Here is a 72,089-nt window from a genome sequence, read left to right on the forward strand (position 1 = left end):
ATCCAGTGGATATAGTGTATTTAGATTTTCAGAAAACCTTTGACAAAGTCCCTTACCAAAGGCTCTTAAGCAAAATAAACAGTCATGGGATAAGAGGGAAGGTCCTCTCATGACTGGTAACTGGTCAAAAGATAGGAAACAAAGGGCGGGAATAAAGTGTCAGTTTTCAGAACGGAGGGAGGTAAATAGTGGTGTCCCACCCGGATCTGTACTGGGCCTAGTCCTATTCAATATATTCATACATGATCTGGAAAAGGGGGTAAACAGTGAGGTGACAAAATATGCAAATGATATAAAATTGTTCAAGATAGTTAAGTCCCAGGAAGACTGCAAAGAGCTACAAAAGTATCTATCAAACCTGGGTGACTGGGCAACCAAATGGCAGATGAAATTCAATGCTGTTGAATACAAATGGGTTCTAAATTGGCTGTTACCATTAAGAAAGAGATCTTGGAGTCATTCTGAAGAGTTCTTTGAAAACTTCCACTCCATGTGCAGCAGCAGTCAAACAAGCGAACAGAATGTTGGGAATCATTAAGAAAGGGATAGATAATAGGACAGCAAATATCATATTGCCTCTATATAAATCCATGGTACGCCCACAACTTGAATAGTGTGTGCAGATGTGGTCATCATATCTCAAAAAAAGATATACTGGATTTGGAAATGGTTCAGAAAAGGGCAACAAAAATGATTAGGGGTATGGAAACAGCTTCTGTATGAGGAGAGATTAATAAGCCTGGGACTTTTCAGCTTGGAAATGAGATGACTAAGGGGAGATATGATTGAGGTCTATAAAATCATGACTGATGTGGAGAAAGTATATAAGGAATTGTTATTTACTCCTTCTCATAACATAGGAACTAGGGGTCACCAAATGAAATTAATAGGAAGCAGGTTTAAAAGAAAGAAAAGAAAGTATTTTTTCACACAACACACAGTCAACCTGTGGAACTTTTTGCCAGAGGATGTTGTGAAGGCCAAGACTATAACAGAGTTCAAAAAACAATAACAACTAGATAAGCTAATGGACTATAGATCAATCAATGGCTATTTTCTAGGATGGATAGATCACTTGGGGATTACTTGTCTGTTCGTTCCCTCCACGGCACCTGGCATTTTCCATTGTCAGAAGACAGGATACTGGGCTAAATGGACCTTTGGTCTGAGCCAGTATGGCCGTTCTTATGTTCTTATCTTTTTATTCAATTCCTGGGAAACATGGGTTCATGTGAGCTACTGTATATTGGATCAAGTGCATCTGTTCAAAATACCACTGTAGTCTGTCTCTGAGAGATTGTTTGAAGATTTTTTGGAGTGTTTGTTTCCTCCCTTTGAGATTCAATTCCCTTTCCTCTTCTGGTTTTCTGTGGGGCATGAGGATGAGAAGAATGAAGCATGAGGGGGAGGAGTACACTCTTGTTTCCTCTCTGCTTTCCTAATCTGTGCAGCATTCTGTCTCTCCCTTTCGACCCTTCCCAGAAAACTAGGGAAAGGAAAGGACAAGTAGGCAAATGCATAAACCTGTGTGGAAAAAAAACTAATGTGGATGTGGCTGCTGGGCTATTAATGACTGAATGGAGAACATTAGCCAAATCTTGTTGGAAACACAGGCACAGCCGAGCTTGGGTCTCGAGTTCCATACCCTAGGCTCTAGATCATGCTACATCTCAACCCCGCTGCTTGTTCATTTTGACAAAGATAGAAAAAGAAGGTGTTGGCTCTTAGACACTATGGCTAGGTGATGTTATGAACAGTGTTCCACGTAATCTCTTTTTTCTAGAAGATCTGCTTTGGTTCCAATAGGAATTAGCTCAGGGAATTTCTATGGCCTGTTTTATACAGGAGGTCAGACTAGTTGTTCACAGTTGTCCTTTCTGGCCTTGTGATCTATGAAGAGGTAGCTTTCCTCACCTGTTCATGTCCCTTGGCCAGGGCACACTTCTTTCCTCTGGTATATTTTCATAAGATTTGTCTAGTCTACTTTTCAATAACTCAGTTGATGGAGCTTTTACCAATTTGTTCCTCTTGAAGACAATTTCACAGCCTACAGGTCTCACTGTCTCACTTCTTGCTGTTTAGCTTAAATTTCCCTTGTCTTTATTCCGTCTCAGCGTTCCTAGTTTAGTTACTTAAATACTTTGCCATTCCCTGTGTGGGAATGGACAAAAAATGGAAAAACTTGGAATACTCTATTTTCATTGTGAGGGGATGCTGTGAAGGCCAAAATATAACAGGATTGAAAAAAGAACTTCATAAGTTCCTGGAGGACAGGTCTATCAATGGTATTAACCAATTAGGTCAGGGATGGAACTGCACGCTCTGGGTGTCCGCAAACTTCTGACTGCCAGAAGCTGAGACTGGATGACAGAGGGTGGATCACTTGATTATCACCTCTTCTGTTCATTCCCCTGAAGCACCTGACATTTGCCCCTGTTGGCAGATAGGATATTGGGCAAGATAGACTCTTGGTCTGACCCAGGCTGACTGTTCTTATGGTCTTATGTCTATATTATTTTTGACCTCATGGGACAACAATAGACATGTGATCTATTAAGGTATTTATATAGCCCCTATAACTGTAGTGTCTTTGCATCTTTGCAAAAGACCAGGGAAGAGCTACAAGAATGATTCCAGGGCTGAGAAGCACACTTTACTGTCAGAGTCATCTCTCTCTCAATCTGTGTAGATTCAATTGACTTGGTCGTAAAATGGAATTACTTCAATGGGGAGAAGATTCCTTATGTGAGGGGGTCTTTCATCTAGCAGACAAAGACATACAAGATCCAATGTCTGGAAGCTGAATAAAGAGAATCGGAAATAAGGCACACGTTTTTAATGATGATGGTAGTTGAAGCAATTCCAATCTCACAGCATGTCCATCTTATACAGTAGTTGTGCTTCAAAATATGCTCCCCACATTATTTCTATTTATAACACAATTGCTTACATATTAGAAAACACTTCATATGTCACCTAAGATGCAAACTTATTTTTTTGTGGTATACCTTACCTTACCTCTGTTTTGGATGCTACATTCCAAACCGGTTTCCCATGAAGGTACCTGTACTAGGACATAGATAGGCTTGAAGAGATTAGACTTGGATCAGTAAATGTTGATAAATGTCAATTTTACTGTACTCACTGTGATACAGAGACCCCTTGTCAAGAGAAGTCCCCTATTCTTTGAAAACATTTCTCACTACATCTCTGACAAATTCACTATACCAAACACAAGTCTTACAGGTTATTTATCCATACAAGTAACATGTAAAGTATCTGCAGAAAGCTCATAACTTGTCAAGATTCTTAATAGTCATTGTGAAATGTATGTACAGCTAATATTTAAGGAATAATGTAGTTATAGGGACAATGTGTTTTATGGGCTTGAGGTAGAAATAAGTCCCCAGAAGATACAGTGATAGACCTCGATGATGGTCCATTCAGGCAAAAGAGAGTTGTCACACACACATACACCTACCCCCATTTGACTGGTGATGAAATGCAAGGTTTAATTGTTTTGTCTTGTACAATACTAGGATTTTGAATGTAAATCATCAGAGGCAATCGTAAATAATCAAAACCACTAAAAGTGAAACAAATACTTTACAGCCAGACAGGGGTTCACCCTATCTGTGACCAGAAACAAAAGGCTGTCTAGCCTAGAGAAAGAGAAGCACTCTTACTCCACAAGGCATTTCATCAGTGGATAGATACAGAGTGTTTTCTTGAACATTTGGATCCTGGTTCTTGTGAAACCAGCCATCTCTGCAACAGACTGGAATTTGGGGGTAGGAGAGGGAATCCACTTTATGAGATAGAAAAGGTAATTAATGATAAGTGTAGACCCAGGTTTCCATTTATGATTTTCTTTTGCATTGTATCTGCCACTCTCTCCTGCTTCTTTTTTAAATACTTATTATTACAAAAGCTCAAAAGTGCCGTGTGTAACACAGGGGCGGTGGTTTAAGGTAAATCTGATAAACACTGCTCTGCGAGGCAATGAATCTGGGATTTCTGTGATTAGGCAATGTAAGGGGATTTAAATCAGAGGGGATGGATTCAAAGGGACTTGGGGACTGAGGTGCCCCTATTGTTACCTGCAAGGGGAAGTACGGACTGGCCTAGCCCAGAAGAGAGAACTTGAATGGCTGAAGGGCAAGTGGTGTCATGGAACTGACTACCATCCACCACGGGACATATTTCCTTTCACTGAGGACAGGAGCTAATAAGGTAACTCACAGTCCTGGGTAGTCCTGAGAACATCATACAGAGACACAAATTGATGAAAAATATATCCCTTGATGATAATCAAAATTTACAGACAGGCTGCTTGAGACCATATGAGCATTTGATTTAAGACTCTTCACTTTGTATATTTTGACTTTTGATGTTAACAATTTATCTTCTAACTGTTATACAACTTTAAGTTCTTGAATCTCAGTCTGCTGTCATTGCTTATTTATTGTGATCCCCTCAATTTCCTGCAACTGTGAAATTTTAACTAAATACAAATTAAAAAATGAAAACCCATAATTATGCAAAATCATGGAAATGTAAATTGATGAAAAAATTAAAAATGCTTAAAAACAGAGAGATTATCCTTCAAAATGATAAAAAAATAAAAACTGAATTCTGCCAGCCCTAGACATAGAATCTTTGACAGCCTCCTGTTTTCTAATGCCAAAACTGTCATCAGCTATGCAAAGTGTAGTGGGGCACTCGACATGCGTGGACAGAATTGTGGGAAAAGCACTGAGTTAACAAACCTTCCCAACACTTGTAAATTACATTAATGCCGTGTGCACAACACCCAAAAATGTGATCTATACAACACCTAACATATACATATTAGCTAATATGACCCTTAATCCACACACTTCCAGAGACCACTGAGCATCAGGGCTGTGTGTGCTCGGAGCTGTGAGCTGCCATGTGAGTGAACCCCTCTCCACACGGCACAGGGTGACCTTTTCCTGTGTATGCTCCTATAAGCCAGCTGACCCCCCCCCCCCCAGTGTAATGTCTGAAGAGACTCAGCCATGTAGAAGTCAGCCCGGACTCACCAGCAATCCCCCCAGGAGTAAGACAATGCGAATTCAGCTCATCCAATCAGAGGAGGATAAACCCAACTCCAGTAGCAGGAATCACCCAGCTGCAGGGGTTGGAGAGTGGGAATAGCTTTATATCCAGCTCTTGGGTGTCCCCATGGAGGTTTCTCAGCAGCTGGGGTCTGTCTCTCTGGGCCACTGACACAGCTGAGGGAGCCTAACATACACACGGAGGTGAATGGTGTCAGGAAACAGTAACCCTCCCCAGTCTGTTAATGAGAGACCAGCACTGACTCCTTTAAAATGCGAGAGAACAAAGAAAAGGACACTGAAGTGAATTTTAGTTTTCTCCCTTTCTGTTGGAAGGATCCAATGCCCAGTTTTCACTAGCATCTTTGACAATGGGATCATAGCTCTGGGGAGTAGCACTTCTTGGATGGGTTCTGTCGAACCTGTCTCTCTGTCTTTACAGTACTCCTCATAGTCCTTTCAAAAGGGGCATGTTATTGTACTCTGCTAACTGCAGCCAAATACAATACAAAGGTCCTACATATATAGTAGGGGCTTTTTAAATTGTTTTTATTCATTGACATTAAGAGCAGTTGGGTTTTTTGTTATAATCCACAGTATCACAGGAACATAGGAAGAAACTTCTAAGCTCTGAGACTCAATGATTTTTTGATAGATGCAAAGTAATGCACATTGGAATACATAATACCAACTATCTATATAAAATCAATGGATCTAAATTAGCTGTTACCACTCAAGAAAAAGATCTTGGAGTCATTGTGGCTAGTTCTCTGAAAACACCCATTCAATGTGCAGCAGAACAGAACAAAAAAGTGAACACTACGTTGGGAATCACTAGGAAAGGGATAGATAATAAGACAGAAAATATCATATTGTCTCTATATACATCCATGGCACACCCACATCTTGAATACTGCATACAGATAGATGTGGTTGCCACATCTCAAGAAAGATATATTGGAATTGGAAAAGGTTCAGAAAAGAGCACCAAAATGATTAGGGGTACGGAACGGCTTCCATATGAGGAGAGATTAATAAGACTGGAAAACTGGGACTTTTCAGCTTGGAAAAGAGACAAATGGGGGGGGGGGCATATGATAGAGGTGTATAAAATCATGAGTGGTGTGGACAAAATAAATAAGGAAGTGTTATTTATTCCTTCTCATAGCACAAGAACTAGGGGTTATCAAATGAAATTAATAGGCAGCAGGTTTAAAACCAACAAAAGGAAGTACTTCTGCACACAATGCACAAACTGAGGAACTCTTTGCAGAAGATGTTGTGAAAGCCAAGACTATAACAGGGTTAAAAAAAATGATGGAGGATAGGTCCATCAATGACTATTGGCCAGGATGGACAGGAATGGTGTCCCTAGCCTCTCTTTGCCAGAAGCTGGGTATGGGTGACAGGGGATGGATCACTTGATGATTACCTGTTCTGTTTATTCTCTCGGGGGCACCTGGCATTGGCTACTGTTGGAAGACAGGATACTGGGCTAGGTGGACCTTTGGTCTAACGCTGTATTGTCATTCTTGTGAACTTTTGTGGCAATAAGCTATGTGAAAATGTATTTCCTCGATTCATAGATCCCAAAGCCAGAAAAGACCATTGTAATCATGTAGTCCAGGGGTGGGCAAACTTTTTGGCCCAAGGGCCACATCTGGGTGGGGAAATTGTATGTAGGGCCATGAATGTAGGACTTGGGCAGGGAGTTGGGGTGCAGGAGGGACTGTGAGGTGTGGGAAGGAGTGCGATGCACAGGAGGGGGCTCAGGGCAGGGAGTTGGGATGCAGAATGGATGCAGCAGGGGATTGAGGTGCAGGCAGGGGGCTCAGAGCAGGAAGTTGGCTGGCAAGGTGCAGGAGTGATGCGGGGTGCAGCAGAGGTTGGGGTGCAGGCACGGGTCTCAGGGCAGGGAGTTTTGTGGTGGGGTGCAGGAGGGGTTCGGGCTTCAGGCCGGCATGCTTACCTGGAGTGGCTCTGGGATGGCAGCAGCGTGCACCGGGCGCTCCCTGCCTGCATGTCCTGGCCCCAGCCCCGTGCCGCTCCAGGAAGTGGCCGGTACCACGTCCCTGTGTCCCCTGAGGGAGGTGGGACAGAAGGCTCCGTGCGCTGCACTCACTTGTGGGTACCTCCCCCGAGGCTCCCATTGGCCACGGTTCCCCGTTCCCGGCCAATGGGAGCTGCGGGGGAGGTACCCACGGGCAAGGTCAGCACGCTCAGCCCTCTGAATCCCCTCTGCCAGGGGCTGCAAGAATGTGGTGCCAGCTGCTTCCCAGAGCGGTGCGGGGTCCGCAGCACCACAGGGGTGGCAATCCCACAGGCCAGATCGAAAGCCCTGAGGGATCGGTTCCAGCCCACAGCCTATAGTCTGCCCACCCCGATCTAGTCTGACCTCTCTAACACGGGCCAGAGAACTTCCCAAAAATATTTTTGGGGACGATCTTTTAGAAAAACGTCCACTCTTGAATTAAAAATTGTCAGTAATTATCCTCACTGTTAAAAATTATCCTCAGTGTTAAATTATCCTCACTTTATTTCAAGCATGAGTTTGTCTAGCTTAAACTTCCAGCCATTACCTTTTTCTGCAAGACCGAAGAAACCTTTGTTAAATATTTGCTCCCCATACAGGTTCTTATAGACTGTGATCAAGTCCCCCTGAGCCATCTCTTTGTTAAGCTAAATAGATAGCGCTCCTGGAGTCTATCGCTATAAGGCAGGTTTTCTAATTATTTAATCATTCTTGTGGTTTTACTCTGAACCCTCTTCAACTTATCAACCTGCTTCCTGAATTGTGGACTCCAGAACTGGACACAGGGTTCCAGCAGTGGTCACAGCAGTGCCAAATACAAAGGTAAAATAACTTATCTATGCCCGCCCAAGATTCAAGGATTGCATTTGTCCTTTGGGCTGCAGTCTTGCGCTGGGAGCTCACGTTAAGCCGATTATTCGCCATGACACCCAATGTTTTTCAGAGTCACTTTTTCCCAGGATAGAGTCCTCCATCCTATTAGCATAGCCTGCATTCTTTGTCCCTAGATATATGCATTTACATGTAGCTATATTAAAACACATAGTGTTTGCTTGCACCCAGTTTACCGAGCAATCAGATCTCTCTGTATCAGTGACCTGTCCTCTTCATTATTTGCCATTCTCCCAATTTTTGTGTTATGTGAAACCATTACTAATTACTAATAATGATTTTATGTTTTCTTCCAGGTTATTGATGAAAATGTTATATAGCATAGAGCCAAGGACTGATTCCTCTGACATCCCACTGGAAATACACCCCTGGATGATGATTCCCCCTTTACAGTTATCTTTTGAGATCTATTAGTTAGGTTTTTAATCCATTTAACGTGTGCCATGTTAATCTTATAGTTGTCTATGTTTTAAGCAAAATATGATGCAGTACCAAGTCAAATGCCTTATAGAAGTTTAAAAATATTACATCAGCACCATTATTTTTATCCACCAAACTTGTAAGCTCATCCCTATTGTCAGGGTTCCCCCCACACTCTGAATTCTGGGGTACAGATGTGGGGACCCACATTCAAGTTATGTAGTTAGAAAAACAGAAGGATCCAGAGGCACTTAACAGGCTGATACATACTGAACTTTAATAATAGCAGAGAAACAATCCCATAGTTGGTACCCACTTTCTAGATGATGTCATGATATCCTATTGCACTCCGGGGGCTAGGACCCCAGTTATTAGGAAGAGACAGGCAATAGTAGTGGGGATTCCCATTATTAGAAATATAGATAGTTGGGTTTATGATAACCAGAAGAACCACATGGTGAATTGCCTGCTGGGTTTGAAGGCAGTGGACCTCACAAAACATCTGCATAGCCTTCTAGGTAGTTCTGGGGAGGAGCCAGTGGTTGTGGTACAGGTAGGTACCAATGACATAAGGAAAGATAAGCGAGAGGTCCTCGAGTCCTGGAGGCCAAATTTAGGCTGCTAGGTAAGAGATTAAATTTCAGAACCTCCATTGTAGCATTCTCTGAAACGCTTCCAGTTCCATGTTCAGGACCAGTAAGACAGGCAGAGCTGAGGGTCTCAATCTGGAGATAAGGCAATGGTGAAAATAGGAGGGGTTTAGGTTTATTAGAACTGGGGAACCTTTTGGGGAAGGAGTGGCCCATACAGGAGTAAAATTAAAACGGTTCTGGGGGATATTTTAAACTAACAACTGGGGAAAAGCCAACAGGTGTGGAGGAGCCATACATTGTGACGTCCTCAAGGTCACACAGGAGCCATGCCGCTGAGAGGGCCCAGCCTCACCCCACATCTGCAGGCAGAGGTGACCCGATCCAGTGGGAGTCAGTGGCATTGTGACCTGACCTATGGGGTCGCAATGCCACTCAAATTCACAGCAACTATCAAGAGTTGTGGATCCTAGAGTTCACGACCCTCGGCAAACCCTGCATGGCTTTCAATTTGTTTTATAATAATGAGTTTCCCCATTGTCTCCACTTGTCCTTGCTGTGTCGCCCTCCCCAGCCCCCTCGGGGCACCACATGCCCAGGGAGGGGGAAACAGGGGATTGTCAATCTCATGCTCTTTGTGGAGTTGCAGCTGCTCAGGTGAGGCAGAAACCCTGTTGGGATTGCACAGCCATGGCTATAAACCTCCCTGCCTAGTGCTCCTCCGGCACTTCACAGAGACTCTCTGGACACCTTCCGCTGGCCGGGGCAGCCCCTGTCTGCGGTGCAGGAGCTAGGTGAGTGCAGGGCTTTGGAGCCCGGAAATGTCCCATGTTTGCGGCACCTGTCCCAAATAATAGCCCAGAGGAATCACAGAACTAAGATGGGTGATGGGGGATCCCACAGGTTGTCCCAGGCCAGGAAACCTCAGAGAGGGGCAGGCTCAAGATCTGGGGAGAGAGCTCTGAGAGCCACATGTCTGGGAGATTGGTCTACAGGAAAGGCGCTGAGCCTGGGGGACCCTCATAGCTTCATCCCCCTTTAACTGCACAGAAGGGGCAGGGTTATTCAGTGGGGCTTGGCTGGGAAATGTGAATTCAGTGTGAATTTCCCTCTCCCATAAGGTGGTGTCGCCCTGTATTTAAATGGTGTATATATCCCAGAATGCAATCAAGCTAATTGCAACAATATTATGTGCATTCCACCAAAATGTCTTCTTAAAATAGAATACAGTTTAGTTAAGGGTCAATTTGGAGACAGGCTTTCAGAAGCGAGGTCATAAGTACTAGCAGTTTTGCTAATTAATATAAAAAAGTAAATAACTAAAAATAAAAAAAAATGTACATAAACAGCCTTAAGTCTAGTGCAGGTGTCTCACACTTCATTGCACTGTGATCCCCTCCTGACAAACACAAATTACTTCCAACCCCTGGAGGAGGGACTGAAGCCTGAGCCCACCCAAACCCCACTGTCTCGGTTGCAGGGGAGCAAATTCTGAGCCCCACCGCTCTGGGCAGGGCGGCCAAAGCTCAGAGCTAAATGGCTTCAGCCCCAGGCAGGGGGCCTGCAACCTGATCCCTCCCACCCAGGGCTGACGTCCTTGGGCTTTGGCTTCAGCACTGGGCAGTGGGGCCCGGGCTTCAGCCCCAGGACCCAGCAAGTCTAAGCCAGCCCTGGCGACCCCATTGAGAACCACCGATCTAGACTCCTCTAAAATAAACGTTTATGACAAGTTTATAAAGTAACAACAAATATGGGGTCTTTATGACCATTTAACCAAGCTTTTTAAAACATTTTTTTTCTGTAAACTTTCTGAAAACCTGGGGCTTTTTAAGTGCAAGACAAAAGAATTTTACGTTTTATGTTTTGGTGTCACTATTTGCAATTTTGATTGTTTAATGTTTTTTGTTTTGTTTTTTAGTATTTGGAAAGGAGGGGGAATATTTCAGCCTACAATGGGTTGTCTTTTCCCCTGGGGCTGTTCGCTTAGGGATTTCATTCCACAAGTGAGAGCACTTGGGCTTGTGACAATTCATTAGCAGCCTGTCAGATTCTACCCAGTGACAACCACTATACGGGTAGTCTTTATGTTTTTATTAAGAAATTTTCTTTTCCAACAAGTCCATGTGAAAACATCAGAATGATGCTGTTGGCTCTGAAGTGGGAGGGATTCTGTAATCACCAGTACAAATCTATTGCCATCCAAACTATAATGCATTGCCAGCAAGCTGCCTATGAGTACTAGCAACAACTTTTAAGAGCTGCTGCATCCATTGGTCTGTAAGGACTCGAGTTTGCAGGTTATCAGGTGGTGTCCCATCTACCCACCATTCTTCTGGAAGGAACGCGTCTCTTCCAGTCATTGCCTAGAATGGGATAACTCCGTGAGGGACCACAGAACCTTTTATGGCTATAAGACTAAATGGCAGTTGCTGATCCCAGTCATTACCCTGCTGGTCACTACATTTTTTAGAGCAGTTTTAAGAGTGCAGTTACATTTTTCTATTTGGCCTGAACTTTGAGGGTGCCCTGCTATGTGCAGTCCCTGCTTAATGTCTAGTGCTTAACAAATTCCTTTGGTGATGTCCCTGAGAAACTGAGGACTGTGATCTGAGTTCATCTTTTTGTTATTACCTGTTCAATCAGCACCCAGCCTGTTATTTGGACTCTTATTATTTCAGGTGGGAATTGCTTTCATCCATTTTGTAAATGTATCAACAATTACTAAGCAATACTCATTACCCCTGGCTGTTCTTGGCAAGGGGCCAATGTAATCAATCTGTAAATGGGCCCAAGGTCCTTCAATCCTCTGGTGTCTTAGAGGCCCTTTGATTGTTATTGGCTGCACAGGGCAGACAGTTATTTACAAACTGTTCCACATCCCTGCTCATATTTGGCCACCAGCCAGCGGTTTGTAATCTAGCCAAAGGGTTTTCTTTCTTTCTTTCTTTTTTTATTTTACTTTAAAATGCACCCTCCCCCGATCGGCTAGAGAAATTGTTTTTAAAAATTCCACCCAAATTTTAAAAATTGCAATCCTGGTAAAAAATAATACATGTTACTTACAATCCGAAATTTTTAAAAAAACAATCCAGTTGTTTTATTAATGTCTAAGGCAAATATAAAATAGGTTCATCCTATTATAGCTCTAGGCTTTAATATTCATCAAACAGTAATAGAATTCAGAAATCATATGCTATGGTCCATAAAATAGACCCCAAAAGTAATTAAAAGCCTGCTTTAAAAAATCTGTAATTAAATATAAACGTACCAAAAATGCTTTGCAACCACAAAATATATATTAAAAAGTAGTTTAAAATGTCATTTTGTTATTAATCCATTTGCAAATACATCTGTAGCTGCTTATATGGGTAATAATTGTGTATGCCTTGAAAGTTAGTGTCCTGTGCTCATAATTCATGATGTGTATAATGTAACCCAGAATCCCCCCAAAATAAGTGCTTTTGTACAATTGAAGCCATTAAAATGTAATTTTGACTATCAAGTGCCTAAATTAAAATTCAGCCAATTAATAGTAAACTACACCTCATAGTCCAATGAAATGCCTGTACCCATTCAAATAAATGTAATTGCTATTAAAATGTTATTGGAGCATTCCTATTTACAATATTATTTGCAAGTTGCTAGGCAGGAGACGTGTAACGTCATGGTTACTGTCCACCACACTGCTAATAAAATTAAACAGTAATGAAAAGGGTTAGCAGAGATTTGGAACACAGTGGGAGGGGCACATTGTTGGGATGACATTGGTTATGTTCACTTTGGCTATACATACAATTGTGGTGATTCCAATGCTTCAGGTGGCATTGGTTGTTGTGCTCTTAGAACTGTAATGCTGAATAAAAAATATATATATTAATCAAACCATGGGCACTTCCCGAAAATAAGTACCTGATGTCTGGTCTTTAGTGAGGCAAAGTCAGGGATGAAACCAAAAGTGCCAGTGAGAAAATTCCTGCTAAGTCTCGTTTGAGAGCCTGGAGCCTGATGATGGACTTTCGAAAGAAACTCACTGGACTCATATATATGTAAAGGCCTCAATATTTAAAATATATGGCCTTTAAAGGGGGAATGTTGCCATGGATTTAAACAATGTATATACCCCAGAATGTGATCTAGCTAATTGCAACCATATTACGTGCACTCAGCCATGATGAATAAATAAAATAGAACATCAAATAGTTAAGGGTTAGTTTGGGAACAGGCTTTCAGAAGCAAGGTCATAAGTACTGGCAGTTTTTCTAATCAGTATAAAAAAAGTAAATAACTAAAAATAAGTATCAGAGGAGTAGCCGTGTTAGTCTGTGTCTGTAAACAGCAACAGAGAGTCCTGTGGCACCATACAGACTAATAGATGTATTGGAGCATCCGTGGGTGAATACCCACTTCGTCAGACGCATGCGTCACATGTGTTTGACGAAGTGGGTATTCAATCACGAAAGCTCATGCTCCAATACATCTGTTAGTCTATAAGGTGCCACAGGACTCTTTGTTGCTGTAAAAATAATTAAAAAAATGTAAATAAACATCCTTAAGTCCAGATGCCACTAATAATAAGTTTATTGACATTTTAAAAAAAGTAATCACTTAATAGAGGTCATTATGACCTATATGTTTTATAAAAGTTAGTTATAAAGAGTTTAAATTATAAAGTGTACTTGGGAACTGTCCTCAGGAGCCGTCCTGGGAGAGATGGTTTCCTGACATCTTTACACCCCAGAAGGGAGGTGTTTGGCCAGCACTGGTACGTCTCTGATTACTCAATGCTGTCTCAGAATGTAGGTGAATATCTGGGATGTTCTAAACCTGTTGCTTATGTCTCTGTGCGCTTACATGTAATTAACAGCAGTGTTAGACAAGAGCATGCTGACTTGCATTACTCCTTGATCAAACCGAATCCCTGAGTTTGTGTTGATTTATTCTTCACACCACCTGAAGTGAAATAGTGAAGTTGCTCCTGTTAGGGGTTTTGATAACCCTGGGTAATGTAGGTTTCTCAGCTCTCCCCTGTGTGGCAAAGACCCCTGTAAATTCTAGGCAGCACTGGTGGATTGATAGTATGTTCTTTGTGGGGGTCTGATTCTGCATCACAAAGTGTCTCCCACCTAGGTCCCATTGGTTCCAACAGCAACCGCTGGCACCTGAAGGTAGAATTTGGCTGGGAGGTTATTGTCAGTGTATCATGCAATCCAGCTGCGATGGACTGAAATTGTGATGACGATATCTTCAGGCAGCTACACGCTGTAGCACTGTACAAGAGGACAAGCCCAGAGACGTGCACCATTGTAACTAAACTGGTTTAGTTAAAGAGATGTAAATCCTTGTGCGGACACTTTTATTGTAGCTTAAAACTCTCCCTAATCTTGCTAAACTAAACTGCAATCAAACTGTGCACAAAGTCTTTTGCACCAGTTTAACTGAATGAGTTTAAAATTGCACCCAAAATTTAACGAGTGCAACCCCATGTTTGCATGAGTTCTGAGCTCGACTTTGCACCCAGTGACCCTAGAAAATCCAGGCTAGGAGCTGGTGGAAGTTTTCCTAGCATGCACAAAGCAACTAGTACATTGCACTTGGATAGTCGGCAAAACTCTGCTCATGGCTCAGTCACTGTAGGCTGAGCTGTGAATGCTGGCATGGTTACTACTGATGGTGTGGAGGAAAGTTACCAAAAGGGTTCCTTAAAAACAAGTCAGGCTATGTCTGGAGGTGTAAATCCCAACTTGTGCAGACGTACCCACACCAGCTCTGACCCAGATCGCTCATTACAGATAGAAGCGTAGCTGCTGCAGCGCAAGCCCTCGAATAGTCCAGCCTCCCAGAAACACAGCTAGGGGTTCTGAAGGGCTTGAACTTGGCACCCGCACCATCAAGGCTACCCTGCTGTGTTTAACATGCTGGCTCTATCAGAGTTCGGAGCGACGTCTCCAGCTGCACTGTTGACAAATCCATAGACACTAGATGGAGGAGCGAGAATGTCATTGGAGGAGAAGCTGGCAAGCGTGCCCTCCATTCTCATCATGAAATCATTTGGTCCCAATCCTTTGGGTTCTTTTTCGTGCAAAACTCCTATCAATGCTAAACCCAGGGTTGTGAGTTCAATCCTTGAAGGGGCCATGTAGGGATTTGGGGCAAAAATATGTCTGGGGATTGGTCCTGCTTTGAGCAGGGGGTTGGACTAGATGACCTCCTGAGGTCCCTTCCAACCCTGATAGTCTATGATTCTATGAATGTCCATGGAACTCCTGGGCTCAGAGGCTCCCAGGTCAGACCTCTGGTATGAACCTTCTGCGTCCTTCCTCCAAAAGGCAGGGCCATGAGAATGGCCACATCTCTCCCAGGAATATGCAGGGCTCAGCCCTGAGTCTGCCGGCACTCCAGGAGGGCAGCTTTGCTTTAATTGTGAATCCTGCAAAAGAGACGTTAGACACAACATAATCAGTCCAGCTGCAGTTTTGCTCTTCTCATGTGAATTTATTGCTAGAAAGAACAATGGAGAAACTGCAGAGAATCCAGTGGAGGGAAACAAAAAATGATTAGGGGGCTTCGACACATGACTTATGAGGAGTGGCTGAACTGAGGAAACTGGGCTTATTTAGTCTGCAGAAGAGACGAGTGAGGGGGGATTTGATAGCAGCCTTCAACTACCTGAAGGGGGGTTCCAAAGAGGATGGAGCTTGGCTGTTCTCAATGGTACCAGATGACAGAACAAGGAGCAATGGTCTCAAGTTGCAGTGGGGGAGGTCTAGGTTGGATATTAGGAAACACTTTTTAACTAGGAGGGTGGTGAAGCACTGGAATGGGTTCCCTAGGGAGGTGGTGGAATCTCCTTCCTTAAAAGTTTTTAAGGCCCAGCTTGACAAAGCCCTGTCAGGGATGATTTAGTTGGGAATTGGTCCTGCTTTGAGCAGGGGGTTGGACTAGATACCTCCTGAGCTCCCTTCCAACCCTGATATTCTATGATTCTAATTCATGCTGGCTTGACAGCCCTGCAGAAAGCGTCATGGGGCCAATCGACAATCCCTGAGACCATTCCAATAGGCCTCATCTCTAAACAATAGAACCTGCCTCTAAGTCCAGGGCACAATCCACCCCACCCTCTCTCCTGAGGTTCCCTCAAAGGGACTAATTGGCCACTGTTTTCCCTGAAGAATCAGGGCTGAGACATCCAAACCCATTTCCCACATGAACAGTAATGCTCACATCACTTTCCATCCCCTCCCCTGCTGCAGGTATTCAGGAGGCTTTGCACAATCAGTGAAAAGAGCTCGAATCAGGTCTCTCTTTCAGCTGGTGGCAATGGGCCAGATCTCCCGCTGGTGTAAATGGTACAACTCAAATGGCTCTACACCCATTTACACCAGGACTGAGCCTGATGAGTCTATTTTCAGGCAGGTTTTTCATGGACAGTTCATAGAACATCTAATGAGAGGAGTGTAGAGAAAAAGAAACAGAGCTTTGAACTGCTACAGAGCCCTCACTTACCGCTAAAAGCTCTGTAATGAGGGTGGAATGGCTGCAGTGTGGGAGCCAGGAATAGGCTATTTGTGACTCACTCTTCATGTGCCATTAGCTCAGGATACATGAAGAACTAATGGTGACAAAACACCACCTTATCATGTTCCCATCAGATGGTTAATCATTGTTTTAATGGTTATTTACAGGGGCAGGAAGCAGCCGTGCCGTGGAACTGAACAGACCCAACCAGCCGCACCATGGCAACTTCCAACTGGACCATGCTCCACCCCTCCACATTCATCCTCCTTGGCATCCCGGGGCTGGAGGCAGCGCACGTCTGGATCTCCATCCCCTTCTGCTCCGTCTACATTCTGTCCCTCCTGGGGAATGGCCTCCTCCTGGCTGTTATCAAGACCGAGCCGAGCCTCCACAAGCCCATGAACCTTTTCCTTTCCATGCTGGCACTCGCCGACCTGGTCATCTCCACCACCACCCTGCCCAAAACCCTCTGCATATTCTGGTTCAGCGACCGGGCCATTCACTCCAATGCTTGCCTGGCCCAGATTTTTTTAATTCACTCAGTTTCTTGCATGGAGTCCGGGTTCATGCTGGCCATGGCCTTCGATCGCTACGTCGCTATCTGTAACCCGCTGAGACACTCAGACATCCTCACCAATCGGGTCGTAGCCAAGATAGGGCTGGGCATTGTGATGAGGGGGGCCATTTTACTGGGCCCTCACCCATTCCTGCTGAAGCAGCTCCCATACTGCAGGACCCATGTCATTTCTCACACCTATTGTGAGTTCATGGCGCTGGTGAAACTGGCCTGTGCAGATACGACAGTCATGAGTGCCTATAGTCTGGCTGTAGCGTTTCTCACCGGGGGATTAGATTTTATCCTCATTGTCCTGTCCTACATCCTGATCCTGCGGGCTGTCTTCAGCCTCCCCTCCAAGGAGGCACAACACAAGTCCCTCAGCACCTGTAGCTCCCACGTCTTCGTCATGTTGGTGTTTTACACCCCTGCGATCTTCACCTACTTCTCCCACCGCTTCGGCCTCATGGCTCCTCACATTCACATCCTCATCGCCAACATGTACCTGCTCTTCCCTCCCATGATGAACCCCATCATCTATGGGGTGAGAACCTCGGGCATCCGGGAAAGTGTGCTCCACCTTCTGGGCATCAAACCAGCCTGAAGGCCCATGGGACAGGTCAGCAGCTGGGGAGCAAGATCCAGGGACAGCAGGGCCAGGGATCCAAATGGCTCAGTCACCAGCTGATGTGGAAACCCACCTGAGCAGTGGGGGGAATAAACACACTTCTCTGGGTCTGCAGTACAACACAGTTTTAATTTTTTACTGCTCTAGAACATGTTACTCACTGGTCTAGAACTTCATTATCAGTTGTCATTTCCACACGACCCAGCGAGATCAGAGCCTCATTGTGCAAGGTGCTGTACAATATACAGCTAGAAACCATCCCTGCCCCATGAAATTCCATCTGGACAGACAAGATGGACCGATCGTGGGCAAGGCAGGGTTGTGGTCACCCCACATCACAGGTGAGGGATGAGTCTTAGACAGACCAAGTACTTGCCCAAGATCACACAGGGAGTCTAAGACAAAGCCAGCAATTGCTTCAGGGCACCAGCCAACCTCTCTGATTGGGAGTGAGGAAGAAATGTTGCCTGGGAAAAGGTTAACCCCCTTTGCGAGTGTCTTTCATCCGATCTGGTCACTGTCAGACAGAGGAGACTAGGAGCTCAGCCCGAGGCAGTGAACCCAGATCTGAGCCCTGGTCCAGAGCTTTAACCACAAACCAAGCCCCCAATCTACCACACGGCAAACTCATGCTCAGCTGGCTTCATCTCCCCCCAGGCACCCTTTTGTGCCCAGCCAACTGCATCTCCCCCCACCCTCCATGCACCCTCTCATGCCCAGGCAGTTGCCACTCTCGCTCCCAACACATGCCCTCTACAGCCTAGCCGGCTGCCCCTCTCCCCCCTGCCACCCTCCCTCCCATGCTCAGCCAGCTACCTCTCTCACCTCTCAGAGTCTTCACGGGTTCCCAGGCCAGAAAGATCTTCACTGACTATCTCAGGTGACCCTCTGCCTGGGGACAGTAGGAGAGGCCTGGGAAGGGGTAGGAGGGGTTCTCTCTACAGCAAAGAGCTTTGTGAAGAAGACTATGACTGGGACTTGACAGAGACCTAATGACTGGCCGTTGTAAAGAAATGTGTGTGTGTGTGGGGGGGGTGTCTCTATGGACTGTGAACAGAGGACAATAGGGCTGGCAACAAGAGTCTTTCCTGGAGGACACTGAGTAGCTCAAGAGTGCAATACAGTTTAGCATTGCATTACAAGACCCACTACTAGTGAGGGGACCATGCCCATCTCCTCTCCTTTCCACCATCCTCTCTTAAGGATGTTTGCTGTGCGTTCAACTCTCAGCCACACCTCCGTGCTAGGGGCCAGGCACCTTCTGGTGACTCTGTTCCAGCTCCTCAGTCTGCACCTGCCTCTCTCAGTGTGCCTGGAACTCCATTGCTGCTCCTATGGGGCAGGAAGAGCACAGCCACATGATTGCATCTCTGGCTCCCATTCTGCTCACAGGGACTGAGCATGTTGTGATGTTGCACTCCATATGTATTATGCAAATATGCTTATGAATATGAATATGATATAACTGAAATATGCTTTATGCAAAATACCTCATATAACGTGTCCTTAGAAAGGCTGCCATTTGCTGGAAATGATTATTCTATTTGCATGCATGTATCATTTTTGCAGAGGAAGTTAGGAATATTGTTTTATGTATCTATGTTTTATTTTCAAGACTTTGGGTCACACGCTCTGCTTACACTTCAGGGTCTTCAATGAGGAAGCCAGATGGGGCTTAACTGCCCATTAGCAGACAATAAAGCTTAACAATCCTATGGATGTGTGGGCCAGAGCATAAAGAATGGAGACTGGTGTCTTGCAGGGACATGTCACCATGTCACCTGATACTGGAATCCATCTTAAACCTTGACAGGTTTCAGTGTAGCAGCCGTGTTAGTCTGTAGTCTCTAAGGTGCCACAAGTACTCCTGTTCATCTTAAACCTTGTACTTTTCCATGAAAAACTGGGGAGAGGGTCAAACTGAGAGAAAGAACTCCTGCTTTTTGCCAAATCTATATATGGGGGTGAAGCAGGACAAAGGAGGCGGCCAGTCCTGAGGAAATTCCTGGTTTACCACCTAAAATGTCTGCTGGAACTAACAAAGACTGAACCAGGGGAAGGATTGGGCCCAGACTAGGAAGGAGTCTAGTCTGTGAAAGAAGCTTAATGGAACATCTTTGAGGGTGAGATATTAAATATAACCAGTTTCTTAGTGTATTAAGCTTAGCCTTGCATGTTTTTTTTATTTTTCTTAATGACTTACTTTGTTCTGTCTGTTATTACTTAAAACCACTTAAACCCTACTTTTTATACTTAATAAAATCACTTTTTTAAATTAATAAACCCAGTGTATGTAATTGTTACCTGTGGAGGCTAACAGTTTGTGCATATCTCTCTTTCAGTGATAAAGAGGGTGAACACTTATGAATTTACCCTGTATAAGCTTTATACAAAGTAAGGTGGATTTAACGGGGTTTAGACCCACTTGGGTCTGAGTATCTGACTGCTGGAGTCAGGTACCTTGCTGAGCTCTTCTCAGTTTAGGCATGCAGCTTTGAGGGCACGCCCCAGACCCTAGGTCTGTGTTGTAGCAGGCTAGTGTGTCTGGCTCAACAAGACAGGGTTCTGGAGTCCCAAGCTGGCAGGGAAAATGGGCTCAGTGGTAATTTCAGCACATCATGTGACAGTCTTAAGGGGGTGTCTGTGACCGAACCCATGACACATGTGTCTGCCTCTCCCAGCCCCAAACCCCTCACAGAGGCTGGCCATGTGTCGGTGTCTCTAAACACTGTTTTCCACACATGGGCCAACCATATGTCTTCATCTCATGGCCCCATTCCCCTGATAGGGCCCAGGCATGTGTTTGCATCTTTTTGCCCCATTCCCCTCATAGAGGGGCTGGGTGTGTGTCTGTGTCTCTTGGCTCTATTCCCTTCCCTTGGGCCAGGCGTGTGTCTGTCTTTCAGCCCTTTTCCCCTCACAGGGACTGGATGTGTGCCTGCATCTCTCTGCCCCATTCCCCTCTCAGGAGCTGTGAGTGTGTCTGTGTCTTTCTGCCCATTCCATGCACAGAGGCCAGGCCTTTCTTCTTCTGTTTGCCCCATTGCCCTCACAGAGGGGTAGGGCATGTGTCATGTCTGCATCTCTTGGCCCTATTCCCCTCATAGGGGCCAGGCATGTTCTGTTACTGTGTCCTTTGGCCCCTTTCTCCTCACAGGAGCCAGGCGTGTGTCTGCCTCTCTCAGCCCCTGTCATAAACACACAGCTAAGGTTAGCATAAAATCCCTCCTTACCTGTAAAGGGTTAAGAAGCTCAGATAACCTGGTTGGCACCTGACCAAAAGGACCAATAAGGGGAGAAGATACTTTCAAATCTATGGGGGAAGGTTTTTTTTTGGGGGGGGGGTTCCTTTGTTCTCTCAGAGTCAGCAAGGAACCAGGGCAGGGAAAATATATCTCCCTAAGCCAGATCTGAACTAAGCATCTACTATTGCAGAAATAGTAAGTAATAGTAAGGAAATGGGTTAGATTATCTTTTGTTGTAGCTTGTGAATTTTCCCTGTGCTAAGAGGGAGGTTTATCCTTGTTTTTGCAACTTTAAAGTTTTGCCTGGAGGGGAAATCCTCTGTGTTTTGAATCTTTTTGTTACCCTGTAAAGTTATCTTCCATCCTGATTTTACAGAGGTGATTCTTTTATATTTTTTAAATAAATTCTTCTTTTAAGAACCTCATTGATTTTTCATTGTTCTTAAGATCCAAAGGTTTGGGTCTGTGTTCACCTGTACCAATTGGTGAGGGGATTATTCTCAAGCCTTCCCCAGGAAAAGGGGGTGAAGGACTTGGGGGAATATTTTGGGGGAATAGGACTCCAAGTGGTCCTTTCCCTGATTCTTTGTCTAAATCACTTGGTGGTGGCAGCATACTGTTTAAGGACAAGGTGGAATTTGTGCCTTGGGGAAGTTTTTAACCTAAGCTGGTGAAAATAAGCTTAGCGCATCTTTCATGTGGGTCCCCACATCTGTACCCCAGAGTTCAGAGTGGGGAAGGAACCCTGACAGCCCCATTCCCCTTACATGGGCTAGATGTGTCTGCATCTATCTAGTGCATTTCCGTCACAGTGTCAAGACGAGTCTCAATGTCTCTTGGCATGGATCCCCTCATATGGTCCAGGCCAGTGCCTAAGTATCTCGGGCCCTTTCCCCTCACAGGAGCCCCATGTGTGTCTGCGTCTTTCGGCCCCATGTGCCAGGTGTGTGTCTGTGTTTCTTGGGCCTATTCCTCCATTATTCACAATAGTGTTGCCGTCTATTTTAGGAACAATGTGTGAATTAAACTGGGATCTATTCAGGGGCAAGATGAGTTTTGTTTTGGATGATTTCCAGTCTATATATGGTGCTAAGCAGCTCTATAATGGATACCAAACATTAATATCTGTAATGTATAGGATTAGAGTAGTATCCCTTTGAATTGTTTGTGAGTGATGTAACAGAGCTCAATGTGTTCTACATTTCAGAAGCCACCAGAAACCAGCCCGTTTATACCTGAGCCTTGAACTTCAGGGTATATTTACTAGACACAGTTGTTTGGGACCCACCTGTGACCAGGTGATTTTTGTTATACAACAAACCATTACTAAAAGCTGATATAAACCATTAAGAGTGATGGGTTACAGAGATCCCCAGAGATCCCCACCAATGAGACATCCAGCGCCCAAGCAGAGGGTATCATGGGAGCTGAGAGAAGAGGTGATCGGATGAGATGCCTTCCTTGGTCAGGAAGGGAAGGTGGAACCCACCCGGAGTCCATGGTGACATCTCTATGCTCACATACTAGTGTGAGTGATGGCAGATCATGAATGGGTTAGAGGTCATGGTGATGAATGTTTTATATTCCTAGATTAAATTAGACAGGCACACACTGCTCAGATTCCTTTCTGCTGGAAGATACGGAGCACCTTCTCCCGGATCTGTTTAGTTTGCACTCCATACACAATTGGGTTTAAGGTGGGGGGTAACAGCAGGTAGAGATTGGCCACCAGGATGTGGACATGGTGGGGCACATTGTGGCCAAAGCGGTGGGTGAGGAATGTGAAGAGTCCAGGGATGTAAAATGCAAGGATGACACACAAGTGAGATGCGCAGGTGCTGAAGGCCTTGAGACGGGTTTCCATGTACGGGAGTCTGAGTATAGCCTGGAGGATCATAGCATAGGACACGGAGATGACAAACAAGTCAATCCCGACCACCATAAAAGCCACAAATAGTCCATAAATGATACTGACTGTAGCATCCCCAAACACCAGTTTCACCACGGCCATGTGCTCACAGTATGAGTGGGAGATGAGGCAGCGCTGGCAGAAGGACAGCCTGTGGACAAGAAGGGAGAAGGGGCTCACCAGAAGGACTCCGCGTGCCAGCACCAGGCTCCCTATTGTCACTATGGCTGGGACGGACAGGATGCTGGAGTGCCGGAGGGGGCAGCAGATGGCCACATAGCGATCCAAGACCATGGCCATGAGCACGCCCGACTCCACCGATGAGAAGGCGTGCACAAAGAACATCTGGGTGAGGCAGGCATGGAACCCGATCTCCTTGGAGCCCAGCCAGAAGATGCTCAGCATTTTGGGCAGTGTGGACGTGGACAAAACCAGGTCGGTGATGGCCAGCATGGCCAGGAAGAGGTACATGGGCTCATGCAAACTTTGCTCTGTCTTTATAACACAGAGAACAATGACATTTCCCAGCACGGCAATGACATACATGATGCAGAAAGGGAAGGCGATCCAGAACTGGGCCTCCTGCAGTCCAGGGATGCCGACCAGGAGGAAGGTGGCAGGGTGGGAGAAGGTGCTGGTGTTCGGACATGACATGACATGCTGTTTTTCTCCTAACTGTGCTGGGAGAGCTTTGACCCTCTAAACAGGCAGCAAAGAACCCATGAGGGTTGATTCAGTTCCTGGGAAACAGGGGTGCAAGTGAGTTACTGAATATTGCATCAAGTTCCTCTTTTCCAAATACCAGCTCCAGTCCCAGGACAGCAACTTGCCCAGAATCACTGGAGTTAGAGATTGTGGCAGTGCAGTCTGTCTCTTCACGAGACTGGGTTTTTTTGGTTTATTTGCTTCTCCCCTTTGATATTCGGTTCCCTTTCTTCTTCTGGCTTTCTGTGAATACAGTGAAGTGTTATGGAGGTAATGCACTATTACTTTTTTTCCTTTGTTAATCAGTGCAGTATTCTCTCTCTCCCTTTTGATTCCTCCCAGAAAACTAGGGAAAGGAAAGGACAAAAAGACAAATGCATAAATCTGTGTGCAAAAAAAGAAACCAAACTAACATGGGTGTTGATATATTAATGACTGTATGAGCCACATTAGCCAAACCTCATTGGAGACACAGGCACAGCCTTTTAGCAAAAGGTAACCCCAGTTGGAGAAAAGAGGATTAAAACCCGAGAAGCCTCAGGAGAAGGGGGATAGTCAGAGAAGTTGTGATTCAGAGCTCGTTAGTGAGTGTCACATCAATGTGGGGTGTAATCTTTGTGTTGTTTTTTTCTTGAAACAATGGTGGGTGTGTTTTCTTACAAGCTGACTTATTTCTGTACTGCTGTCATGGTTAGAAGCCCCACCTGAGACTGGGACCCCATTGTGCTAAGGCACTGTACAGTCCCTGACTTGAAGAGCTGGCAGTTTAAATAGCAAAGACAGACACAAGGTGGGAGGAGAAACAGAAGCACAGAGAGATGACTTGCCAAAGTTCAAGGGCAGGTCAGTGAAAGAGCCAGGAAAAGAGCTTGGGTCTCCAGTCCCATACCCTAGCCCCTAGATCATGCTGCATCTCAACCAAGCTGCTTGTTCATTTTGACAAAATGGAAAAGACCTTCACATGCTGGCACTTAGACACTATGGCTAGGACTATAACAGGGTTTAAAAGAGAACTGGATACATTCATGGAGGTTAAGTCCGTTAATGGCTATTAGCCAGGATGGGTAAGGAATGGTGTCCCTAGCCTCTGTCTGTCAGAGGATGGTGATGGATGGCAGGAGACAGATCACTTGATCATTACCTGTTAGGTTCACTCCATCTGGGGCACCTGGCATTGGCCACTGTCGGTAGACAGGGTACTGGGCTGGATGGACCTTTGGTCTGACCCAGTACGGCCGTTCTTATGTTCTTAAGGACTGGAAGCTGAACCAAGACAATCAGGAAATAAGGTTGTAAGGGAGCAGACTCACGCCTGCGGCACCTCCTGCTGGTCTCTTCCGGGAATTAGCTCAATTTCCAGCCCGGAGCACGCTCTGCAGGCTGGTGATCCACTACCGCTTGGCCCCCGTGCCCCTCCCTGGACCCCAGTGCCCCTGTACCTGGGGTGCTGCCTCCTAGCAGTAACCCCCATTCTTAGGGTCTCCCCTCCCTGGGGAACCCCTACCCACTATTCCCACCTCGCCTCAGTATAAGGCTACTGCCAGTCATCGTCTAGCCCCACACCCTGGGGCAGACTGCAGTATCAGCCTACTCATTACTGGCAAGGTTGGGTTTGGACCTTTTGCCTTGGCCTAGCCCTGGGCTGCCCTCTGCAACCCCCAGTACCCCTTGGCCTAATACTAGGCTGCAGCCTGGGGCTTTTCAGGCTGGAGCTTCCCCAGCTCCTCTGCCTTTCCCCAGCCCTGCTCCTCTCAGGCACCCTGTCTCTAGCTAGCCAGGCCCCTTCTCTCTCTGAATGCAGAGAGTGAGTGTCTCCTTGCTCCTGGCTCAGGCCTTTATAGGGCCAGCTGGGCTCTGATTGGGGCGTGGCCCAGCTGCAGCTGCTTCCCCCAATCAGTCCAGGTCTTTCCTTCCCCCAGCCCTCTGCAGGGCTGGCTTTAACCCTTCCCAGGCAGGAGCGGGTGACCACCCAGCTACAAAGGTGCATATCTTTAATGAGGGTAATTGACCATTGAAACAACTTACTAAGGGATGCAGTTTCAGAGTAGCAGCCGTGTTAGTCTGTATCCGCAAAAAGAACAGGAGTACTTGTGGCACCTTAGAGACTAACAAGTTTATTAGAGCATAAGCTTTTGTGGGCTACTCTACGCAAAAGAATTAATGGACAAAAATCTGACATCAGCAATCATAATACTCAAAAACCAGTGGGAGAACACTTTAACCTGTCTGGCCATTCAATGACAGACCTGCGGGTGGCTATCTTACAACAGAAAAACTTGAAAAACAGACTCCAATGAGAGACTGCTGAGCTGGAATTGATATGCAAACTAGACACAATCAACTCAGGATTGAATAAGGACTGGGAATGGCTGAGCCATTACAAACATTGAATCTATCTCCCCTTTTAAGTATTCTCACACTTCTTATCAAACTGTCTGTACTGGGCTAGCTTGATTATCACTTCAAAATTTTTTTTTCTCTTACTTAATTGGCCTCTCAGAGTTGGTAAGACAACTCCCACCTGTTCATGCTCTCTGTATGTGTGTATATATATCTCCTCAATATATGTTCCACTCAACATGCATCCGAAGAAGTGGGCAGTAGCCCACGAAAGCTTATGCGCTAATAAGTTTGTTAGTCTCTAAGGTGCCACAAGTACTCTTGTTCTTTTTAAGGGATGCAGTGTATTCTCTATCATTTCAAACCCTTAAATCAAGGTTGAACTAGCATATCTTTTAGAAAGAGACATCCAGTCACCAGGTACCGGGTGGGAGGCAGGAATCACTGGATGAAATTCTAGGGACTGTGTTATACTGGAATAGATGATCAAACTGGTCCCTTCAGGCCTTAAAATGTGTAACCCAGAATTCTGAAAGTGATTCATTTCATGGTGACCAACTTTAGACTCCTTGGTTGGATCTAATTTTCAGAAAATGCTTCTGAGAGTAGAGCCCTTTGAGGCGTGTCAGTTAACAAATAATAATAATAACAACAACAACAATAAGAAGAAGAAGAACAACAACAACAACAAAAACAACAAGTACATCACTACTAGATGGCACTTTTCACCAGCAGATCTCTGAGCACTTTACAAACGGGTCGAGATCATTATCAATAATGACAATGAGAATGCAGTACATCTTTCAGCTAAATTTATAGGAGAGGTATCAAGATTGACAGACAGTTCAGGACTAAGGAGATACAGCAATGTGTCTCAATGATGGTTCATTCAGGCAAGGGAGAGCTGTCACCTCACCCTGTTTGACTGGTGATGCAATGCAAGGGTCAATTCTTTAGCCTTGTACAAACACTAGGACTTTCAATGTAAAACCATCAGAGGCAATCACAAATAATCAAAGCCACTTAAAGGGAAAAAAAAATGTAGAGCCAGACAGGAGTTCACCCTGCCTGTGACTAGAAACAAAAGGCTGTTTTCAGTCTAGCACAAAGAAGGAGAAGCACTCTGTATCCATCCACTGAGGAAATGCTTTGCAGAGTGGGAGTCTTTTTATGAACATTTGGATCCTGGTTCTTGTGAAACCAGTCAGCTCTGTGACGGGGAGTGGAGGGGGGGAGGGAATCCACTTTGTTAGATAGGAAAGGTAGTTTAGGATAGGAAAGGATAAGTGTAGACCTAGGTTTGTATTTTATGATGTTCTTTTGCAATGTAACAATTTGTTTCTGTCACTCTTTCCTGTTTCTGGTTAAATCTTTATTCTTTCTTAAATAAACTGATTTTTGTTTTTATTACTAAAGATCACAAGTGCAGTGTGTAACACAGGAGCGGTGGTTTAAGGTAAGACTGATAAACAGGAGACACTGCTCTTCAGGGGCAGGGAATCTGGGATGTCTGTAACTAGCCTGTATCAGAGATGTTTATCACAGGGGACTGATTCAAAGGGACTTGGGGACTGGGGTGCTCCTAATATTAACCTGCAATGCGAAGTCAGGGCTGGCCCAGAGGAGAGTACTTGAGTGTCACAGAGCTGATTATCAGCCCCCACAAGAGAGATTCCCTCTCACTGAGGCGGGATTAATAAGGTGAGTCACAGTCCTGGATGTCCTAAGAACCATCACTCACAGGCACAAATTGATGACAAATATTTCCATTGATGATAATCAAAACACAAATTGTTAACATCAAATGTCAAAATATAGAAAGTGAAGAGTCTTAAATCAAATGCTCATATGGTCTCGAGTAGCCTGGTTGTAAATTTTAACAGTTATACAACTTTAAGTTTTTGAATCTCAGTGTCTGCTGGCATTACTTATTTATTGTCTGACCCCAGCCCCTCGCAGTTTCTGGCAACTGTGAAAATTTAAATCAATAAACATTTAAAAAAATGAAAAATAGTTATGGAAATATAAATTGATAAAAAAATTAAAAATGCTTAAAAACAGAGAGGTTAGCCTTCAAAATGATAAAAAAAATAAAAACTGAATTCTGCCTACCCTAGACATCGAACCTTTGACAGCCTCCTGTTTTCTAATGCCAAAACTGTCACAGCTGTGCAAAGTGTAGTGGGGCACTCGACATGCGTGGACAGAATTGTGGGAAGAGCACTGAGTTAAAAAATCTTCCCAACACTAATGCTGTGTGCATAATACCCAGTAAAGTGTTGTATACTATACCTAAAACTACAGATTAGCTAACACAGCCCTTAACCCACACACTTCCAGAGACCACTGAGCAGCAGGGCTGTGTGTACTCGGAGCTGTGAGCTGCCACGTGAGTGAACCTCTCTCCACACGGCACAGGGTGATCTTTCCTGTACCTGCTCCTGTAAGCCAGCTGAGCCCACCTTCCCTCCCGTCCCTTCCCCTCCCCGAGAACCAGCCATGAAGAAGTCAGTTTCCCCAAGACCCCTGACTCACCAGCAATCCCCCCAGCAGTAAGATTATGAGAATTCAGCTCATCCACTCAGAGGAGGATGAACCCGGCTCCAATAGCAGGAATCACCCAGCTGCAGGGGTTGGAGAGTGAGAATAGCTTTATATACAGCCGGTGGGTGTCCCCATGGAGGTTTCTCAGCAGCTGGGGTCTGTCTCTCTGGGCCACTGACACAGCTGAGGGAGCCTAAATACACACACAGAGGTGAATGGTGTCAGGAAACAGTAACCCTCCCCGTCTGTGAATGACACACCAACACCAACTCCTTTAAAATACGAGAGAAGAAATAAAAGGAGACTGAAGTGAATTTTAGTTTTCTCCCTTTCTGTTGGATGGATCCAATGCCCAGTTTTCACTAGCATCTTTGACAATGGGATCATAGCTCTGGGGAGTAGCATTTCTTGGATGGGTTCTGTCGAACCTGTCTATTTGTCTTTACGGTATTCCTCATAGTGGTGTCAAAAGGTACACGTTATTGCATTCTGCTAACTGCAGTCAAATATAATACAAAGGTCCTACATAAATAATAGAATTTTTTATATAGGTCTTATTCATTGACAGGGAGAGTGGTGTTGTTGTTTTTTTTCTTATAAAGGAACATAGGAATCCCCTACTAAGCTCTCGGCCTTGGTGATCCCTTGTGGCAGTAAGCCATATGAAAATGTGTTTCCTGGATTCATAGATCCCAAGGTCAGAAAAGACCATTGTAATCATCTAGTCGGACCTCCCTACACAGGCCAGAGAATTTCTCCAAAATATTTTTGGGGCAGATCTTTTAGGAAAACATCCAACCTTGAATTAAAAATGGTCAGTGATAGAGAATCGACCATGATCCTTAGCAAAGTGTTCCAATGGTTAATTATCCTCAATTTTAAATATGTATACTTTATTTCCAACCAGAATTTGTCTAGCATAAACTTCCAGCCATTACCTTTTTCTGATACATTGAAGAGCCCATTGTTAAATATTTGTTCCCCAGGTAGGTACTTATGAACTGTAATCTAGTCCCCCCTTAACCTCCTCTTTGCTAAGCTAAATAGATTGAGCTCATTGAGTCTATCATAAAAGACATGTTTTCTAATCATGTCGTCATTCTTGTGGCTTTTCTCTGAACCCTCTGCAATTTATCAACCTCCTTCCTGAATTGTGGACTCCAGAAGTGGACACAGGATTCCAGCAGTGGTCACAGCAGTGCCAAATACAGACCCCTAAGTAACTTCTCTATGCCCGCCCGAGATTCCCCTGTTTATGCATTCAAGGACGAGATTTGTCCTTTTGGCCACAGTGTTGTACTGAGAGCTCATTGTTCAGCTGATTACATTGGTCTACAATTTTAGAGAAGTCGTCTCCTTCAGAGATAAAATGTGCTATTTATTATGTATTTTGATGTGCTGGATTCAAATATGACAATTAAAACAACTGATTGGCTACTGTTTCTAAGATATTGAAGTTTTTACATTTTATGTCTATGTATATTGTGTAGATAGTAGAGTTTTAATCATAAATTGTAAACCTAGATCTTTTCATGTGTTTATTGTTGCTTTACATGATAATATTTCACCTGTCCTGTTTATGTAATGCTTTAAAAATCAGCAAAAGGGTTATATAAATAAAATGTATTATGAAACAAAAGGCAAAAAACTATTATGTACATAGTTTAGTCCTATTCAGTGTCTACTCGGCGCTTCTTGGCTTGTCTCTTGTATTCATTAAATGGAGCATCTCTTGTCACTGTCCAGCAATAGTCTGCAAGCATTGATGGGCTCCATTTGCCCTCATAGCGTTTCTCCATTGTTGCAATGTCCTGGTGAAATCGCTCGCCGTGCTCGTTACTCACTGCTCCGCAGTTCGGTGGAAAAAAATCTAGATGAGAGTGCAAAAAATGTATCTTTAGTGACATGTTGCAACCAAGGCTTTTGTATGCCTTGAGGAGGTTTTCCACCTCTAAGCAGAGTCAGGATGAGCTCTACCCTGACATCTGGTGGTGAACTATGGTGAGTGTGGAAAAGAACTCCAGGGGCTGATCTTGTTTGCATAGGCACACCCACTCGCCTGGCAAGAAACAACAGCAACTCAGAGTGGTTACTTTGGCTGGTGTGGGATCCCCAATTTTCTCTGTTATTGGGGCAGGAAGAATAAAGTTTTGTTACCCTGATTCTGTGAATCAAGGCCAGTGGAACTGTTGTATGACAGAAGGACTGAGTGAGTCCTTCACCATTACCTAAGTAGCACTTGCTTGACAAGGGGCATGGGTTACAAAACCCAGTGAATTGAGAGAGGATGGGGACAGGTATTTGTACCTGATGGTATGCCCTTCTGTGAGGGTTTGAAACACCAATTGCACTACCTCCTCTCTCCACTGTTGAATGTCAGAGCTAAGTTTGATTCCATTAGGAGTCTAGTTACAGGCTGCTGAGCTGAATTCACTTTGGGCCAATGGTGCACTAGCACTGGGGCTCCCCTACTATGAGCTGAAATTGCTAAGATCGGAAATCACAAAAGAGCTAAAGTTATTAAGAGCTGAGATCACTGAGTGCTGTATTAACTAGTGGGGAAGCCTGAAACTATATTGCTAAGCAGCTGGTGGAGCAATTTGTGGGGATGACTGGAGGAGCAGTGAGCAGTGCGAAGCCTTGCGGGGCCGGTTGGAGCAGCCCAAGGAGTGGCAAGTGGAGCTGTTTGCGGGGACGACTGGAGCGTCTCACAGGTCAGTGAGCGGAGCAGTTTGTAGAGCGGAATAGTTTGTGGGACAGCAGGAAGTGGACTGGCTTGTGGTAAAGGCTGTGGTGGAACCCCACGGAGAGATGGCCAGTTGGCCTCTGATCACGTAAGGTGCCCCTTAACACCCTGCGTGCCCCCCCTTTTACTCTGAGGCTGCACTGACTTTTGGGACTTTGGGTGGTTGCTGGACCCAAGAGACTTTGGGGTGTTGGACTTTGGGGACTCTGGGTGATTTTTGGGTTGCTGGATTCAAGAACCAAAGGGAAAGGACACAGCCCAATTTGGGGGGTGCTGGGGTGGGTTTTTGCTCATGGTTTGTGTTATGAATCCTGTTTGTGGTGTTTTTCCAATTTAATGCTGATGTCGTTTACCTCATGTTATTAAACATTTTCTGCTACACTCAGACTCCATGCTTGCGAGAGGGGAAGTATTGCCTCTTAGAGGCACCCAGGGGGTGGTATGTAATTGTCCCAGGTCACGGGGTGGGGGCTCGAGCCGGTTTTGCATTGCGTTATTGAAACGGGAACCCCTAGATACAGAACCCGGCCCTTGTTGCTGCCAAATTAGATGGGCACACCAACAACCTGTAGTTGTCTAACTTGTTGTTTCTGAGAAAATTTATTGCCACTAACTGGAAGGCTTTCCATGTCATCTTTTTCTTGCCACGCAGTGCACGGTCAAATGCATCATCTCAAAGAAATTCACAAATCTGAGGACCAACAAAGACACCTTCCTTTATCTTAGCTTCACTTAACCTTGGAAATTTTCCACGGAGGTACTTGAAAGCTGCTTGTGTTTTGTCAATGGCCTTGACAAAGTTCTTCATTAGACTCAGCTTGATGTGTAAGGGTGGTAACAAAATCTTCCTTGATTCAACAAGTGGTGGATGCTGAACACTTTTCCTCCCAGGCTCCAATGACTGTCGGAGTGGCCAGTCTTTCTTGATGTAGTGGGAATCTCTTGCACGACTATCCCATTCGCAGAGAAAATAGCAGTACTTTGTGTATCCAGTCTGCAGACCAAGCAAAAGAGCAACAACCTTCAAATCACCACAAAGCTGCCACTGATGTTGGTCATAGTTTATGCACCTCAAAAGTTGTTTCATGTTGTCATAGGTTTCCTTCATATGGACTGCATGACCAACTGGAATTGATGGCAAAACATTGCCAGTATGCAGTAAAACATCTTTAAGACTTGCCTTTGATGAATCAATGAACAGTCTCCACTCATCTGGATCGTGAACGATGTTGAGGGCTGCCATCACACCATCGATGTTGTTGCAGGCTACAAGATCACCTTCCATGAAGAAGAATGGGACAAGATCCTTTTGACGGTCACGGAACATGGAAACCCTAACATCACTTGCCAAGAGATTCCACTGCTGTAGTCTGGAGCCCAACAGCTCTGCCTTATTCTTGGGTAGTTCCAAATCCCTGACAAGGTCATTCAGTTCACCTTGTGTTATGAGGTGTGGTTCAGAGGAGGAGGATGGGAGAAAATGTGGGTCCTGTGACATTGAAGTTTCAGGACCAGAAGTTTCATCCTCTTCCTCTTCCTCGTCTGACTCAAGTGAGAATGATTCTGGTGCATCAGGAACCGGCAGTCCTTCTCCGTGGGGTACTGGGCATATAGCTGATGGAATGTTTGGATAATGCACAGTCCACTTTTTCTTCTTTGACACACCTTTCCCAACTGGAGGCACCATGCAGAAGTAACAATTGCTGGGATGATCTGTTGGCTCTCTCCAAATCATTGGCACTGCAAAAGGCATAGATTTCCTTTTCCTGTTCAACCACTGGCGAAGATTTGTTGCACAAGTGTTGCAGCATATGTGTGGGGCCCACCTCTTGTCCTGATCTCCAATTTTGCAGCCAAAATAAAGCTGATAGGCTTTCTTAACCATAGTGGTTATACTGTGCTTTTGTGATGCAAAAGTCACTTCACCACAAACATAACAGAAGTTATCTGCACTGCTCACACAAGTACGAGGCATCTCTGCTCACTTTGGCTAAACAGAAATGTGTCCCTTTGCAAAATCAAACACTGACAAATAAGAGAGCATGACACTGTATGATTTCTAGAGCTGATATAGGACAATTTGTTCAGCAGAATGATGTAAGCTTCGTTATGATTGCATCATCCATGACTTCTAGGAATAACATGATGCAATTCATATCATGTATGACGCAATACCAGCTTCAGATTGCATCATTCATTGTTTTGCCTAAAAAGCAAGTACTGTCCAAACCCAGTCATAGATTTATTCATAGATCCAGGCAAAGATGTAGTTTAGTCATTACTGGTTTAAATTGAGATCCCTTCCCTTTATAACTTACTTATCCTCCGCCTTTCCCAAGTCAAGGGTCATCTCATCTCCTAGAACTAGAAGGGACCTTGAAAGGTCATCGAGTCCAGCCCCCTGCCTCCACTAGCAGGACCAAGTACTGATTTTGCCCTAGATCCCCAAGTGGCCCCCTCAAAGATTGAACTCACAACCCTGGGTTTAGCAGGCTAATGCTCAAACCACTGAGCTATCCCTCCCCCCAATAGTGACCCAATAGCATATCTTGAAAACTAGAGCCAATCAACAATTTTAAGCATCATTTTCATTCTCAGTGACCCAGAATTAGTAAAGTTTGACTACATTTATTTCAGAAGCATTTTGGCTTTAGAGCAGTGTTATTCCTCATAACACCCAATGTACATTTGGTTATATTAAAACACATAATGTTTGCTTGTGCCTAGTTTACCAAGCAATGAGATCAGTCTGTATTAGTGACCTGTCCTCTTCATTATTTGCTGCTCCCCCAGATGTTGTGTTATCTGGAAAAATTACTAATAACGATTTTATGTTTTCTTCCAGGTTACTGATACAAATGTTAAATAGCATAGAGCCAAGGGCTGATTCCTCTGGGACTCCACTGCAAGCACATGCCTTGGTGATCATTCCCCCCTTTACAGTTACGTTTTGAGACCTATTCTTTAGCCAGTTGTTAATCTGTTTAATGTGTGCCATGTTGATTTTACATTGTTCTATATTTAAGCCAAATATCATACAATAACAACTCAAAGACCTTACAGAAGTTTAAGAATATTACATCAACACTATTATTTTTTATCCATCAAACTTGATATCTCAGTCTAAAAAAGATGAGATTATTTTAACAGGATCTATTTTCCATAAACCCATGTTGATCAGCATTCATTACATCACCTTTAATTATTTATTGGTTGAGTCCCATAGTAGCAGCTCCATTATCTTGCCCACAACTGACGGCAGACTGGCAGGCCTATAATTACCCAGCTCATTCCATTGACCGTATTTAAATATTGGCCCAAGAGCAGCTTTCTTCCAGCCTTCCAGAACGTCCCCAGTGTTCCAAGAAAATCAGCATTAATGTTCCAGCAAACTCCTCAGCGTTTTTAAACTATGGAGCAGCACCAACAGCATTTACTGGATATGCTCCTGCACAACTCTTGATGGGAAGATAACTCAGAACGACTGTTCGGACATTGGAAAAGAATTTTAAATTATAGAGCAGCACCAACAGCATCTACTGGATATGCTCCTGCACAACTCTTGATGGGAAGATAACTCAGAACGACTGTTCAGACATTGGAAAAGAATCTATCTCCAAAGTGGTCAAATATGAAGTGAGTTTCCAAATCAGATAAAAAGGCAAAAAAGAGCTTATGAACACCTTTACAACAGATGGCACTCAAAGAACTCAAAAGGGTCCAGAGAAGAGCAACAAGAATGATTAAAGGTCTTGAGAACATGACCTATGAAGGAAGGCTGAAAGAATTGGGTTTGTTTAGTTTGGAAAAGAGAAGACTGAGAGGGGACATGATAGCAGTTTTCAGGTATTTAAAAGGGTGTCATAAGGAGGAGGGAGAAAACTTGTTCACCTTAGCCTCTAAGGATAGAACCAGAAGCCATGGGTTTAAACTGCAGCAAGGGAGGTCTAGGTTAGACATTAGGAAAAAGTTCCTAACTGTCAGGGTGGTTAAACACTGGAATAAATTGCCTAGGGAGGTTGTGGAATCTCCATCTCTTGAGATATTTAAGAGTAGGTTAGATAAATGTCTATCAGGGATGGTCTAGATGGTATTTGGTCCTGCCATGCGGGCAGGGGACTGGACTCGATGACCTCTCGAGGTCCCTTCCAGTCCTAGAATCTATGAATGACTCTAGAGCCTGGCAACTGTATTTGCCACCGGGAGAAAAAGGATGGATAACTCTAGCTGTTGTAAATAAAAATACTTCATAGCCCAGATCATCTCTGATCGAGACTGACAGTGTAGATTTCAATACAAACCATCGACATCCATAGTTTGCTCATCAGAAGGAGAAATCAACAGAACAACTCTACAGATGGCAGATGGAAACCTAGAAGAAAAAGACGTACAGGGCAGCAGCTGCTGCTGTACAACCTCCCACATCGCTCAAGCAGTCTCCAGCCCTCTCTATGAAGCTGCCACCTGCCCTGCAATCCCTCCACACAAGTTAATACTGAACTGGTTGCAGTTTTCAGCTTCAGCTGCTTGATAGTAATGGCCAGGGACTTCATTTTACCTGGATTAATAACCAGACTAATGTGAACTGCTTCTTGCAGTCACAGTCACCTGGCATCTGTGTAGCAGCTCCAGGTTTGCTGTTACAGCCCTTTTCAAGCTCCCATGTCTGGACACCTTCCAGGAGGCTGTGTTTGGTCCCCACATACTGGCCCCATTCTCGGGGTGCACCTCTGGGAGCAGAGACCTGTACATGAAGCGCCAAGACCCCAAGACTAGTTTTGGCCTGTCTCCTGCAGATTCTCCAATTGCTTCAGCACACCCTTCCCCGACATCCCCCTTGAGTGCACTCTGTTTCCAGTTTTTCTTTTTCAGGGCACATGTTTGTTAAAGCAAACACACCCAGGCCTTGCGAAAGGGGTGGCTAAAACAATTCCTCTTTAGACAGCACAAGAGATACCCAGTGTGATGGGTTCTCCCTCTGGGGTGCCACGTGGAACTGGGCTACAGTTCAGACCTCTGTCTCATCAATCCAGGGTCCCTCTTGCTGTGATGTTGTGGCAAGCTGGAAATCCCTCCAAGGTTGCATTCACACCAACATCCACAGGCAGGGACCACACCCAGCTGTGTTCATGAATTCTCTGACCAACCACTCATGGACCCACCATAGGGAAGCTCCAGCCAAAATACCCCCAGGTCTAAAATCACTGTCTAAATGTCATACACTAAATAAGATTTGAACCAAACAGTGTCTCACCCTATTAGTTTGTACAGACAGTCCATCAAGTTTCCATAGACTGGCTAGAACTCCTATTAGCCTGGGAACAGCAATTCCCACAGTTCAGTCTTTGTTCTGCAGGTGTTTCCAGGTGTTCTTGTTTGGGGAGTGATGTCGCTGCCCCCTTCTATAGTTTCTTCCATATGATGGGAATCCATAGCTCCAAGCCAAGTTCCCAGCCCAGTTGTTGGAAAAATACAGGTACCAAAATGGAGCTCAGCGTCATATGGTTTAGTCAAATGCCCTTGCGAGCTTCTCTGAGTCATAGCAGCCATTTTCCATAAGCTGGCTGAAGCATTCCCAGAAAGGCTTACGAGGTGGGGGATGAGTTTCTCCTAAGGTCCATAGTTTACCTTAGTAGTCCATTCCCTTGAATTAACCCTTCATAATCCACTGTCTAGACTGGAAGCCTCTTGCCTTGTGGGGTCACCCCAGAGCAACCACATTTGGAATACAGATACATAGTCAATATTCATAACTTCTGGCAAAAGTGATACATGCTCACAAATAGGATAATCATATCCAGAAGATCAGAACATTCTGAAAAGATGCATCTTAATTATGTCATAACCACATCATAATTATACTACTGTGATCAATATGGGGTGCAGAGTATCACACCCAGATCTAGGTAAACATAATATGACCCCTGCACGCCATATTACCTGCCTCAGTGTCCTCATCTCCCTGAAGCATTCTTTGGGATTTGGTCAGAGCCCTGGGGCCACCACCTGCAGCTCCTGGCTTCTCCTCCATCTGCAGTCTGTCTCTGCTGCAGCCATAGCCCTGCAAGCATATGCCCTTTTGCCTCTCTCCTCCCCTAGCTTTTTCTGATTCCTCCATTCTCTGTGGTTTTATAGGACTGGACCAACCCCTCCTCTCTCTGTTCCCTCTTCTGGAGAGGTTCCATTCCTTCCATGCCCACCCCTGTGCAGACACACTGGAGAAAACTGGCTTTTATCTAGAATGTAATTATTCTTTTCTTCTGTCTGGGCGAGATCTCAGTAGGGGCTGATGGTCTTTCATGACCACCCTATTGATAGACAAATGCCTCTGCCCCCAGCCTCCTCCCTCTGCGCACAAGGAGCATGAGCAAAGAGTACAGGAAAAGGCAGCACAAAGACATAATGGTAACAAGATGGTTTAGATGACACTGGTCTACAATTTTTGAGAAGTCGTCTGCTTCAGAGATAAACTGTGCTATTTATTATGTATTTTGATGTGCTGAATTCAAATATGACAATTAAAACAACTGATTGTTGGGGGAGGGTGGGGTCTAGCTCCACCTCAGCGCATGCCTTAGCCCCAGAGTTCTTAAATGCACTACAGCTTGAGTGTGGACTGTGCTGAGTTCTGTGCTGCTCCCAGCTTCTGTCTCTGGGGCAGGGAGTTTGATTATAAGCAGAGCCAGGGTGATTAAGATAACAAAAGACGTGTCACTAAATTAAATGCAGAATCATTAGTTGGTCCTGAAAGCATTGCCAGGCATTCCTGTTAAAATATAGGAAGCAAATGATAGGAATAAATGGGGGAAATGGAGAATGGTAAATAGTGGTGTCCCCCAGCGGTCTGTCCTGGGACAAGTATTATTCAACATTTTCATAAATGATCTGGAGAAAGGAGTAAACACTGAGGTGGCAAAATTTGCAGATGATACAAAATTACTCAAGCTTGTTAAGTCCAAAGCAGACTGCAAATGGTTACAAAGGGATCTCACAAAACAGGGGGACTGGCCAGCACAAAGCAATAAAGTGGCACATGAAATTCAGTGTTGATAAATGCAAAGTGACGCACATAGCAAAATATAATCCCAACTATACATATAAAATGGTGGGGGTCTAAATTAGCTGTTACCCATCAAGTAAGAGATCTTGGAATCATTTTGGGTAGTTCTCTGAAAACATCCGCTCAGTCTGCAGCGACAGTCATAAAAGCAAACAGAATGTTGGGAATCATTAGGGACGGGAAAGGTACTAAGACAGAAAATATCATATTGCCGCTATGTAAATCCATGGTATGCGAACATATTGAATACTGTGTGCAGAGCTTGTCACCCCATCTCAAAAATGATATATTGGAATTGGAAAAGGTACAGAGAAGGGCAACGGAAATTATTAGGGGTATGAAACACCTTCTGTGACAAAGTTGGAATGTTCTTAATGTTTTCTCTGAATACTGTGTGGGTGCCTCAGTTTCCCCTATGCATGTCTTAAATATCTAGCTGGTGGGATAAGGGTGTGTGGTTGTTGCAGAGCCCTAGAGGGCCAGTGTGACGGTGTCTGCACAGAGAATGGCTGACGCCCTGTCTCCTGGCAACTGATGGCCTGGGCCCCTCCTCTGCAAAGGTGCCAACTGAACGTGTTGGAGAACAAAGAGATCAGGTGACCTCCTGGCCTGGGAAAGAGACAAAGGCGAGAGGAGGGGCTGGAGAGTTTCAGTTTGGAGCTGGCTTGGGTAATGGAGGGAGGCCCAGATGGAGCTCTGGCCTCCCTGCCCCAAGATGGACCTGACTGAGGGGTCCTGTTTCCTGTACCTACAAGCTCTGTTTTAGACTGTGTTCCTGTCATCTAATAAACCTTCTGTTTTACTAGCTGGCTGAGAGTCACGTCTGACTGCGGAGTTGGGGGTGCAGGGCCCTCTGGCTTCCCCAGGAGCCTGCCTGGGTGGACTCACTGTGGGAAGTGCACGATGAGAAAAGGGATGCTGGATGCTCCGAGGTCAGACCCAGGAAGGTCGAAGCTGTGTAAGCTTCTTGCCCTGGAGACAGGCTGCTCAGAGAGAGGAGGCTCCCCCAGAGTCCTGACTGGCTTCGTAGGGAGTAGTTCCAAAGCATCACCTACTGACTCCGTGACACTTTCTATATGAGGAGAGATGAAAAAGAATTTGATTTTCAGTTTGGAAAAGAGATGACTAAGCCGGGATATGAGAGAGATCTATAAAATCATGACTGGTGTGGAAAAATTGAATAAGAAAAGGTTAATTTACTACGTCACATAACACAAGAACTAGGAGTCACCCAATCAAATTAATAGGCAGCAGGTTTAAAACAAACAAAAGAAAGTATTTCTTCACAGTCAACCTGTGGAACTCTTTGCCAGGGGATCTTGTGAAGGCCAAAACTATAACAAGGTTCCAGTAAGAACTAGATAAGTTTTTGGAGGTCAATCAAAGGCTATTAGCCAGGGTGAGAAGGGGGCTGTCCCTAGTCTCTGTTTGCCAGAAGTTGGAAGTGGGTGACAGGGCATGAATCACTTGATGATTATCTGTTCTGTTCATTGCCTCTGAAGCAACTGGCATTGGCCACTGTTATAACATAGGATACTGGAATACACAGGATACCTACCATGGCAATTCTGATATTCTTATATAGACCCCAGAACTATCTGCCCCCCCCCCCCCCACACACACACATACTTTAACTCACTAGACCCCATTCACCTACCAGAACTGAGCTAGAACCCAAGAACCCTGAGAGGGTCTCTCTCTCCACAGAGTTAGTAACAAAATAAGAATACACATTATAATTATAAACCCCACCAGTGTTCCTTAAGTGACTTGCCACAAGATGCCAGAACATGTTAGTATTAGAGCTGACTGGGTTTAATATTTGTTTAATTTCCTTTCTTTTATATACAAATTAGATACAGTGCTGCTGTCTGCTAATTACTAAGTTATCTGCCAAAAGACTAGAGCTTTCAAGAGCTTAGCTAGCCCCTGGAATCATGGTTAAAGTTGCCACCCCAAGAAAAATCTGAAATGACTCCCTTGCAGATCCTGCGGGGGGGAGAGGGAGGTGGAGATGATTCAGCGAGTGACAGGGGGAGGGGAGGAGAGGATCGATATACGGGGTGGGGCCTTAGCTTGAAGAAGCAGAGCAAGGGGTGACACTTGACAGAAGAGGTCGAGCAAGGGGCAGGGCTTTGGAATCCAGTTAACAGCAATTAGAAATGTGGCAATCTATGCGTTAATGAGTTGTACGCAGACCGATTCCCCAGTTTGTCACGCTGACACAGCACGGTAGGGTCGGGAAAGGATTTAATGTCTATCTGACTGTCCAGTAACTGATTCAGGAAAGAGGGCTTAGCACCATGTCCCCAGCCAGCTCTGCACGGTGGTTGGCCTTAAAGCCAGACCACCAGGAGAAAACTTTCGGTCCTTTATGAGTGAAGAGCCAGAGCAGCCTGTTTCTGATCTGTTTGGTCTTGAAACCATAGATGATGGGATGTAGCATGGGGGGCACCAGAATGCTCAGGTTGGCCATGAGAACGTGGAAATGCAAGGGCACATTCTGGGCAAACCGGTGTGTGAGGATGGAGAAGAGAGACGGGATGCAAAAGGCTAAGGTGGCAAACAGGTGGGAGCTGCAAGTCCAAAAAGTCTTCACCCAGGCGTCCTTTGTGGGGAGGCTGAAGATCGCCCTGAGAATCTGTGTATAGGACAGGGCAATAAAAAACACATCCACACCAGTGATGAGGAATATCAGAGAGAAGCCATAGTAATTATTGACACGGATGTCAGCACAGGCCAACTTCACCATGGACATATGCTCACAGTAGGTATGGGGGATGATGTTGGTTCTGGAATAGGGGCACCGCCTCGCCAGGAAGGGATTGGGTAGAACGAGTATGCTGCTGCGTAGTACCACAGCCAGACCTATCTTGCCCACCACGGGGCTTGTCAGGATGGTGGAATGTCTCAGGGGATCGCAGATGGCCACGTAGCGATCAAAAGCCATGGCCACCAAGATCCCAGATTCCATTGCTGAGAAGCAGTGAATGAAGTACAGCTGGGTGAGGCAGGCACTGAAATCGATTTCCCTAGAATTGAACCAGAAAATGCTCAGCATTTTAGGCACGGTGGATGTAGACAGGGCCAGGTCAGTGACAGCCAGCATGCACAGGAAATAGTATATGGGTGCATGCAGGCTTGGCTCTATCTTCACGATGAAGAGGATGGTGAAGTTCCCCAAGACGGCTATGGCATATATTGCACAGAAGGGGATGGAGATCCAGACATGGGCTGCCTCCAGGCCAGGAATGCCCAACAGGATGAAGGTGGAGGGGTTGGTGAAGTCGGTTGTGTTGGAATCTGACATGGAGTAGGGGAGAAGGTGTCCAACTCTGAGGTAGAATGGTGTCTCCTGACTTCCTGTATGTGCCCAAGCTCTAGGGTGATGGTCGCAGTACAAATGCCTGGATGGAGAGACAATGTTAATATGAGACACTACATACACTACTGGACGCTGTTCTCGTGGGTGAAGCAGATTGGTTGCTCTGCACACACTGAAAAATGACATTTTCATTTTTTAGAGAAATTAATTATGAACTCCTGACCCTACTAATACCAATTCTATATTTGGTGGTGCTCCATATGTCAATAATTCCTTTTTGTCTTAGTGTGGGAAGCCTTAATAGATACCAGCAGGAAGCATGAGGGTGAATACGGCTTATTGCTCATTGTTCCTTAATGCAATGAAACCCAGGCTACAAAGTCCATGCTCTAGGGAGTTTCCCATTCACCCGGTAGCTCAAAATCTGAGAGTGGAAAAAAATCAAAACTCTGCCAAGACATATGCCAGGAGAAACATCCCAACTAGAACATACCTCTGGGAGAAGACCTGGCAGCTCAAAGGAAACACCTGCTCTTTTGAAGCAGTGGCCAAAACAAAGACAACGCCTAAGGAATGGAATGGAAAATAACCTGCTCTGTATATGTGCTCAGTTTTCATAGAATAGAATATCAGGGTTGGAAAGGACCTCAGAAGGTCTTCTAGTCCAACCAGCTGCTCAAAGCAGAACCACGCTCCAGACAGATCCCTAAATGCCCCCCTCAAGGACTGAACACACAACCCTGGGTTTAATATGCCAACGCTCAAACCACTGAGCTATCCCTCCCCCCAGTCTCTATAAAGGATATCACAGAGAGAATGTGAGTTTCTGAGGGCCTCTCTACATTACCAGGTGGATCGACGGACAGCGATTGATCCAGCAGGGACCAATTTATCGCATCTAGATGCGATAAATTCACCACCGAGCACTCTCCTGTTGACTCCAGTACTCCACCAGGGCAAGAGGCGCAGGCGGAGTCGACGGGAGAGCATCAGCCGTCAATTTACCACAGTGAAGACACTGCGGTAAGTAGATCTAAGTACATCGACCTCAGCTGCGTTATTCACGTAACTTAGATTCATTCCCCCACCCAATGTAGACAAGGCCCAAGGCTAGGTCTACACTACCCGCCTGAATCGGCGGGTAGAAATCGATCTCTCGGGGATCGAATTATTGTGTCTCGTCGGGATGCGACAATCGATCCCCGAATCGACGCTCTTACTCCACCAGCAGAGGTGGGAGTAAGCGCTGTCGACGGGGAGCCGTGGAGGTCGATTTTGCCGCCATCCTCACAGCGGGGTAAGTCGGCTCCAATAGGTCAGATTCACCTACGCTATTCATGTAGCTGAATTTACGTATCTTAAATCGACCCCCCCCCCCCCGTAGTGAAGACCTGCCCTAAGACAGGCTATGAGAATGGGGGAGAGAGATTGAAAAGTCTGTGACTCTTTAGTTTAGAGAAGAGAGAAAGAAGGGGGCATATGATAGAGGAGAGGAAAATTAACAGTGAAACTGATTGTGTTGAAATGGACAAATGGAGAACAGCTCCCAACCAGTAATATGTACAGATAGTGCTTCAAAAGGCTAATTCCTCAAAGCTGAGACAAATTATCAGCAAAACTGATGGGGAGGAAAAGTTCAGACAGAAAAATGGTAATGAAACTTAGGAGATCCTTAAGAATATTTTATTACATAGCTAAAAAGGAATGATAAATCAAGAATGTGGACAACTTTTGCTAAAAATCCAGTCCAGTGGCAAAGTGAAGGCAGCAACTGCAGGGAGGAGGCAAGCAATGTATAACAAATGGGGGGAAAGGAATACAGAGAGCAAGCAATACAAATTGCATTTTATGAAAATGATAAGGGGCACTAAAGACATCAGGGAAAAATTCATGCTTGGCCAGGCTATGGATCACAAAAAAGGAGGATATTAAGTATTTTAAGAACAAAAAAGTAATGGAAAATTTTAGGCCAAATTCTCGTGAGACAAAGGAAATTTGATAATGTTGCAAAAAAAAAAAGAGTTGTATTTTTTGTTCGGTATTTCCTGTACATTAGCAATCAATGAGGTATTAAGCAGCATCTACAGTAGAATGTTAGAGTTACGACCACCAGAGTTACAAAGTGACCAATTAACCACAATTCTCATTTGGTACCAGAAATATGCAGTCAGGCAGCAATAGAGCCAAAAAAAAAAAAAAAAAAAGTAAATCATAGAATCATAGAAGATTAGTTTTGGAAGAGACTTCAGGAGGTCATCTAGTTCAACCCCCTGCTCAAAGCATGACAAACACCAACTAAATCCTCCCAAACAGGGCTTTGTCAAGCCGGGCCTTAAAAACTTCTAAGGATGGAGATTCCACCACCTCCCTAGATAACTCATTCCAGTGCTTCACCACCCTGCTAGTGAAATAGTGTTTCCTAATATCCAACCTAGACCTCCCCCATTACAACTTGAGACCATTGCTCCTTGTTCTGTCATCTGCCACCACTGAGAACAACTGAGCTCCATCCTCTTTGGAAACCCACTTCAGAAAGTTGAAGGCTACTATCAAATCCCCCCTCACTCAGCTCTTCTGCAAACTAAATAAACCCAGTTCCCTCAGCCTCTCCTCATAAGTCATGTGTTCCAGCCCCCTAATAATTTTCATTGCCCTCCGCTGTATACTCTCCAGTTTGTCCACATCCTTTCTGCATTGGGGTGCCCAAAATTGGATGCAATACTCCAGATGTGGCTTCACCAGTGCTGAATAGAGGGGAATAATCACTTCCCTCGATCTGCTGGCAATGCTCCTACTAATGCAGCCCAATATGCCGTTAGCCTTCTTAGCAACAAGGACTCGTTGCTGACTCTTATCAAGCTTCTCATCCACTGTAATCTGCAGGTCCTTTTCGAAAAGGACAGTACTGGGTTAAATAAAGGACAATAAATAAATGTAAACTATCAAAAAGATGCAGGGAAAGTTTTAAAAAATTGAAAAGTTTATCAAACAATGAAAAAGCTGGTATGGGATTAGTTCCAGAAAAAGTCTAGGAATATAATTAATGCTACTCAACAACATGGTTTATGGAACGCTCGTCTTGTCAAATGAACCTGATTTCATCCTGTAATGAGAGTACACGTTTGGATGACCAACGGAACCACGCAGATATAGAAAACTTTGATTTCTCTGAGGCATCTGATTTAGTAGGGGAAAACATTCTGAAAAAAGAACAGAGGGTCCTGTGGCACCTTTAAGACTAACAGAAGTATTGGAGCATAAGGTTTCGTGGGTGAATGCCCACTTCATCAGATGCAAGTAATGGAAATTTCCAGAGGCAGGTATAAATCAGTATGGAGATCCCTGATTGAACTAACCTCGTTATCTCCATACTGATTTATACCTGCCTCTGGAAATTTCCATTACTTGCATCTGATGAAGTGGGTATTCACCCACGAAAGCTTATGCTCCAATGCTTCTGTTAGTCTTAAAGGTGCCACAGGACCCTCTGTTGCTTTTTACAGATTCAGACTAACACGGCTACCCCTCTGATACTTGAAAAAAGAACGTTCTACAATATCAGTAGAGTACATGTTATATGGACTAAAATCTGGCCAACTCGCAGATCTCAGAAAGCAGTTGTCAATGGGCTATTGTCAGGGAAAGTGGCCCAATGTTATTAAATATATTCATCAATGATCTGGAAACAAATATAAAATAACTGTAGTTAAAATTTGTGCCCAACCCAAAAACTGGCAGATTGGTTACAATGAGGAGGCCAGGACAGGCATACTGACTGATCTGGAGCATTTAGTGAGCTGGGCCCATGCAAATAAAATGTTTTAATACTGACAAATGCAAAGTGACCCTCTTAGAACAGGGAATGCAGGCCCAACCCCCTTACTAGGGCACTTTATTATGGAACTCAGGGACCCTGAAAAGTATTTAGGGATCAGGGTGGAGAACCAACTCATTGTGAGCTCCCTGAGCGATGGTGTAGCCAAAAGGGCTGATGCGATCCTTGGATGCATAAACTGGGGAGTGGTGAGTTGGAGCAGGGGAAGGATTTTACCTCTGCACATGGCAATGGTGAAACCGACTGCATCCAGTGCTGGGCTCCACATTTCAAAACGGATGTTGAATAATTGTAGTTGGTGCAGAAAAGAGCCACAAAATGAGTGGAGGCTGGACAAAATGCCAGTCAGGGAGAGACTTAAAGAGCTTCATCTATTTATCGTAAATAGTAATAACAGGCTCTTTAATCTAGAGGAGAAAGGAAAAGCAAGGCCCAATGGCTGGAAGTGGAAAATAGACAAATTCCAGTTGGAAATAAGTACCAAATAACGCGAATGGGGATTAACCTAACTGTGAAGGGAAGTTGTGGATTCTCCAACTCCTCTGATCCGGAGTCAATGCTTTACTGGCAGTGTCAGGTAGCTTAAGCCCTGCGAAGACACAGGATTTGTTGCATCTGAAGCATCCAAGAGGGAAAGCGAGAGAACTGTTCACCCTCCTTTTGACTCCTTCCTTTGAAGGAGTTTCCACAATGCAAAAGGAGGAGGTGACAGTGTCTGTGCATTAACTGAGATCTTTATTCAGTTCTTATTCCACGGGGAGTTTTGTCTCAGAGGGGCCTGAGCAAAGTACGGTAAACTGCCTCAGAATTTGGGCTTTTATTGTCCATCTACTAACTCCTTTCATCCCAAATGATCCACTGTGCCACTGAAATGAAACCATCTCAGGGATGGAGTACATTTTAGGTGGGAAGGGGCAATAGCAAAGAGGGACATTTTGGAACATGATACTGGAGCAAAATCATCACCTGTTGCAAGGGCATTATATGGCAAGGCCACACCTGGAGTATTGTGTCCATTTTTGCTCCCCCCACTACAGAAGGGATGTGGACAAATTGGAAAGAGTCCAGCTCAGGGCAACGAAAATGATGAGGGGTCTGGAGCACATGACTTATGAGGAGAAGCTGAGGGAACTGGGCTTGTTTAGTTTGCAGAAGAGAAGAATGAGGGGGGATTTGATTCCAGCCTTCAACTACCTGAAGGGGGGTTCCAAAGAGGATGGAGCTCGGCTGTTCTCAGTGGTGGCAGATGACAGAAAAGGAGCAATGGTCTCAAGTTGCAGTGGGGGAGGTCTAGGTTGGATATTAGGAAACACTGGGCTGGTCCACACTAACCCCCCACTTCGAACTAAGATACGCAACTTCAGCTATGTTATTCACGTAGCTGAAGTCGAAGTATCTTAGTTCGAACTTACGGCGGGTCCACACGCGGCAGGCAGGCTCCCCCGTCGACCCCGCATACTTCTCTTGCGAAGCAGGAGTACCGGTGTCGACGGCGAGCACTTCTGGGATCGATCCAGGATCAAATTATCGCGTCTAGACAAGATGCAATAAATCGATCCCAGAAGATCGATTGCTTACCGCCGGACCCAGAGGTAAGTATAGACGTACCCACTATTTCACTAGGAGGGTGGTGAAGCACTGGAATGGGTTACCTAGGGAGGTGGTGAAATCTCCATCCTTAGAGGATTTTAAGGCCCGGCTCAACAAAGCCCTGTTTGGGATGATTTAGTTGGTGTTGGTCCTGCTTTGAGCAGGGGGTTCGACTAGATGACCTCCTGAGGTCTCTTCTAACCCTAAATTCCATGATTCTATGATTCTATTTAATGGGTGTGCAGAGCGAAAGGGCCATGGGCTTATTCTGTATCCAATCCCGCCCATTCTCAATTCCATCACGCCCACGTTGCACACCGTTTTCGAGCACCAAGAGATGGGTACCTGTGAATTCTGAGATGGAAATGTCTTCTCTGGGAATCCCTCTCAGGTAGCCGTGTCCCACACCTCTCTCACCCCAGCATCTGGAGCAGCATCCCACGCCGAGAGCCAACACAGGGGTGTGCACCATTCACAATAAAGTTTTCTGCAATCCCAGTGAGGTTCGCTCAGCTTCTAGCGAATAATCTGAATGTAAACAGGCTGGGGAGAAGCTTGTCTGCACTCTTTATACAGCTTCAGGAGTAAACACCAATTAAATGACCTTCCCAAAGGGAGATGAGAACTCCTGGGCTCTCCGCTGAGCCAGAGAGGAATTGGCTGCTCTGTGCATTTGTGTATATATAACAATTATGGATCATTAGTAAAAGAGCTAGGGATAATACTTAGGTTCCTATAGGGTCTGATACACTGAAAATACCCAGGACAGATGGGTAGATAGTAGACAGATAGATCTAGAGAAAGATGATCTCTAGATACTTTCTGCAGACATACGGGGCAATCACTACAGCATCAGAGATGAGTAATTCTCATCAGTAACTACCATCATACTGTCAAGTATCAGGGGGTAGCCATGTTAGTCTGTATCCACAAAAACAAAAAGGACTCCGGTGGCACCTTAAGGACTAACAGATTTATTTGGGCATAAACTTTCATTGGTAAAAAACCTCACTTCTTCAGATGCATGGAGTGAAAGTTACACATGCAGGAATTATTATACTGACACATGAAGGGAAGGGAGTTAACTCAAAAGTGGAGAATCAGTGTTGACAGGGCCAATTCGATCAGGGTGGATGTAGTCCACTCCCAATAATAGATGAGGAGGGGTCAATTCCAGGAGAGGCAAAGTTGCTTCTGTAGTGAGCCAGCCACTCTCAGTCCTTATTCAAGCCCAAATTAATGGTGTAAAATTGGCTTTTGTGTATTACCATTCCTGATGTCCGATTTGTGTCCATTTATTCTTTTAGGTAGAGACTGTCCGGTTTGGCCAGTGTACATGACAGAGGGGCATTGTTGGCACATGATGGCACATTAGTAGATGTGCAGGTGAATGAGCCCTTGATGGTGTGGCTGATGTGGTTGGGTTCTCTGATGGTGTCACTAGAGTAGATATGGGGACAGAGTAGGCAACGCAGTTTCTTACAGGGATTGGTTCCTGGGTTACTGTTTCTGTTGTGTGGTGTGTAGTTGCTGGTGAGCATTTGCTTCAGGTTGGGGGGCTGTCTGTAAGTGAGGACTGGTCTGCCTCCCAAGGTCTGTGAGAGTGAGGGATCATTTTCTAGGATATGTAGTAGATTGTTGATGATGTGCTCCAGAGGTTTTAGCTGGCAGCTGTACTTGATGGCCAGTAGTGTTCTGCTATTTTCCTTTTCGGGCCTGTCCTGTAGTAGGTGATTTCTGGGCACCAGTCTTGCTCTGTCGATCTGTTTCCTCACTTCCCCAGGTGAGCATTGTAGATTTAAGAATGCTTGATAAAGATCTTGTAGGTGTTTATCTGAGAGATTGGAGCAAATTCGGTTCTATCTTAGGGCTTGGCTCTAGACAATGGATCGTGTGATGTGTCCTGGATGGAAGCTGGAGGCATGTAGGTAAGTATAGAGGCCAGTAGGTTTCCGGTATAGGGTGGTGTTTATGTGACCATCACTTATTTGCACTGTAGTGTCCAGGAAGTGGATCTCTTGTGTGGACTGGTCCAGACTGAGGTTGATGGTGGGGTGGAAATTGTTGAAGTCCAGGTGGAATTCTTCAAGGGCCTCCTTCCTTTGGGTCCATATGATGAAGATGTCATCAATGTAGCGCAAGTAGAGGAGGGGCACTAGGGGATGAGAGCTGAGGAAGCGTGGTTTTAAGTCAGCCATAAATATGTTGGCATACGGTGGGCCCATGCGGGTACCCATCGCAGTGCCACTGACTTGAAGGTATAAGTTGTCCCCAAATCTGAAATGGTTGTTGGTGAGAACAAAGTCACAAAGCTCAGCCACCGGGTGTGCCGTGGCCTCATCAGGGATACTGTTCTTGACAGCTTGTAGTTCATCCTCATGTGGCATATTGATGTAAAGAGCTTCTACATCCATGGTGGCCAGGATGTTTTCAGGATGATCACCAATGCATTGTCATTTCCTCAGGAAGTCAGTGGTGTCTCGAAGATAGCTGGGAATGCTGGTAGCATAGGGTCTGAAGAGAAAATAGACAGATAATCCTGCTGTAAGAGTGCTGATGCCTGAGATGATGGGGCGTCCAGGGTTTCCAGGTTTATGAATCTTGGGTAGCAGATAGAGTACCCCTGGTTGGGGCTTTAGGGGTGTGTCTGTGTACATTTGTTCCTGTGCCGTAGCAGGGAGTTTCTTGAGCAGATGGTGTAGTTTCTTTTGGTAACCCTCAGTGGGATCCGAGGACAGTGGCCTGTAGAATGTGGTGTTGGAGAGTTGCCTGGCAGCCTCCTGTTCGTAATCCGGCCTGTTCCTGATGACTACAGCACCTCCTTTGTCAGCCCCTTTGATGATAATGTCAGAGTTGTCTCTGAGGCTGTGGATGGTGTTGCGTTCTGTACATCTGAGGTTATGGGACAAGTGATACTGTTTGTTCACAATCTCAACCGGTGCATGTCTACGGAAGCACTCTGTGTAGAAGCCCAGTCTGTCATTTTGACTGTAAGGAGGAGTCCTCCTCTTCAACCCTACAGCCACCCTGATAGAATTGGCCCTGTCAATACTGGTTCTCCACTTGTGAGGTACTCCCTTCTCTTCATATGTCAGTATAACAATGCCTGCATCTGTAATTTTCACTCTATGCATCTGAAGAAGTGGGTTTTAGTTTTTAAGGTGTCACCAGACTCCTTATCATCATACTTTGCAGCATCTTTCACTGATCGATCTTCAAAACACCTAGCAAAGGAATGTCATTATGAACATATCCCCATCATACAGATAGATAAACTGAGGCACTGCTTTATCTGACTTGGCCGAGGTCACACAGAGAATAACAGGGAGAACCCAGAAGTACTGACTTCCCTGCCATAACAACTGTCTCTTCATCAGTAACTGAGAGCATGACAAGAAGGAAATAGACCAGGGCTGGCCTTACCATGAGGTGAATTGAAGCTGCCACCTCAGGTGCCAGACTGGGGGGCGGGGCACCACTAGGACCCAGAGTGTAGAAAATTGTGTCTGCTGCTGGTGCATATGTATTCTCTCTGCTCTAGATGCACAGAGATGGTGGAGTGCTGTGCTGGAGGAAGGAGGGCACAAGAGACATAACAGGCAGGCAGGAGAAAAGGTGAGAGAGAATAACAGAAAGCAGCAGAGGTTGCAGGAAGAGAAAGGAGGAGCCTCTTATCTACCTCTCTAGCACCCCCAGGAGCCTGGACTGATTCACACCAGCTTCTCAGGGAGCTTCCTGTTTCCTGCTGCTTCCCTGAACCCACTTGAGGAGAACAGGCAGCCAGCTGAAGTAGTAGGAGCCGCTTAGGCCCTTAAGACGCTGATCTCTTCCCTCACTCAGGCCCTGCTACCAGCCTGCTTATTTTTCCCCTTCAGTTGAGTGTTGAGAGCCACTATCGCTGGCACAGAACAGCAGTCATGAGTGAAAGAAGAAAATGCCCCTCTGGGGCTGCATTCAGAAAAAAAAAGCAAAGAAAGTTTTCTATCTAAGCAGGAAGGAGCTCTCCTGAGATACACAGACACACATGTTCACAGTGAGCCTTCCGGCCCCAGTGAGGATGAGAGTGGTGAGGAGATGCCTGATCTTCCAGTTAGTCAGAGTGCAGGTGACCTGGCAGCTACTCAGCATCCATATCTCCATCTCAAATGGATGTAACATTCCTGAAGAAAAGTGTAGATCAGAGAAGAGTGTGATGGAGGTGCAAGAAACCGCTGCTGCTGAGTTTGGTTCCTTAAGTCTAGATGATCCAGGACTGTGGACCCACTTGAGCAGTAGCCTGAGGGACTTCCTTGTACTGCATGGGCCACAGTGAGTGAAAAACTTCATGTTCCCCAAAGACAATGAAAATAGAAGTTTCCATCCAACACATTACTGGTATGAAATCCCCAATGGTGACAAAGTGGAGAGGCCATGGCTTATGTACTCAAAAACTCAGAATGTTGCATACTAGGTTCTACAGAAACAAAGGACTGGAAAAATCTGGCTAGAAATCTGTCATGCCATGACAAGGCAGCAAATCACCAGAGAGCATTCCATAGGTGGAGAGAGCTTGAGATGAGACTAAGTGGAGGTGATAAAGCCTATCAAACACCAAATTGGGAAGACAGATGATGCCATAGTTGCCATTATGGAGGATAATGCTATGACAGTAATTGTTCGTGGGAGAACAGTGGCAGAGGGAAATGGAATCACCAGAAACATACATAACTTCAAATTTGTGTGTGGCTTAGTGTTGTGGCATGACCTACTGTTTGAAATAAATGTTGTAAGCAAGAGACTCCAAGGCGATGACCTTGATATATCTGGAGCAATGGAACAACTGGACAAAGCAAAGTGATACCTACAGTCTTACCAGTCAGATGACGGATTTCAAACCGTTCTGAAGAGTGCAAAAAAGTTGGCAGAGGAACTTCACACTGAAGCTATTTTCCCACCCATTCAAGAATACAAGAGTCTCCGAAGAAGAAGACATTTTGATTACGAGGCATGGGATAATCCCATAAGAGACCCCAAACAACAATTCAAAGTTGAATTCTTTAATCAGGTGCTAGATTGTGCAATATGGTCAGTTGAAGAACATTTCATGCAGCTCAAGGAACACAGCAGTATATTTGGGATGTTGTATGATATTCCAAAACTCCTCACTATACCTGAAGAAAACCTTCACCAGCAATTCAGGGCACTATAGACAGTGTTTACACATGATGACATGCGCGATATTGATGCGAGTGATTTAGGTGATGAACTGAAAGCCCTTTCAAGATACATTTCAGCAGGATCAACTCCAAAGGCTGTTCTGGAATATATGTGCACAAATAAGATGACCACCCTCTTTCCAAATGCTTTTGTTGCTCTGCGCATACTTCTAACACTTCCTTAACAGTTGCCAGTGGAGAATGTAGCTTCTCCAAGCTGAAGTTAATAAAAACACATGTATGCTCCACAATGACACAGGAGAGGCTGGTCAGCCTTGTAACCATCTCAACATGAGCTGGCCCAGACTGTGGACCTTCAGGAAGCCATTCAAATCTTTGCAACCAAGAAGGCACGGAAAGCACTACTTTGATTATTCAAACAGATAAAAATCCCAGTGTTTACTATGCAGACAAGAAAAGTTACATTTGCTATTCAGGCGTTTGAAAGTAAAGCATTACTTAAAATTTTTGAACAAGGCATTTTAAGTTGTTAAAAGAAGAACAGGAGTACTTGTGGCACCTTAGAGACTAACACATTTATTAGAGCATAAGCTTTTGTGGACTACAGCCCACTTCTTCTATATGCATCCGAAGAAGTGGGCTGTAGACCACGAAAGCTTATGCTCTAATAAATGTGTTAGTCTCTAAGGTGCCACAAGTACTCCTGTTCTTCTTTTTGCGGATACAGACTAACATGGCTGCTACTCTGAAACCTGTCTTTAAGTTGTTAGTTCTCCTTTATTGGGGTAGGTAGCAGAGCAGTACCATGAGAGGGGTAGAACATGAAGAAGGCAGAATTGAGACTTTCCAAAGTTTTGGCCCAAGTGAGGGGGCATGTCATTTGATCTTTCCACCACAGGTGCCAAAATGTTGTGGGTCTGACCTGAAATAGACTCGCGATCTAGCAGGGGCTGTTCATTGGGTGGGTATGATGGACGTCCCAGGGATGCATCCTGTAACTGGGGTTACTGCTGAGCCCTCTGTCATACCAGTCTTGGCCCCCTCTCACACTGTCAGGCTGTGACCAGCTGCACTTGCACTTACACACCCATACCAAGGCAGGGACACACCCAGAGGCAGTTACTTGAAAGCTTTCGCTAGCCACCCGTGAACCAACAATAGAGAGGCTCCAGCCAGTTCCCCCAGCTCCCCAGCCTAGGACCTCAGAGCTGGAGTGTCTTGCCCTTGTCAAAAGACTGACCAATGTAAGTTTATTACCCAGTCTTCCCGTCCCTCAATGTGGAGAGGACAATGCACCAGCCCTGGTTCCTGAGCAGATTTCCCTTTGCATTTCTCCTCATACCAAATTTCTTCCATATCCCTAATCATACGTGTTCCCCTTTTATGAAACTTTTCCAAATCTAATATATCATTTTTGAAATGAGGCAACCATTTCTGCAAGTAATATTCAATATGTGGGCGTACTGTGGATATTAATAGAGACAATATGATATTTTCAGTCTTTTTATCTATCCCTTTCTTAATGATTACCAACATTCTGTTCGCTTTTTTGACTGCTATTGTACATTGAGCAGATGTTTTCAGAGAACTATCCACAATGACTCCAAGATCTCTTTCTTGTGCAGTAACAGCTAATTTAGGCCAGGTCTACACTCACCCCCCAAATCGAGCTAAGGTACGCAACTTCAGCTACGTGAATAACGTAGCTGAAGTTCGAAGTACCTTAGTTCGATCTTACCTCAGTCCACACGCGGCAGGCAGGCTCCCCCGTCGACTCCGCGGTACTCCTCTTGTCTAGCTGGAGTACCGCAGTCGACGGCGAGCACTTCCGGGTTCGACTTATCGCGTCCAGACAAGACGCGATAAGTCGAACCCGGAAGTTCGATCGCTCGCCGCCGAACTACCGGGTAAGTGTAGACCTACCCTTAGAGTCCATCATTTTATATGTATATTTGGGATTATGTTTTCCTATGTACGTTACTTTGCACAGAAGATCACACCACCCTCTCAGTTTACTGCAGGAGTGTTTGTCACTGAGTAATGCAGTGGCAGTGTGCCCAAGCCCCTCTTTAGGTTTTGACCATATACAACTCCCAATTATTACAAACATTGTAGTGTTACCCACAGGTGTTCTTGAAGAGTTCTGTGTACCTTTTAACACTTTGTAAATCAGCCGAGTAATCTCAAAAGTCAGCAAGTGTGCCTTTTCTGCGTCTCTAGAGAACCTATTTTTGTATCTGTGCAGCATTGTTAACCATTGTGCTTTTCCAACTTGTGATAACTCAATATTGTTATTCATCAACTCCATGAGGAGTTGCGCCTTAGTTTCCCCTTCCACATAGCAGCCCAGGTTTATTATGTCTTCCCTGCTGTGACAAGATTTGAGCTTGGTTACAGGTGTTGGCCGAGAAACAGTGTCCCCAACAGGGCTTCTTGTTTATGACTCCTAGCATGTCCAAAAGCTTTACGAAGAATCATGATATTACACCTTTTCACGCCTTCTGCTTGGACAGTTTGGTTTCTTCAATAGACATTGTGTCTTTCAACTCCTCCCTAAACCTTAATATGTGTTTAGTTACTGGTTTCCTTTCTCCTCAGTGTCCTCTTCAATAGGGATCTCAGTCTAAGGTCATGTCTGGGGTTTTGGTATGCCAGGGTCTGGTGAGGTAAGGTTGTAAGGGAACACTGCATGTTGGTCTTCCCTGTGATTCCCACTCCAAGCACTAGGACCTTTCCCACCCCTTTCCTAGAGGATTGTGATCTGTGCTCTCTGGAATAAGAGGTGTGTCTTCCCCCAGCAGCTATTCTATAGCTGCTTTCTGTATCTTCCCAACCCAGGAAATTTCCTCCTCCCCTCTGTCAGGTGGGTCAGTAGCATTTTCACAGACAACCATTTATTCTGTAGGATCTATATCCTGTCTTAAAGAGAAAGAGTTAGTTTTCACAAGAATTTCAAGAACAAAGTCCTGAAAAATCAGGACCTGGATTGAGGTACCCTCCTTTACCTCACTCTCTATCCCCAAGAGGTCAGTTGTGTGACTGCCCCCCTCCAGTTCCCTCCTAGATACACAATTCCCTCTCACAACCTGATCCACAGATTGGGTGCCTGGGTTCATAGATGCTCAAGTGACCAGCGAGGAGACATTCCTGTTCTCTCACTATTCCTTTCATAGTTTCCTCCTCTGTGCTCTCCTCCCTAAGACACATATTCCTGTGGTCTCTAGGGTAGAACATGTCATGTGTTCAGCTCTAAAGGTCTCATAGCTAAAAGCCTGGACAGTTGTCTCACCAGCAGTGACTACACACACCCCTCCGTTTTCCTGTCGAGGTGCTGCATCTTGCTGCAGAGTTAAAGGAATTCTCACTCACCCCCTCAGTAGTTTCTATGATTCCATCACCCTTCTCTGGGCTCTCCTCCTCAATACATCTTCCTGTGCTTCTGAACATTAGGTTTGGACCTTGTTTAGTTGCAACCTGGCCATTTGTCTCCTTAACAGGCAATAGAATCTCCTCCCTCCCTGAGGAGATGCTGCCTTCAGCTGCAGGGCAGGCGCTGGACTCAGCCACCTCCACCCCTGGAAGCATGTAGCTTCCCCCAGCTGCAGAGGAATCAAGGAGACTTCTTCTCATTCCGTCAACAGTTTCTGGAACATTCCCCTTTCCCTCTGGGGTTCCAGAAAAATGTTTCTTTTTGTTGCAGGTGGACACTTTAACAGCCTGAGCTACATGGAAGAAATCATTACCAATTAGCATTTCAACAGGGTTATTGTCTAGACCCCCACTGATAATACAGCTTCCAAAATCTCAGTTTTTATATGCACTTTAGCCAAAGGCACAAGGATTTTATAATCTCCTACTAATGAAAGCTCGGCCATCTGTCCTTGCAGTATGTCATCTTCTTGCATTATACTCTACCTAACCACAGGACTTTCTGCCCCTGTCTTCCCAACCAAGGTGTTCCCTGCATTAATGTTGACGGCCTTGAAGGGCTTCATACCTGGTTGTGCAAAGGCTAATTTTACAGTATGATAAGTGACAGGTGCCTGAGGGGGTCTCAGCATTCACATGGGCTACCTGCTCTATACTTTCTCCTAGCACAGGGCATTTATTCCTCAAGTGATCAGTGGGATTGCAGCGACAGCACCTTCTGGACTCTTCCGTTTTAAAAATAGATTCCGGTCAGGGATTGGAAGAATGGGATAAAACGAAACCCCCCTTCGTTAGATGCCTGTGTCTGCTCAAAATCATTAATCCTGAGCTGCCATTTTACACTGTCCAGCCTGAACAAGGAGGTCCTGAGAGAGTAGTACATAGGGACCAGCTAAAACATTGGACTTTTAGTCTGATAAGGGATCATAAGAGACATAGAGCTGCGTGTCCCAAGGAGACTGAAAACCCTGATGAAAATGGACAGATCCCTCAAATTGATTTGGTGTAACCCGGGAATAGGGGAATATGAAATACGGGTAACAAACCACCAGCCTTAAGAAGGTGCCAGAGAACTACTAAGGGTGTACTGCCTGTTAAACTTAGGGAAGATTATGTTATTGGTTCTATGCAGTGTTTTAATGAATATTGTGATGAATAGTGTAAAATAGTGTAAAGAGGAGGACATGGGATGTTAAATATGTTAAATATTCTTTTATTAATTGTTTATTCATTCCTTTATATAACATGATGCTGGTAAATGCTGTTAATATGGGGCCTGGATGCGTGAGTGTGAACATTCTGGCTGTGGGAGAATTTTAGCAAGGGGGAATATAAGGGGACTGCTGAAAAACCCCGTAGGGGCCAAGATTGGCTTGGCCATGGTGCTGCGTGGGTGCATACTCATACTGCCCCGTGCCTTCCTGGCAAAGCGGTGGCCATATTGCAGTACCAACATCACCCCCCACTCGTACTGTGAGCACATGGCGGTGACTTCTGAGCCAGTATCTAACAAACATGCCTGCCACTGGGAGCGGCTGTACTTGCGGATGCTCCGGGTAAACAAAGCTTTTCGCGGCCCACCAGGGGCTTACCCTGAACAAGCCGCGAACCAAGTTTGGGAACCACTGCATTAGGACAAATACCTAACCACAAAAGAGCTATGGTAATGAATTGTCATATATGATAATAAGTTAAAATCATTAATACACTAACCTATAGGCTCCAAAATTAGTAAGATGAGGAAATACAAATAAGGAAAAAATCCCCTACTGAATATACATTGAACATAACGGTCAGTGTAACATATTATAAAAGTGGCATCCCAGCCTAGGGCCGGTAGGAGACAGATGGAGTCCTTGGGAGGTGCCAGAATGAGGGCCATTAGTGAAGATGAAGAAGATGATGGTGATGAGGAAGACGATGGGTAACATTTCAGGTTGTTCTACAGGAGAAGCTGTGAATAGATGGATGTGTAGATGTACATTCTGAGGTATCTCTATCTACCTTAATGACTTGGTGTTTTTGTGACTGTGCTAAATGTACTAATACATTAAATTTGTAAATATAAAAGAGTTCCTACAGCGTAAGTGTTGTAACTATGCACTTTGGGGATCCCAACGATATAATAATTTGAATAATACTTGGCCTGATCTTGGGGCAAGATCCTGTCAACCCTCAAAGTGATATCTGGGGATTCTTAAATAATCAATATTATTAAAAAATATTCTAAAGATCAGACAACAAGATGTATTGCCCCCATCCCCCACGCTGTACCCCACTAGATCCCACTCCCCGCCCAGAGCTGAGGTAGAACCCAGGAGTCCTGACGGGGTATCTCTCTCTGCAAAATTAATAACAAAGTAAGAATATACATTAAAAATTTAAACCTAACCAGTGTCCCTTAAGTGATTTGCCACAAGGTGTCAGAACATGTGAGTATTAGAGCTGAGTGGTTCTAACATTTATTAACTTTTCTTTCTTTTATACAGGAATTAGATACAGTGCTTCTGCCAGCTAATTGAGAAGTTATCTGCAAAAAAACCTAGAGTTTTCAAGAGCCTAAGTAGCTCCTGACGTGGCTCCTTTGAAGCTGGGATGGGAAGGAGGGAAGTGGAAGTTATCCAGTGAGTGACAGGGGGAGGGGAAGAGAGGAGCAAGCCACAAGTGTGGGGCCTTGGGAGGAAGTGACACAGGAGGGTCAGAGTCTTGACAGAGGATGTAGGCCAAGGGGCAAGGTTTTGGGGGTCCAGTTACCAACAATTACAAAGGTGGCAACCCAGTGAGTTGTACATGGACTGATTCTTCAGTTTGTCACACAAAATAAGGCCGGGAAAGTGTTTAATGTGTCTCTGACAGTCCAGTAAGTGATTGCGGGAAGGGGGGCCCAGCAGAATGTCACCAGCCAGCTCTGCACAGAGCTCGGTCTGAGAGCCAGAGCATCAGGAGAAATCTTTAGGCCCCTTTATGAGTAAAGAGCTGGAGCAGCCTGATCTGTTTGGTCCTCACCCCATAGATGATGGGGTTTAGCATGGGGGGGCACCTGACGATACACGTTGGCAATAAGAACATGGAAATGTAGGGGCACATTCTGGCCAAATTAATGCGTGAGGAAGGAGAATTGAGATGGGATGTAAGAGGCTAAAATGACAGAGAGGTGGGAGCCACAGGTCTGAAAAGCATGGCACATGGTTTGTACATCTAACAGCAGTTAATGGGCTGGCAATCCCATTGGTGAGACGCCTCGAAGCAGACATAGAGTACATGGGCCAGACACTGCCACAAAAATGCATCTTCATCCTGAAAGACAAAGCCTGTTAAGGGAGCCATCTGAGAGAAGGAGTCACAGGGATTCTAGGAATGAACATCATTAGGGATCAGAAAGGGCTACTGTTGCCAGAAGAAGAAACCAGGAGAATGAACCATCACAAGCACTCTAAGAAAAACTCTGTGCTGAGTAGAGTACTGGCTCAAGCAGAGAGACAGAGTTGTCCCCTGGGTGGCAGAGGACAGACTGGAAATGTTAAAGAAGGCAGAACATGAAGACAGCAATTCCTCCCTGGACAGGGAAGATCCTTCATGAATGCTGCTGGGAATACCAATGGATATTGAGTGCTTGTAGAGACTGCATCTGGGGCAAGCCTACTTAATGGGCTCCAGTCAGCCAATGTACCAACTAATGCTATCAAAAGAAGAGTACCAGTGAGTCTTCTAAGCTCGAAGTTTGTGGGGTTCCATCCTCGGAACAGAACTGCAGAGGTGCCCCGGCCTGAGGGAGTGATGCCTCAGGTGAAGGTAACATTTGGAGAGAATGGAGTTGAGCTATGGATGACAAGGAGGGAGAAGGGAGGATGAGTTATCTTCCCTGCCACCTACAGCCTGAGGGTGTGTGTCCACCGCCAGAGCAATTGTCTGACCCAACGTACCCTGCAGCACAGCAAGGGCCTGGGACATTTGAAGGACAGACTGTGCACTGCCCTTGCATTCCAGAGATGGCTGTATGTGGTGTGCCCGTGCCGCAGAGCAGGGTGACGGGTTTTACTTTATCCTTTCCTGTTTTTTCATTATTTTTTAAAATTGATTGTTTAATAAATTGTATTTGCCTGAACTATATGTAATGAACAGTGGTTCATGGAATTGCCCAGAACAGAGAGAGCACCCTGGAATGAGGACACCCTAGACTCTGTCCCAAGTGACCACAACAAGATTGGGGTTTGATCCCCCCAGGAATCCTGGGTGCAGCATTATCAGGGTTATGAGGACTCTGCCACACAGGAGAGTGGAAGGGGGGCCCTCGAGTCAGGCAGGCCTCTGGGTAAAGGGCGTGGGAGCGAGGATTCAGATCCTTTCACTAGCCCGTTTCACCGGGGTGGTGTATAAGCCAGGAAAGTTCCACACAATAGCGCGACCATCCCCCCACTTCCATCTCTTAGAAATTCTTAAAAGGACATGCCCTAGTTTTCTTTTCTAAAGTGAAACTTTCACCCTTGGAATATTTTGCTATTTTGTGCTATGCAAGGCTCTTCACATTTCTGCAAAACCTGTAATAACTGGCTCTCTGCCTGACTGAGGATTTGTCTGCACTAGAGATGTTAGTAAAGCTTTGCCATTTAAGGTCTCCTCTGTAGCCGCTCTATGCTGATGTGAGAGAGCTCTCCTGCCGGCAGAATTAAACCATCCTGAATGAGTATCTCCTGCTGACATAGAGATGTCCACACCGTCCCTTTTGTCAGTCAGAGGGGTGTTTTTTTCACACCCCTGACCGACAAAAATTTTACCGACAAAAGTGCCAGTGCAGATAAATCCTGAGTTGCATGATATTAAAGAGGCCCACTGCCTCAAGTCCTGCACTGTTTAAGAAGATTGCAATTTTCTGCTGGTCTTTCTCATCAAACCCATCTGCTTGCATAGATTTCTCTCAAAACTCTGTCTGAATCTCTTCCCGGAGTCTGCTGCATTACCGGAGAGTTTCAATTCCTTGGGGGCTTTCAGTTGTTCTATCTCCAGGATGGCTCCTTCTTTCCTTCACCACAGCCCTCTTTCCTCTGACCTCTCCTCTGGTCTCCCCTCTGGTACCATGGGGTTGTCTTGGGAATTCATAAGACGGAGGCACAGTCTGCACTCGAAGAAGGGAGTCCCGGAGTTCACACCTCACAGTAGCAGGGAGCTCACAAATTCCAGCTAGTCCTGAAAACCTCAGATTCACCTTGAGAGGATGGTGAAGGCTCAGGCTCCCTCTTCCAGCCTTTCTCCTGCAACCCATCCAATGAGCAGCCCCTGCCAGAGCGGGAGTCCATTTCTCTCTTGGTGTGACGGAGAGACCATGGTTATGGCAGGGAAGTCAGGACTCCTGGGTTCTCTCGTCATCCTGCCACTCATTCTCTGTGTGACCTTGGCCCATTCATGTCTCCCTGAACCTCAGTTTACCTATCTGTATAATGGGGATATGTTCATAGGGACTTTCGTTTGATAGGGGTTTTGAAGATCCTTCAGTGAAAGGTGTTGCACAGCATGATGATAAGTATCAGAGGGGTAGCCGTGTTAGTCTGGATCTGTAAAAAGCAACAAAGAGTCCTGTGGCACCTTATAGAGTAACAGACGTATTAGAGCATGAACTTTCGTGGGTGAATACTCACTTTATCAGATGCATCTGATGATGTGAGTATTCACCCACGGAAGCTTATGCTTCAACTAGTATGATGATAGTTACTGATGAGAATTACTGATCTCTGATCCCTGAGTGACAGCCCCGTGCACCTGCAGAAAGTGTTTGTATCTCCCCTCAGTCATCTGTCTCCAGATCTGCTTGTCTACTATCATCCGAGCCATCCTGGCCATTTACAGGATTCAGTCCCTATGGAGATCTGGGAATTATTCCTTGTTTTCTTAATAATCAACTATATTTTTACATATGCACCAATACACAGAGCAGTCTATTCCTCTCTGACTCAGCACAGAGCCCCAGAGTTCTCATCTTTCTTTTGGGAAGGTCCCTTAATTACTGTTTACTCCTAAAGATGGATTAAGAATGCAGCAGCACAGAGAGTTTTGTCTCCAGGCTGTTTACATTCAGATGCTGCCTCTCCCCTAGATGCTGAGCAAACTCCACTGGGATTGCACAGAGCTATATTATAAATGGTGCACACCCCTTTGTCAGATCCCAATGTGGGATGCAGCTGCAGATGCTCTGGTCAGAGATATGTGGGACACGGCTACCTGAGGTGGATTCCCAGGGAGGACACTTCCGTCACAGTATTCACAGGTATCTCTTGCTGAGGAGCTTACAAGCTCGACAAACTCAGTGCAATGTGGCTATGATGGGATGGAGAATAGGTCTGTGGTCCTTTCTGCTCTGCACAGCCATTAAACATCCCAGTTCCCTTGCCACAGGTGATAAGTTTGCTCCAGTATCATGGGCAAATAGCTCCCTCTGTTTTGTTCCTCCCCGGATGATGGCCTCCAGCCTGAGATGCTGCATTTGACTGGCACAGGACCAAATTCTGAGGCCCTAGTCTGTACTTTGCTCAGGCCCCACTGAGGTAAATCTTCCTTTGGAGTAGGAACTGAGTAAAGATCTCAGGAGCCAGCTGCATTTTAATGCACAGAGACTGTCACCTCTTCCTCTTGCATTTCAGGGCTATTGCTGTTAAAGTGGGGGCTGTCAGCTGACTTTTATCTGATGGAAAGCATGGAGGCCTAATAAACACCGAGTAGAGGAATACTATCACCTCCCATGGCTTGCCTCGTTTAATGCAACCCAAATCCTGCATTTTCCTTTTTTTTGCAACAGCAAAATAATCCCCACCCCTGAGTGGTGAAGCTATTTCAAACTAACCCCAGCTTAGACAGAATGAGGTCAACGAAAGAATTCTTTCATCGACCTAGTTACCCCCTTTCAAGGAAGCGTATTACCTAAGCTGACAGGAGAACCCCTGCCATCTGTATAAGTGGTGTCTATACTGAAACACTATGTAGCATTTTAAGTGTAGACAAGCCCTCAAGCAGATCTTCCCAAAAAGCATCCAGTCTGGATCTCCAGACATGAGGAGTTGGAGAATCCATCACTTCACTTTGCAGTGTGTTTCAATGGTTAATCTCCCTAAATGCTAAAAATCTGGCCATCATTCCCACCTGGGTCTCGCTCTGCCTTTCTCCGCTAGATTAAAGAGCTTGTAATTGCTCACTTTTTTCTGACCAGGAACGTCTCGCTTGATTGTTTATTTTTATAAGATAAATCGATGAAGCTCTTTGAGTTTCTTACTGTCTGGCATTTTCTCCAGCCTCCACTCATTTTGGAGCTCTTTTCAGCACCCTCTCCAATTTTTCAACATCCTTCTTGAACTATAGACCCCAGGACTGTACACAGTCAGTTTCACCAATGCCATGTTCAGAGGTAAAATCATGCCCCTGCTTCAACTCACCACTCCTCTGTTTATGCATCCAAGGGTCAAATCAGCCCTGTTGGCCACAGCATCATACAGGCAGCTCACGAAGAGTTGATTGTCCACAATGACCCCCAAATCCTCTTCAGAGTCCCTGCGTTCCATAATACAGTGCCCTAGTCTGTGTGTCAGGCCTGCATTCCCTGTTCCGAGAGGATCATTTTGTATGTGACTGTATTTTACGAATGCCCTACTGATATTTCTCACCTATTGATATTGTGCTATGTTCATTTTTTATCTAAATATTTTCCACTGCTGAATCAAATGCGTGAGAGAACTTGGTTCCCTTGATCTACCAAACATATACTCTCATTAAAGGATGAAATCAGGTTCATTTGACAAGACATGTTTTCCATAAACCTTGTTGTTGACTGGCCTTAAGCATATTGCAAGACTTTTTTTCAACTAATCTGCTACCAGCTTTTCCATTGTTTACTAAGCTTCTCAATTTTTTTAAAACTTTCCCTTTATTGTTAATACTTTAAATTTAACACCGAACTGTCCTGAATTTGCCTTTTATTTATTTATTTTTGGGGGCTTTTCTGCTGCCTGACCGCATACCTCTGGTTCTAAGTGAGATGTGTGGTTGATCAGTCAGTACATAACTCTGGTGTTCATCACTCTAAGGTTCTACCATAGATGCTGTTTAATACCCTTCCTGACAGCTGATGGGCTGGAGAGTATTTCATCACCTCGTGTGATATGACTACCTCATACTGCTTCTTTCCAAATGCAGAACAAAACTATTTCATGAACACATCTAACTTTTCAGATACATTAAAAAGTTTCCTTTTACTCTCTAGGAATTGGTCTAAACATTTTCTATATTCCCTTTCCCCCATTTTTATATACTTATTTCCCCCCCTAAAAGTTGTTTTCCCTTTGCCACTGAACTGGGTTTTTAGGTAAAGTTGTCCACTTTCTTGACAGTGGAATTGTGGCTTTTTAGCTATCTAATATACTCTTCTTGAAGAACTCCCAATTTTCATTCCCATTTTTTGTCTACATTTTTCCTCCCAGTCAGTTTTGCTGATAATTTGCCTCAGCTTTGGGGAATTAGCCCCTTTGAAGTACTAAGTGTCTATAGATGGTACTGTTTGGGAACTGTTTTCTGTTTCTCCATTTGATTGTAATCAGTTACATTATTTTATTTTGTTCTCCTCTATCATATGTCCCCTTCTTTCTTTCTTCTCTAAACTAAACAGCCCCAGATGTGTAGGAATTAATGATGCATGGAGAACCATAAAATATGGAAATGGCATTAGTAGTGTCAATTGTTCATGATTCATTTATCTGAATAATGAAAGTGTCATTTTTCATTGTCTGAAGGGCGACCAATCTGCTTTACCCATGAGAACAACTTCCAGTAGTACACATCGTGTCTCATATTAACATTGCCTCTCAATCCAGGCATTTGAACTGCGACCATCACTTTAGAGCCTGGGCACATACAGGAAGTCAGGAGAACAAACGGTACATGCAGGAGACACCGTTCAGCCTCAGAGTTGTAAACCTTCTCCCCTACTCCATGTCACATTCCAACACAACTGAGTTCACCAACCCCTCCACCTTCATCCTGTTGGGCATTCCTGGGCTGGAGACAGCCCATGTGTGGACCTCCATCCCCTTCTTCACCATGTACGCCATAGCCATCTTGGGGAACTTCACCATCCTATTCATTGTGAAGATGGAGCCGAGCCTCCATGAGCCCATGTACTCTTTCCTCTGCATGCTGGGCGTCTGTGACCTGGTTGTATCTACTTCCATTGTGCCCAAAATGCTGAGCATCTTCTGGTTCAATTCCAGGGAGATCGATTTCAATGCCTGCCTCACCCAGATGTACTTCATTCACTGCTTCTCAGTGATGGGGTCTGGGATCCTCGTGGCCATGGCTTTGGATCGCTACGTGGCCATCTGTGATCCCCTGAGATATTCCACCATCCTGACGAAGCCAGTGGTGGTCAAGATCGGCCTGGCCGTGGTGCTGCGTGGTTGCATAATTGTATTGCCCCATCCCTTCCTGGCAAGGAGATGGCCATATTGTAGAACCAACATCATCCCCCACTCATACTGTGAGCACATAGCCGTCGTGAAGCTGGCCTGCACCGACACCCGCATCAGTAGTTACTATGGACTCTTTGTGGCATTCTTGGTGATGGGTCTGGATGTGTTTTCTATCACTGTGTCCTATGTCCAGATCCTCAAGGCCATCTTCAGCCTCCCCACAAAGGATGCCCGGCACAAGACTTTTCGGACTTGCGGCTCCCACCTCTGTGTCATTCTAGTATCTTACATCCCACCTCTCTTCTCCTTTCTCACGCACCGATTTGGCCACAATGTGCCCCAACATTTCCACATTCTCATTGCCAATGTGTACATTTTGGTGCCCCCCATGCTAAACCCCATCATCTACGGGGTGAGCACCAAACAGATCCGGGACAGGCTGCTCCGACTCTTTACTCATAAAGGGACCTATAGTTTTCTCCTGTTAATTTGGCTCTCTGAGCGAGCTCTGTGCAGAGATCACCGGGGACATGGTTCTGGGCCCTCATCCTGAATCACTTGCTGGATAGTCAGAGAGACATTAAATATTACTGTCCTGATATTACTGTGCTGTGTCAGCATGACAGACTGGGGAATTAGTCCATGTCCATTAGTCCATGTCCAATTCACTGGATTGCCTCTTTTCTAATTGCTGGTAACTGGACCCCTGAAACTCCACCCCTTGCCCCACATCTTCTCTCAAGGCTCTGCCCCTGCTCTGCCTCTTCGCCCCAAGGCCACACGCTTGTCACTTGCTTGTCACTCTTCTCCTCCCCGTCAGTCGCTGGATCATTTCCACCTCCCTCCCTCCACCCCCAGTGGCAAGGGAGCCATTTCAGAATTTGGTAGGAGTGGCAACTTTAACCATGATTGCAGGGGCTACTTAGACCCTGGAAAATTCTAGGTTTATTTGGCAGATAACTTAGCAGTATCTAATTCCTGTATAAAAGAAAGAAAATTAAATAAATATTAGACCCACTCAGCACTAATACTAACATGTTCTGACATCCTGTAGCAAATCACTTAAGGGGCACTGGTTAGGTTTAAAATGATAATGTATATTCTTACTTTGTTAGTTATTTTGCAGAGATAGCGAACACATGAGGATTCCTGGGTTCTATCTCAGCTCTGGGAGGGGAGTTAAGACTAGTTGGTTACAGCAGGGGGCAGATACTTTTTGTTGCCCGATCTTTTGATTATGTATTAATAAAATTGATTATTTAAGAATTCCCAGATATCACTTTGAGGATTGATAGATTCCTGCCCCAAGATCAGGCCAAGTATTATTCAAATTATTATATTGTTGAGAACCCCGATGTGCACAGTTTCAACACTCACACTATAGGAATTCTTTAATTTTTACAAATATACTTTATTAATACATTTAGCATAGTCACAAACACCCCAGCTCAGTAAGGTAGATAGAGATACTACAGAATGTACATCTGCACATCTATATACTCATGACTTCTCCTGTAGAACAACCTGAAATGTTGGCCATCACCTTTCTCATTAACATCACGTTCCCCATCATCACCAGTGGCCATCATTCTGACACCTCCTAAGGACGACATCTCCTTCTCCTATGGGCCCTAGGCTGTAATGCCTCTTTTATAATATGTTATGCTGATGTGATTCTTTTTGATGCATATTCAGTAGGGGATTTTTTCCCTTTTCCGTATTTGTATTTCCTCATCTTACTAATGTTGGGGTGCCTTATTCCTATAGTTTAGTATATTAATTATTTTAAGTTATTATCATATATGTCAGTTTGTTACCATGGCCCTTTTGTAGTTCGGTATGACATTTGTTATTTTTGTCCTAAGCAGTTCTTTCCAAGTTCCAAGTTGTGGTGTACCTGTTACGTTTAAAAGATATGAATTTAGGAAAACCCCTATGCCAACCTACTTCAATGAATCCTCTATGTTAAAGGTTGCAGCCATATTTGGATGTTATGCTTTAGCTCATCACAATCTGTCTAGGTGAAAGTTCCCAAACTTATGCATGCTAATTTTTCCTTAGCTCACCATACAGAATGTGGCCTACAAGTCCCTTTTGTTACAGCCAAAATATACTCTAATATAGACCTATACACCTATTATAATAAAACAAATAATCAAACCCATAAGGAACTTATAAGAAAAGATATACAGGCAAGCAAGCAGACTAGCCTTAGGTGTATCTCATATACCTGTTATGTATGTCAGTTCATTTCCAGGACACTTCTGTGGTTGAATCATGTACCTGTGGTGAGAACTCCCCCTTAAACTCCATTTTCAGCTCCCCAGAGAGTTGTGGTTTTCTGCGGGGCTGAGTATCTGCACAAAGTGTATCTGTTTAAAGTTTATAGGCTTTAAGCTGTGTCAGAAACAAATAGTTAAGGGTTAAAGCCTCTTTTACCTGTAAAGGGTTAAGAAGTTCACCTAACCTAGCTGACACCTGACCAGAGGAACCAATGGGGGGATAAGATAGTTCAAAAGGAAGGAGGGAAGTTTCCCTTCTTTAGAGTTTCAGTTTAAGTTTTGACCAGAGCGGGAAAGCTCCAGAATTCAGCCTCTTATGAAGTAGTGAGTATTAGTGAAGGAAATAAATAGGTTTATGTTTATTTCTTTGTAACTTGTCTTGGGCACTAGAGAATAATCAAATTGGGTATTTTTTGTGTAACTAAGATTTTGCCCAGGGGAACATCCTTTGTGTTTTGAATCTGTTGTCTGTGAGATCAGTTTATGTGCTATCTCCCAGAGGGTTTCTTTTACCTTTCTTTTCTTTAATTAAAAGCCTTTTTCTAAAGAACCTGATTGATTTTTCCTCGTGTTAAGATCCAAGGGGATTGGATCTGGACTCACCAGAAATTGGTGGGGGAAAGGAGGGGAGATGGTTAAATTCTCCTTGGTGTTAAGATCCAAGGGTTTGGATCCGTGTTCATCAGGAAATTGGTGAAGAGGTCTCTCAAGGCTATGCAGGGAAAGGAGTTAGAACTTGGGAGTGGTGGCAGCAAAACCAGATCAAAACTGGTAATTCAGTTTAGGGGTTCAAATGCAGGTCCCCATATCTGTACTCTAAAGTACAGAGTGGGGGTGAAACCTAGACATGGTGAGCAGTGGTGAGGGATTTTAAAGGAACTAAAAGCCAGATTTTTTCCCCCTCAGTTGAAAGGCTGGGGAAGCAGATACCCTGAAGGCAAACAGATAAGAGCTTCTAATAGAGGGCTTTTTGTTAAAAGGGAAGCTCCAGCTGTGATCACTGGAGGGTCATTAACATATTGCCAAGAAAAGTCACAAAAACCTGTTTTACTTGGGGTTTTTCTAAAGAGTCGCATTACAGTAACCAAAAATTCCAAGCTGTTTCCCCCCAGGGGAGAAATGTCAGGCAAAGGAAAAAAACAAAACTATGCAACAGGACCTAGAATTAGCCAAATTCCAGGCTGAGGAGAACAAAAAGGAACATGACAGACAGATGGCCAGGGCTGAGGCTGCACGCAAAGGAGCTATGGAGGAGAGGGAAAAAGAAGAAAAAGCCAAAGAGGATGACCACAAAAGAAATATGGAACTGGAACAAGCAAAAATGGAAACAGAAAGAGCAAGGATTGAAGCAGAAAAGGCCAAGGAAGAGGATGCCCACAAAAGAGCTATGGAGGAGAAACAAAAAGAGATGGAGGAGAAAGAAAAAGAAAGACAGCAGGCACTGGAGTTAGCAAAGATTCAGGCAAATGCACCACCTAATCCTAACCATCCTCTACCAAAAGTCCACAGGTGGGAGTGACTATGTCCACAGTATACTGAATCCAGTGATATTGCTGAATATTTCATCACCTTTGAGAGACTGTGCACCCTCCATACCATTCCTGAAGATCAAAAGATGACCACATTGATAGCAAAATTGACCGGAAGAGCTCTGGACGTATTCAACAAGATGCCTATTGGGGAGGCTTCTGACTATGGTAAATTTAAGGATTTGGTTTTAAAGCAATTTCAAGTTATATCTGACACTTACAGAGTCAAATTTAGAACCCTTCAGAGAGGGCTTGGACTAAGTAATATGGCTTATGCACACCAGATAAAGGATCTGTTAAAGAAATGGGTTGACGGAATGATTGATTTGATGACTCAGGAACAATTCATGATTATGACCAACGATCATATTAAACAGTGGTTATGGGATAAGAACATGAACTCAGTCGAAAGTCTTGCTTCTTACACTGATAAATACGAGCAGTCCCAGGCCGCCAGCGAGGCGGGAAAAATTGATACAAAACAGGTGGAGGGAGCAGAGAGGAACAACCCAGGAACAATATGAGCGAAGATCAGAAGGGGAACTCTCAAACCACACACTAGCACCAGGGGCAGCCCAAGGCCCCACCTACATCCAAAGGTAAAACCCAAACTCCTTATCGTCCCACCACACCATGCTCCAGCAACCCACCTCGCCCTGGTGATACCTTAGTAGGGCGATATTTTAAATGTAATGAACAGGGACATATAAAGGCCTACTGTCCCAAGAACCCGAATCAAGTACAGTTTATTACACCACAATCACACCCAAGATCCCCAGGCCCAGATGCCTCTCAAATACCCTCGGAGCGAAGGGAAACCTTGAGAGTGGGCGGAAAGAAGGTTATCGCGTGGAGAGACACTGGAGCACAAGTGTCAACGATCCACCAATCCCCAGTGGACCCCAAACTCATCAATCCAGAGGCTCCGGTGACAATTCAACCATTCATGTCACACTCTTTAACCTTGCCTACAGCCAAATTGCCTGTCCTGTACATGGGCTGGTCAGGAATGTGGACTTTTGCAGTCTATGACAATTATCCCATCCCCATTCTACAATTCCAACGCCAGAGAGCACCAGAGAGCCTGAACTGGCAAAAACAGCAGATAATCCTACCCAAGAGGTTCAGCCAGAGCCTGAAATACCACATAGTGCACCAGCGGAGAGTGGTTCACAGTCAACAGAAACAACCCCAGCGCCTGCATCGCTTCCAGAGGGACCAAGCCCAAGTCCACAGTCCAAGGAGGAACTGATGTCTCCAGCATCAAGGGAACAGTTCCAGGCCGAGCAGGAAGCAGATGACAACCTTCAGAAAGCTTGAGTGGCGGCACAGAGTACCCCACCGCCTCTCAGCTCTTCTAACCGATCCCGGTTTGTGGTAGAACAAGGACTTTTATACAAGGAGACTCTTTCTGGTGGACAACAAGAAGACTGGAATCCTCAAAGACAGTTGGTAGCTCGAACTAAGTACCAGGTAAAGCTTTTGAGCTTAGCCCATGATCATTCCAGTGGCCATTCTGGGGCGGCAATTCCGTCCAATCCTAGGGGGGCACGGCTGCCCCTATTTTTTTTTTTTTTTTTGCTTTGCCTCTGGGTCCAGCCGCCCTGCGCCCTGCGGTTTATTTATTTATTTATTTTTGGCTTTGCCTCCAGGTCCGGCTGCCCTGCGCCCTGGGTTTTTTATTTTTTTTATTTTTTTTTGGCTTTGCCTCCGGGTCCGGCCACCCTGCGCCCTGGTATTTTTTGTTTTTTGGGTTTTTTTTGGCTTGGGGCGGCAAAAAAGTCAGAGCCAGCCCTGTCCGCTTCCCTCAGCCCCAGCCGTGTTGCTCAGGGGAGGGAGCATGGGGGAAAGGATCCCCCCCTGCACTCACCGGCAGCGATAGAAGCGGAGCAGCCCGGCCCCAGCCAGCTCTGCTCCGCCAGCTCCCCACCGCGGCACTCCGCTTCCCACCGTTGGTGAGTGACAGGGCAGGCAGGCCAAATAGGAAGTCAGGAAGCCCAGGGGGTGCTATACTCCATATCAGCTGGGGCTACCTGGGCCAGAGAGTGGCCGAGCTAAGGAGAAACTAGGGGCTCAGGATGGTCCAGGAGCAGAGCTGCACTGGCCAGAGCCAGACAGGTCAGAGAACCGTCCCAGGGAGCAGGGCAGTGCTGGGAGCAGAGGCACAGCAGCCAGAGCCAGAGAAGCAGCCCAGGGAGCTGGAGGCCGAGCAGCAGCAGTGCTGGGGCTGGAGCCGGGGCTGGGGCTGGAGCCGTCTGGAGTAAGGTGAACTGAGACTCATAGACTCATAGAATAGCAGGGTTGGAAGGGACCTCAGGAGGTATCTAGTCCAACCCCCTGCTCAAAGCAGGACCAATTCCCAACTAAATCATCCCAGCCAGGGCTTTGTCAAGCCGGACCTTAAAAACCTCTAAGGAAGGAGACTCCACCACCTCCCTAGGTAACTCATTCCAGTGCTTCACCACCTTCCTAGTGAAATAGTGTTTCCTAATATCCAACCTAGACCTCCCCCACTGCAACTTGAGACCATTACTCCTTGTTCTGTCATTTGCCACCACTGAGAACAGCCGAGCTCCATCCTCTTTGGAACCCCCCTTCAGGTAGTTGAAAGTAGCTATCAAATCCCCCCTCATTCTTCTCTTCTGGAGACTAAACAATCCCAGTTCATAGAATCATAGAATCATAGAATATCAGGGCTGGAAGGGACCTCAAGAGGTCATCTAGTCCAACCCCCTGCTCAAAGCAGGACCAATTCCCAACTAAATAATACCAGCCAGGGCTTTGTCAAGCCGGGCCTTAAAAACCTCCAAGGAAAGAGACTCCACCACCTCCCTAGGTTCCCTCAACCTCTCCTCATAAGTCATGTGTTCCAGCCCCCTAATCAGTTTTGTTGCCCTCCGCTGGACTCTTTCAAATTTTTCCACATCCTTCCTGTAGTGTGGGGCCCAAAACTGGACACAGTACTCCAGATGAGGCCTCACCAATGTTGAATAGAGGGGAACTATCACGTCCCTCGATCTGCTGGCAATGCCAGTTGGGGAAAACAAGGGCGGGGGGACTCTGGGCAGAGGTCCGATCACAGGGGGATGCCCAGCCAAGAGGCCTTAAGGCCAGATTTAGCTGAGAAATCATAACTCCAATGGGGGTTGATGGTGGGAAGAAGGGTCTTGCAGCCCAAAGACTGAGGCATGTGGCCACAGCCAGAGCAAGTGTCTGACCTCTGGCGTCCCTGCAGCAC

The 72,089-nt window shown here is 45.2% G+C and overlaps 4 protein-coding genes across 4 annotated transcripts; 2 read left to right on the plus strand and 2 right to left on the minus strand.

Moving 5' to 3' along the window:
* The first annotated feature begins 16,747 nt into the window (after window positions 1–16,747).
* Window positions 16,748–17,689, plus strand: LOC101950094 (olfactory receptor 52K2-like). The gene has a single exon (XM_005313249.3). The coding sequence runs from the start codon at window positions 16,748–16,750 to the stop codon at window positions 17,687–17,689; it is 942 nt and encodes a 313-aa protein (XP_005313306.2).
* A 4,884-nt stretch (window positions 17,690–22,573) lies between these two features.
* On the minus strand, window positions 22,574–23,604 carry LOC101949819 (olfactory receptor 52R1-like). Its single transcript, XM_005313248.2, has one exon. The coding sequence runs from the start codon at window positions 23,519–23,521 to the stop codon at window positions 22,574–22,576; it is 948 nt and encodes a 315-aa protein (XP_005313305.2). The 5' UTR covers window positions 23,522–23,604.
* A 16,939-nt stretch (window positions 23,605–40,543) lies between these two features.
* LOC135976940 (olfactory receptor 52E8-like) lies at window positions 40,544–41,572 on the minus strand. Its single transcript, XM_065574867.1, has one exon. The coding sequence runs from the start codon at window positions 41,570–41,572 to the stop codon at window positions 40,544–40,546; it is 1,029 nt and encodes a 342-aa protein (XP_065430939.1).
* A 22,941-nt stretch (window positions 41,573–64,513) lies between these two features.
* On the plus strand, window positions 64,514–65,593 carry LOC101949290 (olfactory receptor 52R1-like). The gene has a single exon (XM_005313246.4). The coding sequence runs from the start codon at window positions 64,514–64,516 to the stop codon at window positions 65,591–65,593; it is 1,080 nt and encodes a 359-aa protein (XP_005313303.2).
* The last annotated feature ends 6,496 nt before the right edge of the window (window positions 65,594–72,089 follow it).

This window comes from Chrysemys picta, chromosome 1, assembly GCF_011386835.1.
Source record: "Chrysemys picta bellii isolate R12L10 chromosome 1, ASM1138683v2, whole genome shotgun sequence".
NCBI lineage: Eukaryota > Metazoa > Chordata > Testudines > Emydidae > Chrysemys > Chrysemys picta.

Excerpts from the sequence above, each read along its gene's own strand:
- LOC101949290 (XM_005313246.4), top strand. The coding sequence starts at position 64,514 with ATGCAGGAGACACCGTTCAGCCTCAGAGTTGTAAACCTTCTCCCCTAC.
- LOC135976940 (XM_065574867.1), bottom strand. The coding sequence starts at position 41,572 with ATGTCAGATTCCAACACAACCGACTTCACCAACCCCTCCACCTTCATC.
- LOC101950094 (XM_005313249.3), top strand. The coding sequence starts at position 16,748 with ATGGCAACTTCCAACTGGACCATGCTCCACCCCTCCACATTCATCCTC.
- LOC101949819 (XM_005313248.2), bottom strand. The coding sequence starts at position 23,521 with ATGTCATGTCCGAACACCAGCACCTTCTCCCACCCTGCCACCTTCCTC.